The following is a 72,089-nucleotide window of genomic DNA, read 5'->3' on the forward strand; positions in this document are numbered from 1 at the left end:
CTTGATGTAATAGTGTCTGCAGGGACCAATAGAGGAACCAGCCAGAGTTAGAGCAGGAGATGGAGACTGGAAGAGGGTTCTTGGCTTTTTATTATTTCCAACGGAAATATCTAATGAAGCAGTCTTTGTTGGTCTGTTTAACCTATTTTTCAGATCTTAAAGATGATTTTTATTCCTAATGTATTTATAAAATATGATAGACAAAATAATTTAAGCCAGGGAATTTGCAACAGATGGTTTGCAAATATGTGTTCCATTTGTTTCTCACAGATAAGCCCTTCTAAACATGTCTTTCGTGAGCCTCACTGAGGCAAAGTCTGGGTCAGTGTCAGTCAACTTCACCTTCCTCACAAAATAGGGAGATCATGGAAGAAAGTGGTTATGGCTTTAGATAACTTAGAAATTTTCTGAAAGTTTTTCCTTGCACACATGCACCCACAGGCACGCATGTGTGTGCATGCACACACACACACACACACGCACACACAGTACTTCCAGAGAAAGTTTAACTTTTCAAATGCACAGTGATAACAATTCTCCTATGCAGGTATATCCAATTTAACTCTTGCTTTTGCTGGACTCTTTTATTAAACGCAATGGGTTGTTTAGGAGGGGACATTTTATAGTTTTGGTTTCCTATAACTTTCTTTGACAGGTCATCTCAACAATGTCAAGAATGCATAAATGAGGGAAATCAAAGGGTAGAGAGAACACAGAGATGCGGGGAAAAACTTCAACACTGTTACAGTCTGCCCATTTCCACTTTAAGCTAGCCTTACCTACTCAATAAAGTGTTCTGTACATAAAGCAAAAAAAAAAGTTTCATTCAATTGTGAATAGAATGAATCAATATTTGTGCATGTTGTTGGTGGGCAGATCACCTAAGGTCAGGAGTTCGAGACCAGCCTAGCCAACATGGTGAAACCCCGTCTCTACTAAAAATACAAAAATTACCAGGGAATGGTGGTGCATACATGCAACCCCAGCTACTAGGGAGGCTGAGGCAGAATTGCATGAACGTGGGAGGCTGACGTTGCAGTAGGTTGAGATTGAACCACTGCACTCCAGCCTGGGCAACAGAGTGAGATCCTGTCTCAAAAAAAAAAACAAAAGAAAAGGAAACAAAGAGATATATCAGTAGACAAATGGTGCCTAGGGTACCTAGGAGGGAGCATGCAAAATGTTGTCCGGGAGTCAGTTTCCTGGGCAGATCTTTCTGTAGATTATAAAAATAGTCTTCAGTTTTTTGCACGAGTACATGTTTGTCCATGTACCACTCACAGCACGAAAATGAGTTTTAACTTTCTTATGAAGTGGGGAGCAGAATTTTGTCTCTGCAAATGGTTAAGTAGTAATCGCAATAAATTCTAACAGCTAACTCCTAAAGGCCCCCTTTGACATTTCCCACTCTAAACACAGGTCCAGTTCAGTACACAAAATTGGTGACTGTCCTCTTGTTATAATATTACTTCTTCGAAATTCTTCTCCTACTAGGTTGTCTCATTATATGAAGTATCATTTGATGCCCTGGTGAAGAGAGTTACGTTAGGATAAATTTCCTCCTTTAATTAACGCTTTACATGCACTCCTGCTCTCTTTCCTCCTCAGCATACTGGTTGCATCAGATGTTCCCATTCTTTCATAACAAATTTTTATCCTAAGCATTTACATTTCCTCAGTTCTCACATTTGAAAAACACTGCAAAACAGAATTCCTCCCTTGACTCACACATTTCTCCATAAAGCTTTATTTTTTATCTCCCCTGAAAAAGTCAGAATTTTCCAGGTGTCAGAAAATGTCACCTCTACTTTCTCATCTTCCATTGCATAATCACCTATCCCATTGAAATTCCATTCTGTTCCCACTCTACCAATAAATCTACCCTTTTGAAGAATGCCAGGTACCTCCTTGTTGCTGAATCAAATGGGTATTGATCTCAGTTCTAGCATTACTTGATTTCTAGGTTACATTTGGCATTGTTGGCATGTCTCCTCCTTTTTCCAATACTTTCTTCCTGTAGCTCTTGTAACATTTCTGATTTCTTTTCTTTTACTACATGTGACTGGTCCATCCCAATCTCATTTGCAGGCTCCTCTTCCTCTGGGCATTCATAAAACTCTTAACGTTCTTCAAGGTTAAATCCTAGACGCACCTTTCTTCTCACTCTTTACATTTTCCTTTGTCACATTCAGCAATCCATAAAGACAGCCAAAACAATAGGAGCAGTTGGAAGACAGCAAGACAGCAGTGCAGGTGAAGAGATTTGGAGACTTAGAGGGAGTTATGTTATTTGCTGTATCTCTTCTATTTATTGAGATAGAAAATATGATAGGAGGACTGGGTACAATGGTTCATGCCTGTAATCCCAGGACTTTGGGAGGACGAGGAGGGTGGATCACTTGAGCTCACGAGTTTGAGACTAGTCTGGGGAACATAGTGAGACACAGTTTCCAAAAAGAATAAATTTCTGTTTTTTAAAAATTAGCCAGGTGCAGCTCTGGGGGTTATGATTGCTACTTCAGAGCCAGTCACCCCGAAGCTCTATATCACATGAATGGTATAAAGAACACAGTAGGCACTCACTCAATTTTGCTTAAAGAATGAATAGATGAAATTGTGTTGTTTTTATCATTGCTGCTGTTGTGGCATATATAATACTTAATATGACCTTGATTACTCTGAATTCTCATCCTGACTCCTTGAAATAATGAAAGCTGCAGAAAGTTCACTGTTCAGAGAACGAGTGATGTTGTTCTTATCCTCCTGCCCACTCCCCAAAAAGTCATCCTTGATTCTGCTGGGTATTTTGTTATCACAAAGAAATGCATTTAATCAAATACTTTCTGCACATGGGACACAGATAGTCAATATGTGGTAAACAAGTTTGTTTCAATATAAAGCGGGGACACTGTGTTTCTGAGAAATGCATTGATCTCAAATGGCAGAGTTAGTCTTCTTTTGTGAGAAGAATCTTTCAAATAAAGCTAGTTAAACGTTTGAAGGTGTCAACACTTTGATGTTTCAAAGCCTCAATTATTCAGGTACCACAGAGCTGAGCATTGTATGTCTGCCAATGTCACATTTAAAAAGCTCAGATGGCTAAGATGCCATGTTCTGTTCAAGTCTTCTGATATTTGAAATTAAGAGAAGAGCCTTTTCATTTCAGCAACTCCTAAGGCTTTCCCACTCTTCATGCTGTCGCTCTGAAACTCAGCATTCATTAAATGCTTGCTTGTAATTTGAATACATTGTTAATAGAGTGGACAACTCCCGAGGTTGGAAGTTCAACATATACTCTAGGGCAGAGGAAAACTTTTGATAGCTCTGACTGAGGTTGGTTGTTGCATCAAGGGCCTGATTTGGAGCCAGAGTTGTATTAGACAAGTTATCCAAGAGGAGTACATAGAATGCTTTTATCCTTTGCAGCGTCTGCCCAAGCTACAACCATGCTTCAGCATATGGCATTCAAAAAATATGCTGCCCTCCTCCCAGATGGGCTTGATAATCTTTCTCAAGAAATTAGTGCAAATACTGTGATTTTCTAATAACATTAAAAAGCATTGCTTTATAGCATTCATGTGATGTCAAGCTTCGGGGCCACTGGCTCTGAAGTAACAACCATAAACCCCAGGCTGCACCACCTTTCGTATGCCAAATACTTTTATATAAATTCCTAGTGTAATTTGTTTCAAAGGTAGACTTCCCTAGCCTCAAAGCATCTGTCATTTGCATTGGTCTGAAGTTGCTAAAAATGACATTTGGATTGAATAGACCTTGTGGTAAAAATTAATTTTAAGTATTTTGGGGAAATAATACAAGAAGCATATTAGATGTGTGTTCAGTCATACTGACGAATGAAGTTGTGATCTCCACCTTTTACATTCAGTCCCCTGAAAACTCCAGGTTTTAATAGGTACTGAATAGGAAATTGCTTGATCAGGAAATTTAAAAAGTATCTACACTAAACATTACTGTAAGATGATTTCTCCCAGACACAATTTTCAAAGATGCTTAAAAGTAAACATTCAAATTATCTATCTATACTACCATTATTTTTTGATGCCATACTTATGTCTTTTCCAGTCCGAGATGCATTTTCCTACCTTTGAGGCTCTGCTCACCATAATGCTCAGACCCACATCAGCTTCTCTGCTGTAATAGACCTCATCTACTCTTTGGGAATCTGCTAGAATGAGTCTTCTATACAGGATTTTCTTACTATCCAAACCAGAATAATCTCTCCTGCCTCACATTTATATTACTTAGCATCCGCTGCATTTATTTGGTATTAAGGCATCCATTGCCTTGTGACATCTTTTCTATTTTTGGCTGATATTGCTGTTGACCTTTCTATGTACGTATCTTGTCTCTCTAACTGGATGGAATGCTCCTTGAGGACAGGGTCATGAATTGAATCATAGATTCTTACACCTTGAAGAAACTTTAAAGATCAAACAGTTCAACACCTCATTTTATAAATGAGAAAAAAAGAGTCTGCTAGAAGTTAAATAACTGATTTAAGGTCAAACGATCATTTAGTTAGAGGGCCGGAAATAGAGTTCCTGGCTTAAAATATCTTGCTGTCCACAGTGTGCTCCACTATAACTTTCACAATGTATTAGAGTTGAAATGGGCATTCGTAATCCAACCTCCTCAATTTATAGAGTGGGAAACCGAAACCCAGAGAGGCTGTGAAATATTTGCCTATGCCATATATTGAGTTAATTCTAGCAGTCCTGGGGCTACAATTCAGATTTTCTGACTGTTAGCACAATGCTTTGCCCACCGACCTAAACTCCCTTCTTCTTCTGTATTTCTCAGAGTTCTGTATACAGAGTAAATACCTATTAAGCATCTACTAAAATTTATACATAAATGATGTAATTGTTTTTTATACACAACTTGAATCTCCTGAGACAAAATAGAGTGAAAAACAGAGAAAGACTAGCTGTATGTAAAAATGGATAAATTCAGGGATACCAGTGTTTGCTGAAAAAAATATGCCGTCTTTCCTGTAGCTTTTTCTGGAGTCAGATCCTCACCTTTGTTTATGCCAGCAGGTCTATTTTTTCACAGAACCCTCAATCTGTTTAGGATTCAGGTGGGGTTATCTGTTTTTTTCAACTTATCTTCACCCAGTGGTTTTTGCTTAAGTATGAAGAATTCTTACTTTCCGAATCTCATATGCAGAAAAAGTCTATACCAGGAGTACATAATCTTTTGCCAGGTAAAGTGCATAAGAGGGTGCCAATTGTCATCACCATGACAATGCACTTAGCTGCCAGAAACACCTAAAGTTTTCAGAGTTTTTTTATATTAACATCATAAAATGAAAACTCCATCTTTTCAACTCCCAAAAATCCATCATTCTTTCCACTTAAACTTGATTTATAAATTGTGTTTTGTTAATCCCTTATGTTTAATAAAACTGAATACTGGATTCAGAAATTTACTGTGATCCTGAGAAGGAACTGCATCTTATAAAAAGCAGCAGCTCTGTCACTGATTAACTGGGCAATTTTAACCAAGTCATAAATATCTCTGGGCTTATTCCTTCATATGGCTAAAACAAACAAAAACAGACAAACACAAATGCAAATGTTTGACGAATGGATCTCTGTTCCTTCTCTCTTGATAGGTGGATCAAAATGGTAGACTGAAGATTTAAATCTACCTTCCCACTTGACAAAAACATTGAAAATGGTAGAAAAGTTATTTTATACATTTCAATCCAAGGAGTTCTAGTAATAATGAAAGTTATATTTGGAATGCCAGAGGATATTAGGAGATCTTGGAAGATAGCAGCTAACATTTGCGGAGGACTTACAGTTGCTTTATCTAATTAATCTAGCACAGCAATTGCATGAGGCAGTAGCTGTTATTCTCATTTACAGGTGAAAAACTGGAAGCCCTGGGTTTGAAATAATATGTCCCAGAGTGTACAGTGAGTTAGTCACAAGCTATGCTTTGCAGTCAGATTCAGGTATCAGAGCCTGTACTCTCAACCCTCGTTTCCAATTGTCTCTCAGGGACAATAATCTTTGGACAGTCCATGTGTTCAGGCTGCTGTAGAAAGGAGATCAGAATGACCTAAAGCTTCCCTCCTCACAAAAGAAAACAACTTCAACGTAAGAAAGTGTCCAGACTCACACTATAAAGAACTAGAAGGCAGGTAGGAGGGTGGACTGCTGTGGATACAAAGTGGTTAAAACCGACGTAATCATTAACAATTCTACTTGAAACCTCAGGATGCTAGATCTAAGCCTGATGTTTATTTTCAGTGAGCATATTCATTCTCTTTATTCCGTTCTCAGTTGACATTCTGTTTTCTGTGCATTACATCCTGCCACCATTTTCACCCATCTCTTAGTGTCCTCTACCTTCCTTTGAATAATTTACTGAAGAATAATTGAGAATTCCAGTGTATGCCCATCACTACCCTAGCTTCCAGCTACAAGAAATGCAAAATAAATATGAGACAAATACAGAATTCACAAATGTTATGATTTTATCTGGAGAAAGAAAGCCTTTGCTAGAGGACAGTTGCACTGTGGCATGAAAACTTGAGTGGGACCTTATGTTTTGGTTGGTGGTGGTGGTGTTGTTTTTGAGATGTCACTCAGGCTGGAGAGCAGTGGCACAATCTTGGCTCACTGCAGCCTCCACCTCCCAAGCTCAAGAGATTCTCCTGCCTCAGCCTTTCAAACTAGCTGGGAGTTAAGATACGTGTCACCATGTCCAGTTAATTTTTTGTACTTTTTAGTAGAGACGGGGTTTTGCCACGTTCTCCAGGCTGGTCTTAAACTACTGATCTCAGGTGATCCACCCTCCTCAGCCTCCCAAGGTGCTGGGATTACAGGCATGAGCCACGGCACCTGGCCTGTTATGCTGTAAATTCCATGATTGGAATATTGATCCAAATGACATATAATCACGTCTCTGATATTGAGAATCACCTAACTGGCTGAGGCTTAGTTACTTTATTTGTGAAATGGGGAAACTGGACTGGTTTATCTCTAAAATTTATCCCTTCAAGTTTTTGTTACATCTTGAAGGCACCATTTTTATTGTCTCTATTTAGTTGCATTACATATAAAGTTTATAGTAGATAATGTTCAAAGTTTTTGGTAAAGTATTTGGGGTTCCTCAAATAAATTGCAATTTGCAGAGGCTGAGCTCTTCAGGAAATGCTCTGCCATTCTGTAGCTAAAATTAATTTTTTCTAATGACTTACTTAGGAGAAGAGGGTTTTGCCTGACTCTTTCAAGTGTTCTTTGCCCAGTGAGGGGAATCTATAATTTTTAGAATAGCTTAGTAGATGTTGAGAGCTTGTTTTCCTTAAAGTAAATGACAGAGTTGATGGCTACATCCTCTAAGGTCTATGCTGCTTATTGATTACTTCATCTTTAAATGCCCAGTATATTCATGTTTATATCCATTTCATTTTGGCTTCAAATGTCTTAGTCCTTCATTCCTTTATCTTGATTTGTTCTCCCTTTCTCTCCCACATCATATTTAGTCTCGGAGCATTCTTAAGTCTTAGCTCTTGTTTTGGCACTACTCAAAAGAAGTTGAGTGGAAATTTGCTCTTTTCTATTGTAATTATCCTTGCTCAAAATCTTTGATGCCAGATCCTCATATATTTCATTTGTTTATATGTATAATTATGTATAATGAATAATTTTGGATTCATAGCATTCACATTATAGGTTTTCATTTTGAGGTTCACCTGTATCAAGTGCTTACCTTCTATTACTTTGGATTTAGACACAGGAGCATGACACATGTTTGCTATAGCTGTACCTGTACTTCAAGGTTTGAAGTCTTGCTGAAGATAATTTTGTTAAATTGAGTTTATTCTTTATTTATTGTTAATGGGAGCCATCAGAATAAAAGGGTTTATTTGGAATGACAAGAAAGAGTATTTGACAAAATTTCCAGCTTAAGACTATAAAATAAATCCCAGGGAATCATAATTATTAAGTATTAATATATTTCTTCAAAACTCATTAGTTCAACCAGGCAGTGAATTCCACACAACCACTAAGAGATCCCTTAATACTCTGTGGCTAGTAATACAAAACCATGACTTGGCATTTCCAAAAATAATTCAACACCAAGATTTCAATTGCTAATCAGAAAAATGGTGAGGATTAAGATAAATTATAAACGCATTTTTTCAAATCTCTTGCATTTCTATTTATTGAATCCATGCTTCTGTGTACTAACAGGCTTAATTTGTCTAAACTAGAGTCCATCTACAAATTTACCCTAAAAGAACTATTTAAATAGAGAATAGAGATATTTGTGATTTATTACATCCTCTCTCTCTCTCAAAAAAAAAAAAAAAAAAAAAAAAAAAAGCTTAGTTAATTAAAAAAGCTCCGGGTCACTATAAGTTTTAATTAAGTTTTAGCCATAATTTTAGATTGTTAAAAAGGCCAGGGGAAGGTGGAAAATAAATATAGCCAGCAAGCTAGAGCCACTTTAATACTCCTGGTTTATTAAAATCTATTCGAGTCTTTGATGGTCTATGAAATCATAGAGTTCTATCAGTTATGATCTCAAAAGATTTCTGAAACATTTTTAAAGCAAGAAGTAAGCAAATTATGGGTTTGTCTTTTAAAATGTGTTTTATTATGTCATTACTTCAAATAATGTCAGTAACTCAGTACCAGTTTGAATGGTTATGGAACATTTGTAATTCAAGGGGGTGTGATTATCATTGTATATTCTGGTATAAAAAAAGACTTTAGCCAGATTACTTTTTATCGGCTCATGAATTTAGATGCAGTTCTTTTAGTCCCATAATGCAGCTGTCTAGGGGTAGATATATGCAACTCTCCAGATTGGCTGCCATTGAAAACTTGTAGTCTGAAATTTGATAGTTCAGGGTGGGGAGGCATTGCAGGCTCTCATGGGGAAAACATTTTGAAACAAATAGCTACAACAATGACAAAAAAATGAGATTTGAGTTAGCTGTTTCCCAGGTGATATTTGTGTTCTCCATCTATACATATAATACAGCGGAAAAAAGCAGCCCTCTTTGCGTTTATTTCTACTGCCAGTCTGTATATGATAAATGTCAATTTCTCCAAACATCCAACAGAATAAGGCCTCCTTGACACTAAGAATCATTCACTTAACTGACAAATTCATGCTCTCCATTTAATGTGGCTTTATTAGCATTAGCAGTCAGCAATTCTGAGTCCATTGGCTGATAAAGATGGACTTTCATTAATGCTCACTTAAGAAAATAATTCCTTATCTTCAAAGGCTGAACAAGCACACTGTATACTCTTTTTTAAAAAAGGTGTACAACAAGTAAAAACAGACAAAGAAACAGATTTGATTACACCCTCTGAATCAGGAGTCCCCAGCCTCTCAGGCTGCAGACTGATACTGGTCTGTGGCCTGTTAGGAACTGGGCCGCACAGCAGGAGGCGAGTGGTGGGCAAGCTAGCATTACCACCTGAGCTTCGCCTCCCATCAGATCTGCACTGCCATTAGATTCTCATAAAAGTGTGAACTCTATTGTGAATTGTGCATGTGAGGGATCTAGGTTGTGCACTCCTTTTGAGAATCTAATGCCTGATGATCTGAGATAGAACAGTTTCCTCCCAAAATCATTACCCCCTCCCCCATCCATGGAAATACCGTCTTCTATGAAACCAATCCCTGCTGCCAAAAAGGGTAGGGACCATTGCTCTGAATGATGACAGAGCACTGGTACAATGGAGGAGGACTGAGGTTCACAATTCGTTCAGCTATGGTATCTTTTCAATTTAAAAGTTTTCATGCAGTATTCTCAATCATGACTAACCACAGGTGTGCCAACTAGAAAGTAAAACTATTGGAATTATTGATACTATAAACTGTTTTTTTGTTGTTGTTGTTGAGACAGAGTCTCGCTCTGTCGCCCAGGCTGGAGTGCAGTGGCCGGATCTCAGCTCCCTGCAAGCTCCGCCTCCCGGGTTTACGCCATTCTCCTGCCTCAGCCTCCCGAGTAGCTGGGACTACAGGCGCCCGCCACCTCGTCCGGCTAGTTTTTTTTTTTTGTATTTTTAGTAGAGACGGGGTTTCACCGTGTTAGCCAGGATGGTCTCGATCTCCTGACCTCGTGATCCGCCCGTCTCGGCCTCCCAAAGTGCTGGGATTACAGGCTTGAGCCACCGCGCCCGGCCTATAAACTGTTAAACAAACAAAAAAAATCACTGATACTTGCTAAAGCATAGTAAAGAAGATTTTATTCATGACCATAGTGATAAGTATAGGGACCACTGCAATAGGATTTTGCAGAGAAATTGGTCTCAACACCAAATACAGCATGGGGAGGTAGGAACTGATAGTCAAGGCGCAGCGTAGGGGTCAGTGGATAGAAAATTACTAAGAGGAAACATCAGGGGTAAATGGGATTCTGGCTAAACTGACCTTCAACAATCTTGCTAAAGACAAGTGAGGATGATCCTCCATATTTATATCAACCTGTACAGTATAGTCTACTACACCCCTAGCCTATTGACCCTCCTCCATTACTGAAAACCTATATGGAAACCTTTACAGGCACAAACCTATACAGCATGTTACTATACTCAATACTTTAGGCTGTAGGAGGAAGAGGAAACTAATTAGATATCGAGTGCTCAGATAGCAAGAGTGAGATGTTCTTGCTAAGTTAACTTGGCAGGTAGACTGAAGTTTGCTCAAAGGATCTTTGTCAAAGTCACATATGAGAAAGAGAAGTCATAACAAGACTATCAGTGAGACTAGACTGTAATAAAATAAGACATCAGATGTGTGGCTTTAAGGCTTTGAAATCCTCAATCTGAGCCTTCTTTGGCATACTTTTCCCCTATCTTTCCTCTCCTTGTAGAATCTAGTAGCCTTCTGTTCTTACACTAGATGAGAGATATCTAACGAAGGCCCGATTGATGGGACAGGTGAACAAAGCCTGCAATTTTTTCTGAAGGGCAATGGAATTCGCTGCATAGTAGTAGCTGGGAAATTAAAAAGCAAGCAGTAATGTCAAAGGATAGAGCCTGAATGTGAGCAAAGAGGTAGAAATCACACATGAGAAGAGAAGAGCAAGCCCTACTGCCAAAGGATATACAGTGATATGCCACATGACTTTTCAGTCAACAGTAGACTGCAAATACGGAATTGGTCCCATATGATTATAATACTATATTTTTCCTGTATGTTTTCTGTTTAGATATGTTTAGCTAAGATATTTAATACAGTAACACGCTCTACAGGTTTGGGCCAAGGATCAATAGGTTGTACGATATAGCCTGGGGTGTATTAAGCTATACTATACAGGTTGATATAAGATTGGAGCATGATGTTCACACAATGAAATCGCCTAAGGACACATTTCTCAGAACTCCTCGCAATCGTTAAGCGATATATGACCATAGTGTCATCGTTAAAAATCAGAAAAGTTGGCCAGGCATGGTGGCTCATGTCTGTAATCACAGCACTTTGGGAGGCCAAAACGGGAGGATCACCTGAGATCAGGAGTTCGAGACAAGTCTCGTCAACATGGCAAAATCCCGTCTCTACTAAAAGTACAAAAATTAGCTGGGTGTGGTGGTGGGCACCTGTAATCCCAGCTACTCAGGAGGCTGAGGCAGGAAAATTGCTTGAACCCGGGAGTTGAAGGTTGTAGTGAGACGAGATCGCACCACTGCACTCCAGCCTGGGCGATAAGAGCAAGACTCCATCTCAAAAACAAATAAATAAATAAACATCAAATCAAATCAAATTAGAAAAGCCATCTGTATTTTGTAGGGCTATGTGGACTTTGAAAACAAACTATTTTGTTTGTATGTAATTTTATTGGTTTGTTACTTTTTTTGCTATTATTAAGTAGGTATTTTGGTCAATGTTAAGAATATGTTGTATTATATGAAACTTGATCCAACCCTTGTGGAGTTATGGTATGAGCCCTCTCTCTTTTTAATTTTTTTTATTTTTATTTTTTGAGACTGGGTCTCCTGCTGTCACCCAGGCTGGAGTGCAGGGGAGTGAACACAGTTCACCACAGGCTCGACTTCCTGGGCCCAAGAGATCCTCCTGCCTCAGCCATCTGTGTGGCTGGGACCACAGGTGCATGCCATCGCACCTGGCTAATTTTCTGATTTTTTGTAGGGATAAGGTCTCATTATGTTGCCCAGGCTGATCTCAAATGTTTGGGCTTAAGTGGTCCTCCCACCTCAGCCTCTCAAAGTGCTGGAACTACAAGTGTGAGTCACTACACCCGGAAGCTCTCTTAAAAAAAAAAAATCCAATTCACAGAGAGGAAGTGACTAGCTGGAGGCTCACAGCCAGTCAGTAGTGGTGGACATGCAACTTGAGTCTAAGTCCAAGCATTTTATTTTTTCCTCTGAGCATGGAGCTTGCTAGGAGGGATGGTAAAAAGTGCTGTCGGAGAAAATCTCTTTACAGGCTGGAATGCTTGGCCAAATAAAATGTAATCCCAGAAAAAAAGTTTAGTTAAAATACAAAGTACAAAAGTATATCATAAAGGTGGAAGACTTAAAAACCAGTATGTCAAAAATAAAGATAAAAGCCTTTAATTCACCACATGCTCAATGTATGCCAAATGTGCAATATACTTCTTAAAAAGTAGCTGTTCTCTAGATTAATGCACTTGGTATCCTAAGCATGATTCCAAGAGATTTGGTCAGGGAATGATGAAGAGGTAGTCAAGATCTGATATGGTACCTGACTCCTGGGCAAGATAGTGATGTAGCAAATGACCCAAATATAGAAACTATCTGTGTTGGTTTAGCCAAGTAGGAGAGTACAGGTGACCAGTACTATAAGGGAAAGGCAAAGTAAGGAATGGTTCAGAAAATAGCCAACATACGGGTTTCCAGTCATAAGGGAGGAAAATCCAGCTCATGGCTTGGATTCAGGAGACTTAAGAATATGTAATCCTCTTTTGGGGGATGCAATGTTCCTTCTCTACAAGTAACTAGGAGGGGAATGAAGGAAATGTCTCCATTCCAGAGTGATGGACAGAATAAGGCAAGATGGGAGGTTTTCTTACCCCTCAGTGGTAGTTGTGGCAGACTTCCCGTCTTTGAAACGATCTAAGATACCTGGATGAATAAATGTATATCAAGGTCTATGGACATTTCTATAAACTGTAATAACCCCAAGAGAAACCATATGTAACAACTTTAGGGGACCCTGGCGTTATTACCTGAACAAGTTGTCACATAAAATTAGGCATGATACAGCCAATTAAAATGCAACAAAGAATTTTAAGTAAAACTGTTGAAGAATCATCAAAGAAACAGCGTGAAATACTTATGTGGGAGAATAAAATATATTTATGTGTTTCTATGTCATTTAAAAGAAAAGAAAGTAACAAAACTCAGAAAACAACTTGAAAATCCTTTAGGTATGATCAGTTGTGATTTCAGCTGTGAAAGAGGGATCCTGTTAAGTCTTTTTTTTATAAGTGAGAAGCAGAGAAATCATTGTAAAACTATCTTAAATATAATAACTGGAATGTAGCCAATTTTTAGGTGGGGGCATTAAGGAAAAGATTGGAGAACCATGTAATTATGATGACAGAGGAAAGAAGATAAAGAAACAGAATTCTGATTTTAGCCTGCAGTAATAGAAGTGTAACACCTATAAGAAGAGCAACAACTCTCCCAGTTTGCTCATATAGGTGAGATCACATTGGTTGCATTAATTGCAAGGCACTATACTCATTTCCAATCTCTACAATATCATAAACCATGCCCGGTGGTGTTTTGGTGGCCTATTTGTCATAGATGTAAAAAAAACCACTTTCTAATGGTTAAGCACATATATTACCTGGTAACGTATGTCTCAAAGGTTAGAATTAGACACACCATTGCATCTGAGACTTACTACCACATTTGATTGTATCTTGTGATGCCAATGCCTGTGTATGGCAGGAACTTAATACACTGCTCTCTCATTTCCTCAAGGTATTGGGAGCACATGATACACACACCAACATCAAGCAAGGTAAGAATAACATCATGCTATACTTTTGTCTAGTTTCTTTGCATTTTTTAGAAGGACTACACAGAAAAGGTGATGATGATTAACGGTAGAATGAAAGAGTAAATTTTTAGACACCATGACATGTTGCTGAAAAAAAAAAAGTCCTTCAAAATGTCCCTGAAATGACCCCAAAGAGGTATCTAGTTCCTCGTTATATATAAAATGGTCCTAATAGAAATTGAGGCTGCATTATGAATAATGAGGCTGAATTTTAATAAAAAACATGTCTTTACTAATCTAAACGTCCATTCCATCAAGCTGAAAACAATGTTAATCTAAGTGCTATTCTCCTAACACTTGGAAGCCTTGATTTATCCTATTAAGATTCCTCTCTACTCTTTCAATGCCCTAAAATAACAGAGAAACTGTGTTTATTTTTTAAGCAAATAAGGAATTTTTTTAATGCAATCTTTATAGGGAATGTTTCCATGTATTCATAAAATACAGGAAAGTCCCCACCATAATAAAACATCAACATAGTCTACAATTGTACAATTTAGGATATCAGCTGAAGGAATAATGTTCTTTTCTCAATTCAGTCAAAGTAGTTATAGGTTAAAAATTATATGCATAATATTTGGCTGGGTTCTTCACAATATAGTATCCACCTTCAAGGAGCATAAACTCTACTTGAGGAAACAAGATATTATAATAAAATCAGGTAAATCATCATATAAAGTAGTGTAATAATAAATGTTATACGTAATTCATTATTCACAAAAACAACTAACCTAACATTTGCAGGGTCAAGAGCAAGCATACAAATGGAGACCCACATACTATGTGTGTAGGTATTTAAGAGGTATAAACTCTCATAACAACCCAGAGGGCCAAGTTTGAAATCAGGATTTTCAGAGTCCCTTTAGGATGCTGGGCTCAGAGAGCGCCCACTAACAGCCCATCCTCTACTGCAGTCTTTTTTCTATGCACTGCTGGCTCTTCACCTTACTTCAAGTGACACCTCTTCTGCCAAAATTAAGTTACTACCTTAGTTCACTTACTAAATCTCCTTCCTCACCCTGCACAAACCACTACTCTTTGGTCAATGCACATGCTGGTGGCAGGAGCTACATTATGGAAGGAGGGTCTGGAGAAGAGACCAGCTTTCTGCCTGAATTGAATATAGAAGCAGACCTCAAAAGAGCAGGACTTGTCCATTGCAAATAGAGCAAAACCCATCATCAAAACCATAGAAAGCTATTATTGCATTAGATACTGAGGCTGTAGGTGCTTTTCTTTTTAAATTGACTGACAAGAGCAGAGAGTTCATATTAGGAAACAGTGGCAATTAACACAAAAATTATTCTTTAATGATCCTGCCCATTAGCTATAAAATTTTGTTACAAAGAAAATTCTTGGAATTAAAGTAAAAATTTCTCCACAATCGAATTCTAGAATATGTTTTCTCCCTCACTGACCATTATTTTCTTGTCCCTTAAGACTTTTTTCTTTTCCTGAAAAAACAACATGGTATTTTACTTGACAATAAAATTTCGCACTTAAATCCAGGAAAAGCTTAGATAGATATGTCAATATACATTTACATTCTATATAACCTTTCACATAAGTTTAACTCACTATTTTTCACTCATGCAATTTTTGACCTTCACATTTTAAGTTATGATGTTTTTATAAGTCAAATATATATACCTCATGTACTATTTAGCAAGCTTTCCAAACCTTTACAGTTCATCTCAAATACTGACAAATCATAGAAACCTTTCTAATTTCCATGGAAAAATAAATGGGTCTTTATTCTCATAAAAATGTGTTTGACTAACACAAGAACAGAAAACCAAACACCGCATGTTCTCACCCATAAGTGGGAGTTGACCAATGAGAACACATGGACACGGCGGGGGCGGAGGCATCAGGCACTGGGGCCTGTGGGGGGTTGGAGGCTAGCGGAGAAATAGCATTAGGAGAAACACCTAATGTGGATGACGGGTTGATGGGTGCAGCAAACCACCATGGGACATGTACACCTATGTAACAACCCCAGAACTTAAATTATAATAAAAAAAAGGGCTTGAATCATCCCATATATCTAAATACATCTTGTAACTACTGGACTGTAAATGCCTTAAAGGCGAAGATCATGTCATATATTCAAATGCCAAAGCACTTGACATAATCTCTGATATATTAAGAATAATTATCAACACAGTTTGTAGTTGTTCAATAAAAACTAAGGATGATGGACATTTTAATTTAATCTTGGTATAATAAATGATGCCATAAACTCTTAAGTAATTAAGCCCTGTGGAACATACAAGGGTCATGGGGTACTTACTTCCTGAATTACATTTCTTAAAAGTGCCAAGAAAATAGTTCATCTATTTATAATCAGTCTTATATTCAGCAACAAATCCTAAAAGATTCTTCATCCCAGGAACTTAATACTGTTTCAGTGTGGCTGTGGAGTTGGTTTGAGGGAGATTCCACTGTAGTTTATGGCGCCTTCTCTAGTTTATGTCCTATTTATTACTAGATTCCACCTTATTTAAGGAACACCACCAACAAACTGAATCGCTGTCTGTCACTCTGTTACAAACTTCACAGAGCTTCAGCCATGACAGCAAACATCAACAAGCTCCATGAAGTGATTGGCACTGCCCATCAATCATGGCTCGGGTGCAAAGTGAAGGGGAGGTTTTTCTTTATAGTGAATATACTAGAGAGAAAACATGGTCATTTTGGGTGAATTTGTCTATAAATATCCTGCCTCAATACTATCAACACAAATGACTTCCACCTTCTTTTTTTTCTTGTGAATTGTTTTGCTTCATCAAAGATAATAAAATATTAAATGGCATAAACAGATTTGAGGCCAGAAGGTAGCAACTCTGGTGATAATGCTGTTGGAATGAGCATATTCAATATGAGAGAATCATTCTTATAAGTTTAATTTGCTTCTGTTTCTGAATTTTTATGAAAATTGGATACAGGTATAAATTATCACAATGCAGCATTTTAAATTTCCAACTATCACTTTCCCTGAAGTTTGCCCGAACTGTATAACTTTTTGACAATAAGGACATTACCTCTTGCTGCTTTATATTACTTTCCTCTCTTTTACTTTGGCTGGGATTGAGATTTTTAAAGAATTTTCATTTCCTTTTGTAGGAATCAGTCGAGAATTTTGATTGGCCGAGTGTGCTGGCTCACACCTCTAATTCCAACAGTTTGGGAGGCCAAGACGGGCAGATGACCTGAGGTCAGGAGTTCAAGAGCAGCCTGATCAGCATGGTGAAACCCCATCCCTACTGAAAATAAAATAAAATACAAAATTAGCTGGGTGCAGTGGTGCATGCCTGTAATCCCAGCTACTTGGGAGGCTGAGGCAGGAGAATCACTTGAACCCAGGAGGCAGAGGTTGCAGTAAGCTGAGATCACGCCATTGTACTCCAGCCTGGGCAACAACAGCGAAACTCCATCTCAAAAAAAAAAAAAGGGAGAAAAGAAACTGACTAGAAATTTAAACTAATAGCCAGCTTCTACCTTTGTCTCCATAATACCAAAATTACATAACGTAAAGATTCACAACATAGGAATATGAAACTACAAACTAACAAGTTTGTGTGTGTGAAATATGTGTGTTTTTCACATCCTGCTCTTCATCCAATTTCCAGCATGGGGGAGATAAGATGTATAAGACATAGAAGAGAGAATAAATATTTCATTTTATCAGTTTTGACGTATAGTTAATAAGTAATTAATTAAATTTCTGGGACCATACAGCCATTTAAAAACAAAAGTAAAAATAGGGTCTAGAAATATTGACTCTCACTGTGGCCAGTTTGGCATTTTGCATTAAAAAGCTATATCAATATCTATTTTTTAAATAAACTTTTTTATGAGCCTAATGAAGTAACAGTCACAGTTTGAGTCCTATTGTGTAGGTATGTTAGTGTTTTTCTCTTTCACTAATACAAACCGTATCACCCCAACCATAGGGCTTACTAATGACAGGGGTAACACTAAAGATAAGTTAAGGTATAGATGACTCAAGGTCATTCTGTCATTACTGGATAAAGGTCCCCAAACCCACCCACAACTGCCACTGGATCATTCACTTCAACTTCATATTCAAAGGAAAAAATATATAAGATACAACCCTCAATGTTGTTTCTATACTATGTGGCCAAATCTACCATATCACTTGGGTCTCTGTCTGTGACTGACAGAAAACTCTTAGCAAAAATAAACTTTTTGTTACTGAACGTACTTTTGACCTCTAGACCCTTTTTGGCCTTTGCATTGAAATTGTGTGTGTGGCACATGAATGAAAATCAGAGAGAACTGCAAGGTCATCAGGCAGTATCTGGGAGAGGGAAGATGCTGAAACACAGGAAGCGCTGCTCTCTTCAGATAAACAGTCCCTCTTGGCTCTTCCCTTCCCCATCACCGTGACTGACAGGCATCGCATGATCTCACAGAGAGGAAGGAGATAAGCAACCAGGGAACAGGGAAATACAAGTGTTTGTGGAAGAATTTAGTACCCAGCTATGTGATTTCTGGCTTGCTCAAATATGAACAAAAGAAAAGTAGTGGGACAAAGGTTAAAAGTGTGTCTTTTTCATACCAATAACTCTTTATTTAAAAAGAGTTTCTATAAACCCTTTCACTTATTCTCTAAATTTAAATGTAAAAGGTATCCAATGCTCTGGTTTTACCTCAGAGATGTGAAGAGTGAAAAAGATCCTCGCTCCCACCCTTACAGCAAGAAACAAGCTGAGCAAACCATAAAGCAACAGCTTTTCTTGAATCCATCAGTTAACTAAGGTGGTAGTGTAACTATCCCCAAATCTTAGCGAAGATGGGCGCCTTCAGGAATCAGATCTTGAGCACTTGTTTACTGAGGACAGGTGCCTTAGCAAAGGGATGTTTCTGTTTTCTTTCAGATGTTTTCTCCCACAAATCCCACCAGGAATTCTCAGGGAAAATCTGGAAGAATACTGACACAACTCCCCTGTGGTACATGGTGCTGGCTAGAGGAGGGGAACAGAGGTTACTAAAGAAAAACTGCTGGCACCCTTGTCCCTGTCTCCCTTACAGGACAAAAGCCTTCGACCACTTGTAGAAACACACAAAGTTGTAGAAGAGGAAAGGTGGGGGGCAACTTTCTACATTGATCCAGCATAGAGGAGAGGAGAAGAAGGTGAATTCCTGAGACCCAGAAATATAGTATTTACCTAAGACTGAAGCTAAATCAGAACATCAGAGAACATCCTTTCCTTCTTCCACTCTTCATTACTAGATTAACAAGCATACAGTAAAAAAGTCGTGGGATACAGCTGGGAGAGATACAAGAGGCACAACGCTTCAGGAACACAGTACAAAGGGACAGACCCAAAGACAAGCCTGAGGTGATGGCAGACATTGAGAAAATCACCTCTAGGAATACAGTACTTACCTTTAACATAAGAAATCATTAGAGGAGTATAAAATAAGTACACACACTAACTGTGCAGCAACAGGAAGTTTTGTTCATCTGTATCTATTACAAAAAATGTATCTAAGTATTTACTATGTTACGTAAGTTGTCCTATTTTCAATAAAAAAAAAAAAAATCATAAACCATAGGAGACAGAAAACAAACAAACTTGTAAGAGACAAAAAAAAAAAAAAAAAAAAAACCTCACCAGGTGTTAGAACAATCAGAACGTAAACTTTAAATAAAAGTTATTAAGATATTAAAAGTTCTAATGGAAAATAAAGACAACATTCAAAATTAGGAGGGCAACTGTAGCAGAAAGATGGGCACTATACGAAATAACCAAATGAAAATACTAAAAATGAAAAGCATATTAACAAATTATCTTCAATGACTTTATCAGTAGATTCAACACAGTTGATGGAAGAATCAGTGAACTTGAAGATATATCAATATAAATTACCCACAACAGAGAGGAAGGGGAAATGGTTGTTCAAAAAAATTATAAACAAACAGAAGAAAGCATCCAAGACTTGTGTATCCAAGCAATTCCAGATGCTTTAATATACATGAAATTAGAATTCTGTAAGAAGAGGTAGAAAACTGAGAAGACGAAGTTTCCAAAATTAGTGGCAAACCGCAACCCACAGATGCAAGAAGCTCAGAGAACTAAAAACAGAATAATCGTTTCCCTTTCCTCCTTATATAGCTAGGCATATCAAGTTCAAAACTGGTAAAACCACAGGTGAAAAGAAAATCCTGAAAGAAGACAGAGGAAAAGAGCACTTTACCAACAAAGTAACAAGTGAAATAATTATAGCTGGCTTTTCTTGAGAAATTATGCAAACAGGAAGATAACGAAGGGACATACTTAAAATGCTGAAAGCAAAAGAAAGGAAACATGACAAAACAAAACCCTGTCAACCTAGAATTCTCTAACCAGCAAAAATATTCTTCAAAAGTAAAGGAGAAGTAAGGACTTGCTCAAACAAAAACTCAGGGAATTTATTGGCAGCAGTCTCACTCTGTAAGAAAGGTTAAAAAAGTTCTCCAGGAAGAAAGCACACAATAGAGAGAAAAGAAACTATACAGTAAATAAAGAGGCCTGGAAGTGGTACAAGAAAAGGTGAAATAAAATTTATTTATATAAATTTTTACTTAAATTTTATTTACATAAAATAAAATTTATGTTATACAAATATTCTAATATATAATCGTCTAAGCAAAAATAGACGATTTTTACATAGTGTTTTACATAGTGTTTACAGCATATGTAAAAGCAAAATACATGAAAACAACAGCACATGGATATAAAGAATAGTTAGAAATTCACTATCGCAAAGTCCTTATGCTGCATGGGAAGCAGTGTAACATTATTTGAAGGTAATCTTAATTAAAAATATGTAAGCCCTAGGGTAAACATTAAAAAATAAAAGTAGGTATAAATAATAAGTTAGTAGAAGAAATAAAATCGAATATCAAAAATGTTCAATTGGCCCCAGGGGGGAAAGAGAAAATATAAAAAAAGAAACAACAGATGAAATTAAAAAATACCTAGCAAGGCAGATTTTTAAAAGATATCCAAATGAAAATGGCAATCAGTAGAAAGAAGTTTTTAAAGAAATCCCCAAGGGTAACACACAGGAATTCTGAAGTTTTATCTGTTATTTCTTTATTTTATTTTTTTTCTCGGGGGGACAGGGTTTCACCTCTGTTGCCCAGGCAGGAGTACAGTGACTCAATCTCAGCTCACTGCAACTTTTGCCTCTGGTGTTAAAGTGATTCTCCCACCTCAGCCTCCCAGAGTAGCTGGGACTACAGGGAGTCACCACCAGGCCCGGCTAATTTTTGTAATTTTGTAGAGATGGGATTTTGCCATGGTGCCCAGGCAGGAAATTATCTGTTAATTCTTGTATAGACTATATTAATCTATTTTTTTCCCATTAAATTGTGGCAGTGGATATTGTTTGTACCCTGTCAGGTCTGATAACATGGGAATGCACGTTTCCTTATATAACTTAGGAACACAGTATTTCACTACACCCAAATTATATTACTTTAAATAATATAACATGTCAAAAACTGTTCTTACAATAATATAGTATTTGAAACGGCTGTCGCATGATGTGACATCTGAGATCATATGTTAGCTTTGCAATGTACACGTTGTGTGTTATTGAAGATGCTCCTTAACCATTTTTAGCATGTTTTCTCAAAGGTAAAATGGAGATTGTAATATGTGTCTATCAGGGCTACTTTCAAAATTGAATTAGATCAATTATCTGAAAATGTCTCATACAAGTCATGGAATGAACCAACACAATCCTATTAAGGCTGAATTTAATTATTTTTAAATTTAATTTAATTGTAAATAATTAAGTTTATTTCTATAAAAAGAGATAAATTGAGGCAGCTTTTGGGCTAGTATACTAAAAACACTTCTCCCTCTTGGACTTTTTTATTCCTTAACAAAGGATATAGCTAAAATAAGTGTGAGTGAATTTAACTAGTGGATTTATTGTTTTTAAATGTACATTGCTTAATTTTCCTCAATCATTGGATCATAAAACATTAGCCTTTGAAGTAAAAGGTTAATATTACCTTTTCCAGACTCTTTGTTAGTAATGAATACCCTCTATCAAATCTCTAATAGTCATTCAGCATCTACTTGAAGACATTAGTAGTCAGTAACTTACTATTATATGGAGTTGTTCTATTTTGAACCATTATTAATCATTCATTTTCTCAATGAATTTTGCACATACACAGTGTAAAAATTATAAACGTGTAGGGAGGAAGAGATGGTATACTGGTTTTAATCATTGAGTCTAGAATTAATTCTGAGAAAGAAAAAGGATGCCAGCAGGAAGAGGGAATGGCAGCAAGGGAAGGAATGAGAAGACGGGCTGAAGGAGGGTAGTGGCCCTGAGTCCAGTTAGCACATTCAGCACTTTTATGCGCCTGTGATATTTGGTTTTGATATACTCAAAAATGGCTAATTCCTCACTAGTTAAACACAGTCAGAAGAGACCTGAAATAATATGCATTTAGCTCCAAGTTTGATTTCACCATTATATAAAACCTGGGCTTTCTGAACAATCCTGTTGTGAGATTAATCCTTAGATTAATGATAGTTTTCAATATAAGGACCTGTGGGCATGGATGTATACACAAGCATTCATTTTAGAAATTTATTTGGTTCAATCAAATATTTATTAAAAGTCTACCATTTGCAAACTAAATGCAGTCAGTCAAATGGTTGGTTAGTCCAGAAACAGCATCTTATGAGACTAATGATTTGATTAAATAAACTGGATCAGCTGGGGAGCTGGTACCATGTGCAATGAACAGTATTCATTTTTCCCAGAGGCACCAACTTCAGAGTTTGTGGTGAACTTGCAATTCTAGAATCCTTTCAGAAATATAAACATTTTGACTGTACATTCACGAGTCTATGAAGCCCATTTGAATTCATCGAGTCCTGTTAATTTTACCTAAAAATATGTTGCAACTCTGTTCACATCTCTCCACATCCTACACTCTAGTTACACAACATCATCTCCTTCCTGGACAATTGCATTATTTCCTACCTGGTATTGAGAAGTGACAACGTGCTAGCAGCCCTCACTCCTGGAGCCTCCTCGGCTTCTGCGTCCACTCTGGCGGCGCTTTAGGAGCCCTTCAACCCGCCACTGCACTGTGGGATCCCCTCTCTAGGCTGGCCAAGGCCGGAGCCGCCTCCCTCCGCTTGCCAGGAGGTGTGGAGGGAGAGGAGCGGGCTGGAACCCAGGCTGCGGGCCGCGCTCACAGGCCAGCGCGAATTCCAGCGGGTGCGGACTCCTGCTCCGCAGGCCCCGCACTGGGAGCGGCCTGCCGGCACCGCCTGCCCAGGGCAGTGAGGCGCTTAGCACTGCTGGCCTGGGTGAACCGCGCTTGAATTCTCGCCAGGCCTCAGCCGCCTCCCGCTGGGCAGGGCTGCGGACCTGCAGCCCGCCATGTCCGAGCCCCGCCCCGCCTCCTCCATGGGCTCCCGCTCAGCCAGCCGGAGGCTCCCGGATGGGCAACGCCCCCTGCTCCGTGGCGCCTGGTCCCATCAACAGCTCAAAGGCTGAAGAGCGCAGGCGCGGCTGGGACTGGCGGGCAACTCTGCCTGTAGCCCTGGTGGGGAATCCACTGGGTGAAGCCATCTGGGCTCCTGAGTCTAATGAGGACTTGGAGAACCTTTATGTCCAGCTAAGGGATTGTAAACGCACCAATGAGCACTCTGTGTCTCGCTCAGTGTTTGTAAGTACACCAGTCAGTATTCTGTATCTAGCTAACCTAGTGGGGACTTGGAGAACTTTTCTGTCTAGCACTCTGTGTCTAGCTAAAGGACTCTAAAGGACTGTAAATGCACCAATCAGCACTCTGTGTCTAGCTCAAGGTTTGTAAACACACCAATCAGTGCTCTGTGTCTAGCTAATCTAGTGGGGACTTGGAGAACTTTTATGTTTAGCTAGAGGATTGTAAATACAACAGTCAGCACCCTTTCAAAATGATCCAATCAGCTCTCTGTAAAACGGACCAATCAGTAATCTCTAAAATAGACCAATGGGCTATGTAAAATGGACCAATCAGTAGGATGTGGGTGGGGGTCAGATAAGGGAATAAAAGCAGGCTGCCTGAACTAGCCAGCTGCAACCTGCGCCTGTGTGCTTCCAGGTTGTTGAAGCTTTATTCTTTTGTCTTTGCAGTAAATCCCATTGCTGTTCACTCTTTGGATTCATGCTGCCTGTAAAAGCTATAACACTCATCGGGAAGGTCTGAAGCTTCACTCCTGAAGCCAGTGAGTCCACGAACCCACCGGGAGAATGAACGACTTAAGATGGGCTGCCTTTGAGAGCTATAACACTCACCACGAAGGTATGCAGCTTCACTCCTGTCAGCGAGACCATGAACCTACCAGAAGGAAGAATCTCTAGACACATCCAAACGTCTGAAGGAACAAATTCCGGACACACAATCTTTAAGAACTGTAACACTCACCGTGAGGGTCCCGGGCTTCATTCTTCAAGTCAGCGAGACCAAGAACCCACCAATTCCAGACACGGTATGTTTCCTTTAACTCTTACCTCCTCCTGTAGTTTCTTCTCATCAATGCATCCGGAAATGATTTTATTTAAAAGCGGATTTGATTCAGGTCCCTCGCTCTCTGCTTTGATTATTAAATGATTTCCCCTTTGTATTAGAATAATATCCAAACTGTAAAACATGGCCCAATGATCCTGCATGCTTGAGTCCCACATACTACTTAAGTATCATCTTGTGCCTCTGTCTCCCATGGTCACAATGCTTAAGCCAATTGGCTTTTCTTCAAATTCTCAAACATCCCTAATTACGTTCTGTATTACTTAGCATTCTTTGGAGAAACTGAAGCAATAGCAAGGATAGATAGATAGATAGACAGATAATTTATTACAAGGATTTGGCTAATAAAATTGTGGAGTCTGACTCGCCCCAAGATTTACATTTGGCAAGTTGGAGAACGGGAGGGCCGGTGGTGTAGATCTAGAACAATTCTGAAGGCCTGAGGATCAGGAACACTCATGATGTGAGTTTTACCAACAAAGCCTGGCATGCTTGAGACCTGGAAAGAGCCAGTTTCAACATGAATATGGAGGCAGGAAAAAACTGACGTTCCAGATTCAAAGCACTTATACAGAAGGAATTTCCCCTTATTCACAGCAAGGTCAATCTTTTGTTCTATTCAGGCTTTCAACCTTTAGGATGAGGCCCACCCACATTAGGAAAGGCAATCTGCTTTATTCAGCCTGTTGATTTAAATGTTAATCTCATCCAAAAACATCTTAACAGAAACACCCAGAATGCTGTTTTACCAATGGACACCCAATGGTCCAATCAAGTTGATACATGAAATTAACGATCACACTTTCTGAAGTTGAAATCTTTCCTATGCCTGGAAAGCTCTTTTCTAAACTGTTGGGAGGATGGCCCATGCGCATATTCTTCCTTCAGAATCACTTCCTTAGTGAGGACATCCCTAACTCCCCAGTGCCCCCTGGGTTCTCCCAGTTATCCACTCCCATAGTGCTCCCTCTTTTCTGTTATAGAGTAAATCATGTTCACCTTAGAGTTAGGCGTTTGTCTTTTGAGCTTATTTATGTAATGTCTACCATCTTTCCTAGACATTTGAATTCATGAGGAAAGATACCATATATATATTATATATATTGGTCTTCAATTGTTAAGTCCTATTTAAAAAAAAAAGATGAAAGAGCAGCATCGCTGTAGAGACATCAGTGCTGGAGCGTTGTTTGATGGTGACTTCTTATTCCATACTTTTAAAGCAGTGTCACCATTTGAGCCAAGTCTTGTGGAATCAAGCTGCTTTAAACTCCTTCAATCAAGCAGGGTGGGCTGTGATGCCAGTCTTTCCAAATTCTACGGATAATGCAAGTGAACTGCATTTGTTTCCTTCAGTCCCTTCAGGCCTGAAGTTAGTAGCAATTTAGTGCTGTTCCCTATCTATCTATCTCTATACATATGTCACACATACAGATATAGTATATATACTGTATATACATACACACATATATAGTATATATTGTATGCATCTACAGATATATATGTGTATCACTCAAATCTGTCAATGCTTAGCATAAAGTATACGGTGAATGTTTGTTGAGTAAATAAATGTGAAGATTAAAGAGCTAGCAAGACCATTATGGAAGAGAGAAGAATGTGCCATTCATTACCTGTTTGCTTTCAGATTCATTCGTTGCCTTTTCCGTGTTTCATTTTCATTATGCTGTCTGCCACTGCAGACTGCATTTTTCAAACTAAACTATTACCTGAGTATATTTTGGCCAGTATCAGGCACTGGCCAGAGATAGACAATTGAGAGACAGGGAGCAGCCAGGACATCTCTCTCCATTTGCACCTCCTTTATGGCTCCAGCTCCTACCAGTCAGGACTTGTGTGGTCCTATAGTCACAGTTGAATAGAACTAGTTCTGGTACTACCACCTCTTAAAGTGTCTCTTCAGGCCTGAAGTTAGTAGCAATTTAGTGCTATTCCCAATCTATGGATTGCCTCATTACTATCTGGATTTGCATTAGCTCTTCTATTTCTTGTGCAACATGTTTTTCTTATTTAAATTCCCTTGATTTAACAAAGGTTTATGTTTTCAAGATAGCGCTACATTAAGGTTTATGTTTTTAAGATCACACCTTGGAGGATATAAGGGGTTTGGGCTCTTGGTCTTCAATTGTTAAGTCCTATTGAAAAAAGATGAAAGAGCAGCATCTCTGTAGAAACATCAGTGCTGGAGCGTTGTTTGGTGGTGACTTGTTATTCCATACTTCTAAAGCAGTGTCACCATTTGACCCAAGTCTTGTGGAATCAAGCTGCTTTAAACTCCTTCAGTCAAGCAGGGTGGACTGTGATGTCAGTCTTTCCAAATTCTATGGATGATTCCAGTGAGCTGCATTGGTTTCCTAAGGCTAATAACTAGGTGGCTCAAAACAACATACTTTGATTGCATCATGACACTGGCAGGTAGAAGTCTAAAACTAAGGTATTTACAGAGACATACTTTTTAAAAAGGTTCTAAAGGAACACCGTTCCTTGTCTCTTTGAGCCTCTGGTAACCTCAGGCATTCTTTGGCTTGTGGCACTGTCATTCCAATTTCTATCTCCATCTTCCCATGGCTATCTTCCCTTTGTGTGTATGTCTGCATCTAAATTTTCCTCTTCTTACAAGGACACTAATAATACTGTATTAGAGCCCACCTTAAAAGCCTCCTCCTAATTAGATTACATCTGCAAAGACCCTATTTCAAAATAATGTCGCATTTACAAATATGGGGTATAGGACTTTCAGCATGTTTTTATTGGAGGACACAATTCCACCTGTAACAGGAGGGATATGGAAGTTGCAAGATTTCCTTTTCCTTCTGCTCCTTCTTTCTTTATACTCTTATTTTTTCTTCAACTTCTGAAAACTATTTTCTGGTATACAGAGGATCAGGCAGATTTTCTCTGTACGTTTCTTCTCTAGGTCTTTGTCATCAAAAGCATTCCTTGGAATTCTTCCTTGAAAATAATATAATAAATTCTATTTTGAGTCAGGAATAATAAATATGAGGACTCCCTGATCTAGAGCAGTCAATATGCCCAGGACTTCTGTCCAACTTGACCAAGCTATTTCATGCTGCTCATTCCAAACCTGTTTATTGCCAGTCAACTATGTTAATTGAATCTTTCAAAGGGGCTGAAAAATAGATGCCTCGTTGCAGTGTCTGGCAAGGCACAACTCACATTATAAATTTCTTAGTGATTCAGCAGTTTATATTGTAAAATATCAGAGTCAATGCTGAAAAAGACAATATTTTAATGGCTTCCTGGAGATCCTGATCTAAAATCCCTTTCTAACATTTTTCTAACCTAAAGAGAATTCATTTACTGTCTCTAAACATAGCCTCAAGTACGTTATTTTAAGATCTATTATTTATTGTGCTGGTTAGTAAGCTTTTATCTCTTATTTATGATTAGTAAGTTTTAATTGGAAATAGGTTGGAAGTCATCCAAGCTAGGTGGGTACTGTGGTCCCTATTGTAAATTGATCTTGCAAACACCTGCTTGTTGTATGATGTTATGCAAAATAATCCTTGAGCTGTTGGTTTTTCTTTTTTCTCTCTTTAATTTTTAAACTTTTGAAGCCCTGTGGAACTTTCCAATTAAAACAAAAAATTATAAATAAATCTCTGAATTTTAAAGGTGTAGAATAATATTTATTTAAAACATAGTTCTCCTGGCTAAATTATAATTAATCATTTCCATGTGTTATGATGAGAGTTTTTATTGTTCTTACCTACAGTGTTCTTGATTGAAATGATGTTAACCTAGTTTTAATCAATGAAAAACAAGAACTTGAAGTCCTATAAACTGAAGGTAAAAGGACAAATGGAGGAATAGAAAATTCAAAAAGAAAGTCATAAATTATTTTTTCAATGCCTGTGGTCTAAAGGTCCTATTTTTAGGACAGGTTGAGAGTGAATTTTTTCTGTTACTCTATAAAACCAATATGAACAGATTACTTCCCGTTCCTCAATGTGCTTTCAAACATCTGTGAGTAAATGCTTTGTATTAAGAGATTTCCAGAAGTCCAAGTTAAATCTTTATGTCTAATTGGTATTTAACTATTCTTTATTATACATGTGCTGGTAACTTTATGTTGTTATATTGTTTTATTCCAAAACAGTGTAACTTGAGAATATCTGAATTTCAGTGTTGAAATATTCACTCATTGCATGCATATCCCCCTCAGTTACCTGTGCTAATAGGGACAGTTGCATAACCGATTCAAAGAGAGATTATTCATGTTGTCTTCAGATTGTATTCTATCACATTTGCTGCTGCAGAAATTGCCTTCTTCATTCTGTCTTGCTTGGCTACTGAGTTAACATGGGTTCATTGTGAGATGGAGAGTCTACCACCGTAGAGGCTGCCATGGTAGTTCCTCCTAGGTAGCCAACAGCTGGGAATTAATTTCTACAGAAAAACTCAACTAAAAGGTCTACATTAATTACAATCATGCAATACAAACACACAATGTAATACCTAGAATTTGTCCTTTCTGTAGTTAATTTCTGAAATGTTAGAATGATGGTCATTGTGGGCACCCTCCATTCTGAATTTTGCTCTTCCCTCAGCTATATTTATTCCCTTTATCCTTGAGAGGGATTAAATTAGTCATGAAAAGTAAGGTATAATGACAAAGTAAAACAAATAATAGGTCTGTTCTAGGATACCACATGCAACAATTAAGATGTTCAGTGGATGTTCAGGCAAAGACTTTGATCTCTTATATCTATTTCCTGATCAGTAAAATTGAAATAAAATTCCTCCATATTAGCTGCTCAGGACAGAGTTAAATCAAATAAATTTTTGACTGGCAAATATAATCGACAATGTGAACTTGAAAAACAGTTACAGAAGAAGATACTGTATCACTCAGAAAACACCAGCCTGAAATAAAGGCCTTAGGTTCTATTTGCCATGCTGCTATACATGCAAGTATATGACTAGAGGGTCAGTGAACATACTTCAGTCTGAATTGATTTAACTTTGTGTGTTGAAACTTTAAAAACCATATCTTCCCTTGTTTCTTACCTTCTATTTCTGACAGTCAGTGATTTTTCTTATTAAGTTCTTTACCTTAAGTCCATTTCAGGAGTTTCCTTCATTTAAATATTGCCCAAATTTCTCCTAATTAAAAAAATGAATGTGATGCAAATTTCAATGAATGATATGTACTTCAAATCAGGCAGAGTACATGACAATACTATGACTGATACATATGTTTTGATTGTGGTTAGCAGACTTTATAAAAAAATTTAAATCCATTATTTCTCCTATTTATTAATTAACCTATTCATTTATTTGTTCGATTACTTAATGTGTGACATATATTTTTAAAATTATAAAAACACTTAAATACATGGTATTTGGCTAAGCATAAGACAGGAAAAGTGATATTGTATTGAGACAGTTTACTTAGAAAGAGTAAAGTTAAATATGTGGCAATATGACATTAAAACAAGGGTTAGCACAAAATGGACTATAACTCATCTATCACTAGTAAAATTGTTGTAACAAGCATCGCGAATTTAAATAAGAAGACGTGGGGTGGGTGTAACTGGAAATAGGATTTGAAAGTCAAATTAGAGATTGGAGATTGTAAAAAACATATCGAAGAATTTCAAATTTGCCCTGTCATTACTAGTAAAAAATTACTGGCTTGTGAATAGGACATTATTTTCTTCACCTAGAAATAAAATCAAATATAGATTCTCCCTAAAGATATAAATTTGATAAGAAAGGACAGGGAGAAAGCAGTGAAATAGCCTGAAAGAAGATAGAAATTTTAGTGAACATAAGGAGAGGGAAAATAAAACCTAGCAAAGCAAAAGATCGTTCTCGGTGCATGTAACATAACCAACAGTTTCTATTGATAGACAGATTAATTACTAACTGAATAACATAAGTTGAGCAGAAAACAAGTAGAACAAGTACTTGAAACCATCTTGATATCAAGGAAATTCATATTTGAAGTTCCCAGATTTTCATTTCTCATTTTATCACTTTGTAGTCACATCTTTCTCTATTTGCCCTCTTTTAAAAAACTCACTCTGTAAATAAAGATAAGAGCTTCTGTTTGTTAAAACATTAGCTATAATAGTCTAGGTAATACTGGGGTGACACAATTATAAAATCTTTGTGGTATAATTAAATATATGTACATACATGTTTTTATAACTCTGAGTTTGCTGTGGCACTGTGTAAATCTCTGGGATAACTAACCAGATCATAGGTCCACATTCCAGGACACTTTGGTCTTATAGCATGCAGCAAGCATGTCATACATGACACCTATTGCTATGGACAGAGAGATTATTTCACTGGCTCCAGGACACATCTCCTTTAAAAGACACACTTCACTAGAGCTTACATTGCATTAGTCAAAGAAAGTTATCCAGCAGGGCCTACATTCAAGGAGAGGTAAGTGCCATCCCATTGTATATCCTGACAGGTGGAGTTCTAGAAACACCAGTAAACAGCATGAATGCCAGCCAAAAGTACATATTACATGTCAGCTATGGTTCTCAGTGGTTTACATAAAGTGTATGTGTGTGTGTGTGTGTGTGTATGTGTGTGTGTGTGTATATATATATACACACACAATCATTCTATCATGTAGAGATGGATAGAATCTTTGCAGATGAGGAAACTTAGGGACTTTGATTAACTTACTAACTTTCTATCAGCAGGAAGAGAAGATGAACTATGTCCACAGACAGTGTGGCTGCAGAGTGTCTCTTAACTATTATGTTATGCTCTCCCTGAAACTATTACTTCTGCGAGTAGCATTTGTACTTGAAAAGGGAACAAAATTTTAAGCTAAAAGAATGAAATACTGGCAGGTAGAAATACGTAGTTCTCTATGAGGAAAAAAAATAATGACTTTGAGTTGTTCAGTCCCAATAGAATCCTGATACATAGTTGGTTTCTGCTCCAATTTTGGTTGTGAAAATTTAGTTCTTATACAGAGAGACTAGATAAGCAGAATTCAACAGTGAAGGTGCGAAAACCGTGATGTAGTTGAGTATTTTTTTTAAATATCTTAATTGTAGTCGTCTACTTTATCAGGTTAAATAAGGGTGGAAAAGCCAGTTATTGTATCAGGTTGACAGAGAAAACAGTAACAGAAAAAATAATTCAAATTACATTATTTTTCTTCCCATACATTGTTCTTTGGCATGACAGGTGATATTATGTTAAACATTGTCAGAGGAAATGACTTAAACAAGCCTCTGTTTATTTAGAAAAAAGTCCCCCAAATTTATGAATTAGAATAAATGTAAAATAGTATTATGAATAAATCATATTGTGACATTATACTTGGGGGCTTCATCATTCAGGAAAGGCATATGCTGTCCAAGAAATATAGCCTCCAGAGTACATCGCTTTGAGATGGAGTATTTAGTGAGCACATTAGAGAAGCTTATTCTCTTATTTGTGATCAGGTTGGTTTTAATTGAAAGCAGGCTGGAAGGCATCCAGGCAAGGCAGCTGTGGCTATAGGATTTCTCAGAACTCGGTAATATTGCTCTTTTCGAGAAGTCTGTACAAACTCCTAAGATATGAGGAATATCTAATCAGATGTCACGAAAACCAGATCATCATCCTCTTTTCATATCAAAAGGAATCCAAAGGAAGATTTTAATTAGAGAGGATGTGCCAAGTTCATCTGGATGGAAAGAAGTATATAGCCTAAAGAAGGAGAGATCGTGTGTTCTAATTATCCTCAGTGAAAGAGCTCAGATTCTGGATATTTACATCTTCCCTGTAACTATATTTAATCTTACAGTAATAGGATATTAAGAAAGTATCTGACATGGCAGCCACTACCCCCAGAAGAATCCATTAGGACAGTACAAAAAAGTACCCATCAACTCCTACTTGTTTCGGGAAATAGTTGGCCACAGAAAACCCTCTGCTATAACACTGAACAATCTTTCCTCTTTTGAAATGTTCCCAAATTGCTTGCTTGCCCTTTTACAGACAACCAAGGACAAACAAATGCAACCAATGACCAATCAAAAAATCTCCCCCACTTCGAAAAATCCTGCTGTAATAGAACCGTTGTCCATTTAAGATTATCACAGCATTTCCTCCGTTTGCTTTATAATCCTATTCTCCTTGCTAACACTTTTGCACCTCTGTGAAACAAAATTAATTAAAGACAATGCCATGGAAGTAGGTTTATGAACAAAAGGCCATTGTTAATTTTGTCTCTGACTCCGTTTTGTCTTTGACGGTTCTGTCTTTGCCACACTTGGCTCCTGCCATATCTCCATGTAGCTGGCTACTGACCTTGGCTTCGGAGCAGGAGCTATACCAACATAGGTACCTTGAACCTTAGCTGCTCCTTCAACTGCTCAAAACAGTAGGTCGTCTTCACCAGGTCTGTTTGTTTTGTCTGAGTTCCTCTACTGTTTTATTCATTTTTAATTCCTAGTATTTGCATTTGTTGAAAGTTCCCTTTGGAGTTCGTGTGCTTGATGATTCACCTTTGTTTTCTGTGCGTTTAAATAGTGTTTCATCATAAGGAGGTGTGTTGTGAGATCTGAGTCTGTCATTCTAGCCACTTTCCCAGACTTGGAAGTTTGGGGTTTCCTCCAGACCTGTATCCTTCTGAAGGCAAACTTTGCTGTTGATAACCAATAAAACTGGAAGAGATACCCTTGCAACCTGACTTCATTCTAAGAGCTTGTTCTTAATACACGAATAGCATTCTCTTTGATTTTCCACTTGCGAGGTGGGGCTAGGGTGAGATACAGATTGTCAGATTGAGATCTAGATACTCAGATCTGTGTTGAGAGGTGACTGGCCTTTACGTCAGGGGTTGGGACACAAGATGCACAAACAACTACGCCACGTTACACTGATTGTGACCGGTTGTATTAGGTGTTCTTAGTCAAAATCTCCCCAACTTTGCAAAAAATACTCCTACTCTCTATCCCTACTTTTACCACAATCCTATCCCTTGTCCTATTTCTCTAAATGTCAGATTTTCACCAATGCCAGAGAACGAGAACACCAAATGAAGTAGGTCTTCAATGAAGCTCTAGGGAGCATTGTATTTAATAAAAAGTATTCCTTTGAGAGATGAGAGGGGAAAAAAGGTACGAAATTGCCTAGGTCCAATGGGGAAAATTTGTGTTGGTACACGGAAGCTTCTAAGTGAAATTTCAATTCCAAGTTAGATTCTGTAAAATATTTTGATGATATTAAACAAGGGACAGCAGTCATTAAAACCGCACCCTCCTGTGTCTGAAACTTCTTGATACACAACAGTACTTCTTTTTTCTGTGCCTATAGGCCTTTAGGCCTACCTTGTCTGTCTCCTACCCAGAACCTTACCTTACAAATTTTCTACCACTCCCATCTGCCTCTTCCTTTTATGAATCCAGCCAACATATAAACCTGGAATATTCTCCACAACTGAATCTCACTCTTGGGAATAATTAAGAGCCATTATTAAGAATTTTCCTAGCCGGGCGAGGTGACGGGCGCCCGTAGTCCCAGCTACGCGGGAGGCTGAGGCAGGAGAATGGCGTGAACCCAGGAGGCGGAGCTTGCAGTGAGCTGAGATCCGGCCACTGCACTCCAGCCTGGGCGACAGAGTGAGACTCCGTCTCAAAAAAAAAAAAGAATTTTCATACTCCTGAGAAAGACAGACAACTATTCAATATAAAACTTAGAATCTCCCTCAGAGATGATTGCAATGGAACAGAACAGAGACCACAGAAATAAAACCCCACATCTACAGCCATCTGATCTTTGACAAACCTAACAAAAACAAGCAATGGGAAAAGGATTCCCTATTTAATAAATGGTGTTGAGAAAACTGACTAACCATATGCAGAAAACAGAAACTGGACCCCTTCCTTACATCTTATACAAAAATTAACTCAAGATGGATTAAAGACTTACATTTAAAACCAAAACCATAAAAACCCTAAAAGAAAACCTAGGCAACACCATTCAGGACATAGGCATGGGCAAAGACTTCATGACTGAAACACCAAAAGCAATTGCAACAAAAGCCAAAATTGACAAATAGGATCTAATTAAACTAAAAAGCTTCTGCACAGCAAACGAAACTATCATCAGAGTGAACAGGCAACCTACAGAATGGGAGAAAATTTTAGCAATATATCCATCTGACAAAGGGCTGATATCCAGAATCTACAAGGAACTTAAACACTGTACGAGAAAAAAAAGAAACAGCCCATCAAAAAGTGGGTGAAGTTTGTGAACAGACACTTCTCAAAAGAAGACATTTAGCCAACAAGCATATGATAAAAAACTCATCATCACTGATCATTAGAGAAATGCAAATCGAAACCACAATCAGGTGCCATCTCAGGCCAGTTAGAAGGGTGATCACTAAAAAGTCAGGAAACAGCAGAGGCTGGTGAGGCTGTGGAGAAATAGGAATGCTTTTACACTATTGGTGGGAGTGTAAATAAGTTCAACCATTGTGGAAGACAGTGTGGCAATTCCTCAAGGATCTAGAACCAGAAATACCATTTGACCCAGCAATCCCATTACTGAGTATATATCCAAAACATTATAAATTATTCTACTATAAAGACACTTGCACACACATGTTTATTGCAGCACTGTTTACAATAGCAGACTTGGGACCAACTCAAATGCCCAGCAACAACAGACTGGATCAAGCAAATGTGGCACATATACACCATGGAATACTATGCAGGCATAAAAAAGAATGAGTTCATGTCCATTGCAGGAACATGGATGAAGCTGGAAGCCATTATTCTCAGCAAACTAACACAGGAACAGAAAACCAAACACCATATGATCTCACTAATAAGTGGGAGTAGAACAATGAGAACGCACGGACACTGGGAGGAGAACATCACACACTGAGGCCTGTCAGCGGGTGGGAGGCAAGGGGAGGAAGAGCATTAGGACAAATAGTTAATGCATGAGGTGCTTAGAACCTAGATGATGGGTTGATAGGTGCAGCAAACCACCATGGCCCATGTATACCTATGTAACAAACCTGCTCATTCTTCACATGTATCCCAGGACTTAAAGTAAAATAAAAATAAATTATACATATATATATGTGTGTGTGTGTGTGTGTATATATGTAAATAAAATAATCTCCATTAGGGTCTGTGACTCTACCTTACCAGACTTTTATCAATTAATCCATGTATTAGTAAACACCTGAAATCCCAAGCTCTGAATGAGTTGAAGCATTTTCTTTCTGAAAAGCTATAGCCTCATAGTCATTAAAAAGTTTATTAACCTGGTTATTTTAACTTGGACAAACAAAGTTTTATATCAACTAATAATTCCACATAGTATACAGAAACTATTATATAAGAATTTTGTAAAGTGTTACCCCTTACTCATAAGCTACACTCACTTTACCACCCACAAACTTCTAAAAAGTTTGAAAGGACAAGTAACATTTTAAGGGGAAGCTATCAAAACTCTCAGAAACTTCTGAAGTCTAATGCATAGCTCCTAGTTTTGGTGGCCATCCAGTTTACTTGTTTAAGGGCACATGAGTTATCTCTATGAATTTGTGACTGAAAGACAGATGTGTGTAGCATTTCACCTCCATTCTAGATTCTGCTCTGTTATGTACAGACATGGCAAAATAATGCAAGGGGCTCATGTTCCAGTGTTATTACTGAAAGGTAAAGCTACCATCCCACGTCATTTTTTTAAACAGCCTCTTCATGATCTTCAAACAGAACCTTTTGTTTCCTAGAAGATACATCAAAGAAAGACTGCTCTTAAACCTGAAGATACATACCTTAAGACTGCTCTTAAAGATACTTAGCAGTCATCAAATGTGTCATTTCCAGAAGGTTAAATGCTCTAGGGGAGTTGCAGTCTCAATGGAGTGTATATCGCTATCATCCAACCAGACAATGAAATGGGACTAGGAGAATAAAATCTTCATGGACAATGCCTATGATGACATCTGATTGATTAGTGATGATGACACTGTCAAGGTCATCACCCTGAGCCAAGATTACTCGCTTGATTCTGATAGAGGGAATGATTCAAAGGGGGAACTGAGAAATCACAAGCCATGACAGAAATGTCCATAAGGATCATTATAATAGTTTGACCATCTACAAGCACTCCATCGTTTCCCAGTTCTTCCAGAAAATGACCATTCACAGAAAACTCTTTATCCTAACATTGAACATCCTCCTACCCAAACAGTTTGCTTGTTCTCTTACATTCAACCAAGCATGGTCAAACGTGCCTGAAGATGAATTAGAAAGTCTTCCGAGCCCTTATTAATTTGGTCTCTGAGTTAGTTTGTCTTTGGCAATATCAAGTGGAGAAACAGCCAGATATTACTGAATATTCACCACTGCTAGATACTGCTTTTCCTCATCTCTCATTTGATATAATGTTCTAAGTTAGGTATTATTTCTGCTTCATGGACAGGAAACTGCAGCTTTGGAGAGTCACAAGATGTTGGTAGTTGCATCACAAAGTAGAGAGGCCTAAGAGATTTGATGGTTAAATGACAAATTGGAGGTAGACCCAGTAGTGTATACTAGGAATTCTGATTAGTAGTGGAGTTTTCTTGCTTTTTGACACCAAAAGCATTTTTGTTCTGTATCCGGTTGATCTGCTTTCAACCTGCATGCATTTTTAGACTCTTGCCTATTTGGAAAAATTCACAAAATAAAAAAAAAAAAAAAAAATAGATCTGTAGTTACTTCATTGGGCTGAGTTTAATAGTTCACAAGATCGGACATAGGAAATTACTTGAGGAATGATGAGGGCTGAGGAAAAGATGAGGAAGTCTTAGAGAATAAAAATCTATGCTAGTTAGTCAAGTAACATAGTTATCATGTCATTAGATAAGTGATTTTTAAAACTTTCAAGATCAACTGTCAAAATTTGATGAAAGATGATAGCTCTTCCACAGTGAAATGAAAACAAATGTATATTATATGTTGGTAAATGGTATAAAGTATAAAAACACACAGAGTACTACAATTTTTGCGCTAATGGTTTAGTTCAAATAAACATAATTTTTTTTAACTACTTTAAACTTACGTTCAAGAAAAGTTTTAACAGATTATGGAGAGGACCTATATAACCCGCCTTAGTTTTTCTAATATGAACATCTTATAAAACCGTTACATAGTTCTCAAAATCCAAATATTAGAATTGGTATCATACTATTAATTACATTACAGACCTTGATACTATTGAATTTTACCAGTTTTTCCTAATTATGTTTTATTTTTGTGATTCAAGAGTCTATATGTGCTTCCACATGTAAAGTTGGTGCAAAGTAATTGCGGTTTTTGCATAAGAAGTAATGGGTGAGCATTTGTCACTGTTTTTTCCTTATCTCCTCCAGCCTGTAAATAGTTCCTCAGCCTTTCTCTGTCTTTCATGATGTTGACACTTTTAAGAGTACTGAACCGTTATTTTTTAGACCGTCCCTCAAATTTTATTTATCTGATGTTTTATTATGATTGGAATGAGATCTTGTGTTTATAGCAACAAAACCCCAGAAATTAAGTTGTGTCTTTCTCAGTTCTCCATGTCAAAGAATTCATGATATAAACAGTGAACTGGTGATGTTAACTTTCATCATTTCATTAAGCTGGTGTCCCCTGGGTTTCTCTATTGTGAAGTTATCATCTTTCTCACTATAGTGAATACATTGACAGATACACTCTGAGAATGCATATATTCTTTCACCTTAAATTCTCGCCCACTAATTTTAGAATTCTTAAAACTTGTCTCTGAGAATTTTCAACTTTAGTTTATGTCCAACAGTGGTTTTCTATGTCCTTCCTTCCTTTTGCATCCGTTTATTGGAAACCTGCCATAAGACAGAGTTGTTCTCTATCCTTCATTTATTCATTTTCTTTTTTTTTTTTTTTTTGAGACGGAGTCTCGCTCTGTCGCCCAGGCTGGAGTGCAGTGGCCGGATCTCAGCTCACTGCAAGCTCCGCCTCCCGGGTTTACGCCATTCTCCTGCCTCAGCCTCCGGAGTAGCTGGGACTACAGGCGCCCGCCACCTCGCCCGGCTAGTTTTTTGTATTTTTTAGTAGAGACGGGGTTTCACCATGTTAGCCAGGATGGTCTCGATCTCCTGACCTCGTGATCCGCCCGTCTCGGCCTCCCAAAGTGCTGGGATTACAGGCTTGAGCCACCGCGCCCGGCCCATTTATTCATTTTCAAAATTTATGAACAAATATTAACATTTATGATGCATGAGTATAAACTCATGGATATTTATTTTATTCTATGGATTAAAATTCAATACTATCATCTTGTTTTCAGTTTTCTTTTTGTACATATACTTTTTCCACACTTATTTTTGTTAAAAATGATCGTTTCTTGAAGGAAGGGATATAACAACATTATGCAAATGAAATAAAAGATCAGATGCAATTACAGTAATAATAAAACTTGAATTTAAAAAATTAAAATTTTCATACGGTTTTTAACATGGAGATTGGTATGGTATCTTAGGCAATCAATTAATACCTACCTTACCTTTGATGGCAGCAAGTACAGAAATTCAAGATTTACAAAGATAAAGTCACTATCAGTACATGAAGTAAGAGTACTCATATCATACCTTGGAAAATAAGTGTAGGTCTGTGTCAAAGAACACCAGTAATGTCCTCTGAACCAAAGTGTCAAAATATGTTTCAAATGTTTATAGGGAACTGTGGATTACTACCAGCAGAAAAATTCATAAAAAGAAATGCTTTTCTAAGATAGTTCTAGTAGGATTCCACCTCCAATATATTCTTCGAATAAAGTATCTTTCTCAAAACAAAATCGACATTTTTTCTCCCAAGAAATCTCTGGTGATGACTAAAGCATTTAAATAGAAAACATCTTGGCTCACAATAGTTTTATAATGTAATAAAACTGAAGGCAAATATAATGTTTGACAATTACTCCATGATTTGCTTTAAAAAATTTAACCAAATAACACCTTTAATGAAATTGAAGATACCATATGATAGAAGCCCTGCTTATACTGTCATCTTGTACGAGTCACAAACCAGTTTGATAATATCCTAGTCACATATTTTCCTCAAGATTATTCCAATTCTACATGACTCCTTTTCTTGCCTATATTCTTAGTAATCGTAGATGATGATGTGCATTTCAAGGTTTTCCTTTTTTTGGGATCAGAAGTGTTTTGTCTGTGGGTGTGTGTGTGTGTGTGTGTGTGTGCATATTAAGCTCTGAGCTGTCAATGAGAGTTTTCTACTGTTTCAATGAGAGTTTCCTACTGAAATCACACCTGTAATCCCAGCAGTTTGGGAAGTCAACACAGGTGAGCGGATCGCCTGAGGTCAGGAGTTCGAGACCAGCCTGGCCAACATGGTGAAACCCCGTATCTACTAAAAATACAAAAATTGGACTGGTGCGGTGGTGCATGCCTGCAGTCCCAGCTACTCAGGAGGCTGAAGAAGCAGAATCGCTTGAACCTGGGAGGTGGAGGTTGCATTGAGCCGAGATCACACCTTTGCACTCCAGCATGGGCGACAGAGCAAGACTGCATCTCAAAACAAACAAACAAAAAAAAACTTGGAGCTTAAAAATTTGTAAGTCAACATTCACCCCACCATACACACACACACACACACACACACACACACACACACACACACAGGGTCCAGTACCTTGCAAGGATGTAGGTAAGCACTTTTATTTTAAACTCACCCATCCTTTGGTTTGAATGTTGCAACACAAGAAACACGGTTGTTCTGGTTTCTCATTTGATACAATGTTAAAGGGAAAATGAAAGGATTCATAAATATCAACGTGTTCCTTTTCCAGAGGATTTTCTAATTTCAGCTCTGCCAATGTAAACCATAGCTCACATCCATAATCACCATGTTTCCACTTGCCCAGTAACTCTTGCCATTGTGATTTGGGGGTAACAACCAGCACATGTACACTCTATCCTTCTATGATGCAAAACAAGACATTAATAACATAATCTGAGCATACTTTGAAGTTAAATTCTTTCTCCATTTGAATTTTAAAAAATCTGAGGAAATTATTATTGTGTGTGTGTGTTAGAGTTTTGTTTTCTAGATCATATATACACAATAATGTCCCTCATCTGTAGTTAAGAAAAGCCCCTGCTTTGAAATATGGGCCTTCCTTGTATAATAACATGATAGTGATGTATAGAACAATTTATCCTATAAATCAACAACTATTTAATAAAGAAAAGCTGTGTCCTTTCTTGGACTTAGTGCGATGAAGAATATAAATGCATCTATATGTAGATATAATTTGAGATCTTGTTTAACAATAGCTACCTTACAAATATACACTTGTGTGCTTACATGTAGAAGTTTATCAATAAGTATTTGATGTGGAGGCCTTTGATTATGTATGACTAAGAAGATATCAAGGAGACGTGATGAGTGAGCTGAATTTAAGGGGAAAAGGAGCTCCATGGAGAGAAACCAATATAAAGAAGATATGAGATAAAGTAAGATCTCAGATGTGGTCTGTGCTCCATTGGTGTGTTGTGGAAGGGGTGGGGAAGAGAAGGGTACGCACATCTAGAGGCACAGGAGAGCACAGTGTCAGGAGAGGAACAGAAGCAAAACCCAGATTGCATCAAACGTATCCTTTCTCAAAGATGTTGGAAATACTTCCTAACTGAAAAGAAAAGACTACATTTAATTATTCCTTCAAAGATGCCTCTTGGTCCACTGACGTGAAGTAACTGGGGGAAAAATGCAGTTTAAATAAAGTGCTTCAGAAAGTTTGTTCTGAAATGAATCCACAAATAACACCAAGATATTCTTTTCACCACAGGTTATGTCTGTGCTTTACTTCCATGTGAGAGTGGCATCCCCAAATCCGGGATTTAAAGCTTGGTCATGAATTTTCTTGTTGTGGCCCACACCTCCATCTTTCTTACTGAGTCAATAAAATTATAAGGTTACTAATTCATGTACCTTGCTAGCCTTATAAAGCTCTGGACCCAAGCTCATTGTCCAAACATAAAATGTCTTAAATTTTCCATGTTACACACTGCAGTAATTTTTTTTAAAAGCCAGTGTAAAGGTTTGTGGGAGAGGAGGTACACTTTTATGGTTATACTGATTTAGTTGAAACTGGAGACACAAAAGGCTTTGAAATGCTACAAACTTTCCCAAAAAGGAAAGCACTAAAACCCTCTGCCCTTCCTCCCCTCTCATAATGTAGACAAAAATAATTTCCAGGATTTAAACATGACCCCCTTAGGAACCTGGAGAACCATGAAGCATTTTGTTTTTGCTGCAAGAAAAGCATTAAATCTCCCCCAACCCCCGAGCTGGGCAAACTACCTAATACTTGCTCAACACAGGTTTAGAAATATAATGTATCACTCAGTACTTGTCAATACTCCTTAAATAATATAAAATGACTACTCTTTGCTTGGTGTACTAAAGGTTAAAGGTTTTTAGAAATACATCTGTTGCACTTGAAAAACTGAGTGTGCCATATAAGATTAATATGCATAAGATACTGCCAGCTGCCCACTCCATCCAGAGAAAAATACATGCAAATCACTTTGGCTGCTGGTGGTACAAGGTTCTGAACCATCTCTGTCCAGGGGCAAGTCACTGCCTTAAATTGTTTAACTGGGTTCCTGCCTCAGAATACCCCGACTGTGGCCATAGAAGGATAGACAAGAATATTAGATGCAAAAATGAAACTTAATGAGGGAGATAGGCCCTTCAGTCTTCAGCAGTTCATGAAAATGAATGCCATTCTCAACTCTTATCTTTCTAGAAAAGTTAAATAAGTACCTTTTCAAGACAGTCATTAAAATGAAGGTATTTGTTTCTCTCCCCCAGCTGTTTGGAAATGAATGCTGTAAAGTAAAATGAGAAAATCTGTGCCTTTTAGGCTGCTGTTCAACATGAATATATTTGCTATAGTGTCTTTCCTACAAACTCTATTATGAAAAGCTAGACCAACCCTGCCATAAGCAATATATTAAATTGCAAAGTATTTATATATATAAATATGTTATATATATAAAACTATAAATATATATTACTATAGGTAATATTAGATTGCAAAGTGTGTGTGTGTGTGTGTGTGTGTGTGTGTAAAATATTCCATCCCCTTTCAACCAAAGATGCCACTGTTAAAAAGGAGATAACTGGGGTTCAGGAGCTGCATATTTCAGAATGCAAGAGGCATGGGAAAATATTGATCAACAGTAAGACAAGGCAGAAATAAATTGCTAATCTGCTGCATAAGAACAGGAGAAATGGGACAATGACCCAAACCCAAAGTCCATTCAGAAAAATATTTTATATCTGCAAAGACCTGATATCATATTTCCCCTTAAATTATTCTCACATATTAGGGATAAATCCCTAACAATTTGTGCATGTTTTTGGATGCTTATTTATGGTATTATATGATCCATTAACTTATTTAGCTATTTCTATATGCACTTACATTTTCAACATATGTTTATTAGATATATGCCATCTAAGTGCAAATTTCTGATTGCAATATACATCACACATTCAAAATAATTTCTATTATGGGTGTTAAAACATTTTTCCCATCTACCAAGCTTCAAGAAGAGCACAAGACTAGTAATCCACAAGCTGATATGCAAATTCTCATTAATTTCAATGAACTAGCCAAACTCCGTGCTTTCACAATTCTAGTTATTAGAGATGCTGCATCCTAAAATAGAAAGTAAATTGATAGTTTCATTTAGATGAAACTGTAGTGTTATCTTTCTCTTCATCAAGGTCTTAATCGAAATGTGATTCCCATCAATGTATAATGGACAAGTGTCTTTCATTCATGTGTATAACAAATATATATTGAACACATCCTATGTGTGAGTCATTGTGCTTAATTCTAGGAACACCTACAAGAAAACCACAAATTCTCTTTTCTAAAGGAGCTTACCAAGTAGTGAAGACAAAATTATAATTAAATATATTAATTACGATCAATAGTAATATATACAGAATGCCATGTAATCACTAGGGCTCTTTAGGCATCAGTTTTGGGCCTCAGTTTCCCAAATGTATTGGGAGATGGTTTACCAGTATATATGAGAAGTAGAGGAGATGAGGTAGGGATTGATTAAGTGGCATTGAATTGCCTGTGAAGTCATTGCGCATAGACAATCACACCCATAGACATTTATGTCGGGCTAGTTAGCCAAAATGTACCTAGATCTCCAACTTGAAAGCCCATAAAGTACCTTATTTTTTCTAATCTTCACTGACATTTATCTCTTGTAGATATTTTATAATGACAACCTACTGGGAATTAAGTCCAGAAGTAGTAGCATATTATTGCACATTTTCCTTCCCATCTAATTTTTCTTCCCATCTATTTTGCCCCTATGTTTAAAAAGGGAAGCACAGAGAGACAGAGAGAGAGACATAATGATAATAGGAACATTCTTCGAGTTATTATAAAAATGAAGTGTCCTGTTTGCTGAAAATAACTAGAGTATTTGCTGCAAGTCAATATTGTTGTATGCAGGTTGGCTACATTTGAATTTATGTTTCTGGTAATAATCTAACATATTATTGGAATCCCTATTATCACTCGTGTATGAAATCCAGCATTTTTGCTGATGGGCAATTCATTCATGTAGATATCTACAAAGCCTCAGAAACATAGCATATCTAAAATAGACTCCAAATGGTTATCTATATACCAGTAAAGGCACACAGTTGTTCGGATGAACCCCTGTTACCACTACCTTCACCTCCTTTCACATCCAAGCGATGAACAAATAATGTAGGCTCATTTTTCCCGTTATACATCCTGAATCTGTCACTTCTCATCAACTGCATAGCAACTTTTCTAATATGTTTCCATCATCTCCTTCTCTTCCTCCTGAACAATTGTATCAGCTTCCTAACAGGTCTCTTCACTTCCATTCTTTATCCCTTAGTCTCTATTCTCAACACAATAGCTAGAGTAACTGTTACAAAATGTACATTCAAAGCTCTTCCTAAAAATTGCCAAGGTTTCCTGTGACACTTAATATAAAATCAAAACACAGAACAAATGTCTATAAGACCCAGTGAGATCTGGTCCTGACCACCCAGTAATCTCATCTCCCCAGACTTCCTGCCACACTCTTTGCTCAGGCCATGCCATGCCAGTTTTCTAACTAATTGATTCTTCGTTAAACCAAGTTTCATTTTGTTTCCCCACCTGTGCACTTACCACTGATTAGTGACCTTATCTCCAAAATTACTACTAGGTTTATTCTCTGTTTCCATGTCTGTGTTAAATTGTTACCTCCTTATTAAAGGTTCTCTGATCTATTTCTCAAGAACAATCTTTCTGTGATACTCAAATTTCTTATCTTGATTTATTTCTTTTTAATAGAACTTTTCACTGCCTAACATGTTATATAATTACTATTGTTGTACTATTGTTGCTGTTGTTATTGTTTTGCTGTTTATTAAACCAGAAAATAAGTCATAGGATCTCATAATTTCCCCAAAATCCAGAACTTTCTAACACATCGTAGATGCTTAATAAATATTTGTTCTGTGACTGAAAGAATAAACAGATTTGAACATACCTGTACTCAAACTAGAGTGTGATGAATGTGTTGAAGGACTCTGATCAAGTCAGAAGACCAAGATTCTAGTTCAGACTTGTCCTTATCTGGACTAGTGATGGTTTTAGAAAAGTTATTTCCTACTTGCAGCCCTTTCTCCATTAGTATGTAGCTCAGATTTCTTGGGTTACAGCAATATGAGAATAACTATAGATTCTAAAAATAGCCTGAAGACTTCACTCCAGAAAACCCCTTGCAGAACCAGACTGTGGTCTTCTTGCCTTGTTTCACTTCTCTCACTCTGGGTGTATAATGTGTCCCTGCTGATGCACACATGGGAACACTCACCAAAGAGGGTGTCACTCCTCTACGGTCTTAATCTGAGGCCTACTCTGAGAATGCTGCTGAAAGTAGTTGGGTGCGATTTAGATCTCTCAAAACATTTAAAACTTGTAATGAAAACACAGCAAGTCTGCTGCATTTCTCCACCATTCTAATTTCTTAATGCAAGTTTGGATAGTTTTATATTTGCATTGTTAACAGCCCTGCCTCAAAGTATGTTGACATTGTAGGTGTTCAATGTTTCTTTTGTTCCCCTTGCTAATGTGAGCAATCTTTTGCTAGGAGGCTAACTTATTATTATTATTATTTATTCAAGGTTGATACACAATCATCGTACAGGAGGATAACTTTTTAATAAAGATTTCAATGTCTTTTAATCTTTTTTCCTTCTAAGAAGTCCTTTAAAATTTGAGATTGTTCTTTATTATTTGATTATAGAATAATACCCTTTGGCAGTAAGTGGTGATAAACTTACTAGAAGCCACTAGAGGCACGCACCTGCTTAGTGCTCATGTTTGCTTCTCTTCCAACCTGCCTGGAGAAAGAACATCCTTCTAGAGGAAAACTGGAGGTTTCTGTCAATCAAGACGTCAAATGAGGCTCCACAGCCAGGGACATCCCTCTCCTCTCCCTTTGCCAGCTGGTCAGGGTCTTCCCCTCAACTTGCTGAGAGGCCTTGTAAGTTCAAGAGAACACTCTAGTCACCACTTCCCCTCCCAACAAGAACAAAGAAAAATGCAAAGTGTATAATAATGGCCAAACTAGTAAGAATTAAAGGAAATGGTGTGATATAAAAAGGGTTTCAGACAGGATTAATAATTCTGCAATTTGTTATACCAAGTCAGTTTTTTCCACTTGCAGAGCAAAGTTGCCCAGTGGGTTTATTGGTTCACTCATTATTAGGTATATATCACTTTTATTGTTTTACATTTTTATAGTTTATTTTAAAAAAGACGTCACTCATGAATAAAACATTTTAGCTCCAGGCTGCCATACACTGAGGTTGGTCGGAGAGATTATACCGTCCTTGATTTAAAATAATAACCAAACATACAAAGCAAAAATTACATATAATCAGATAGTATAACAGAATATAGGGGGAGTCTCCCAAGAGAAGTCTGTGTCTCAGGCGGCTCCCACAACAGGAGTCCCCTTCTTTTCTTCATCCTCCTCCTGCACAAGACCTCCCTAAATGTAGCTTTTATTTCTTCCTTCCAGATCTTTCAATGTCCATTGTTACACTGATCTGCACTGGATTCTTGAAGCTTCCCTTACCTCACTCTTTGTCACTCTTTGGGATAAGGGTGCCTCTGAGGTGCAGTTCATCTGCTGCTATGAATGAAGTGAAGGCATGTAGCTAGATGGACATATTTAATGTCAGTTTTTTAATCATTCTGCACATTTCAGTGTTCATAACTAAGCAAAATTAAGAGTCAGTTGGAACTCTATGAGTAATATTTCTATGTATTCATATATTAATTTAGTTGACATATCTGGTATGCTTGTCCTACTCTAGAAGCTGCTGAAGATGTCAACATGAGGATTCCTAAATGTTGTCTGGGATCCTATGGCTATGCTAGGAGAAAAAGATCAGTGCATAGTTAGGCCAATTTTCCAGGAGGTCGGCCAACCATATGGTTTCAGTTCAGAACTGTTCAGCACCACAACAATAACTTTATAGAGGCCAAAATCAGTCATTGGAGGAGGCAAGAAAAATGTAGTGAGGCTGAAGGTATTTTTCCACAACGTGTTGCCTTCCAAATTTAGCTTGGAAGTAATTTTTCTATCACTGCCATGAAAATAAAAGAAAACTTTTTTTTGAGGAAAAAATGTGATAAATTATCTTTTCTCCATGATTTGACAAATTTGACTTACATATTTCTGTTTCATGGCAAAAGACATGGGTAGGACAGGAAAAGAAGCAGACACACTGACCGCAGTTGTTGCTTTTCAAACTGATGGTTTTCCTCAGATATGTCCTTTATCTATGTATCTCTAATTCTGCAATTATTGTAACTTTTCCACAAGTTTAATTACCATGGTTTTAATTTACCTTAATAAATTAGAAAGCTAAACAAAATGATGAATACATTCGAAATTAAAGGCTAATTACATTGATACTGGCAGTACAATAAAGCAGCTCATTGTTTCATTTCATATTGCCCATTCATTTAGTAAGAAGATAGTTTTTGGTTCTCGACTGATATTTTATCTAATTATTTACACTTGATTCTGGATTTTTGTTGTCATGGAAATACAGTAACACATGTGAAAACCTTTGGTAGATTTGTAAATTAAGACTCACCAGGACTGTAGAATATATTTTTAGTTAGAGGTAAGGATTTTATTGGACAGATCGCTATTTTTTTTTCATAAACTACTAATATTGCATTTCCCTGAACATCTGAAGCTCACAGGCCCCACATTTCAACTTAATTTAACACACTAGGGCAATGAAATCCTCATTTAATTGGATTAATTTCTATTTCAAAAAGGAATAACTCAGTCAGCCGGTCAGTCAAGCAATAATCAATGCAGTAAATTATTTTGACTATTGCTATTTACTGTATTTATCTGTTAAGTAACTGAAATGATGGACATATCTAATTTTTCATTGAAATATATACGATATAAAAATCCAGTCACTAAAACCATGATTTGCAAATTTTAGGGTCTTACTCAGATGTCCAAAGCTGTCCCTCAGAGAACGGAAGATCCAATGAAAAGGGTTGGTTTTGATGTTCTGGTTGGTCTTTGCCATACAGTAAGAAAAGGAAAGTACAATTTTCCATCATTCTATATATTACTCAGCCTAACTGCAGATCTACCTTGTAAATGAGTCACTCTGGAGAAACAGCATATTTGTAGTATTCATGAGAAGGAAGACACATAACCAGAACACAACATAGGCCAGTGGGCATCATACACAGAAGCAACTGCTAGAATCGGTAATGTGTCATAAGTGTGACTTGTCAAAACCTTCCCTAAGGAAGCAAAACTTAAAGATCTAACAGATCCTCAAATGTCTAGAAAGGCAAATTTTAGTTTCAATTTCAAAATAATTCCTCAACTTCTTTGGAAAATATGTATGTGCTCCCCCTTGAAGGTCTATTCTGCAGAATAGCCCAAAGTTTAAGACATATATATTAGCTAGATAGGGTTCCTGTATATCTTTTGTTGATATTTTAGTTCTTCATTTACTTCACAGTTATGTTGAGTCATGTATAATTAAGCTAATATTGGTATATTGATGAACAAAGACTGTTACTCATGAAACATTGTGCAGAGCATAAAACTGATGTGTCATATATAATCCAATAGTTTTTGGAAAACAAACGTTTCTGGGTCATCCTGCAATAAACACATAATATATTGTGTACATCATTTCATTTGCAAGACTTTGGTTTAGAATTACAGTTACAAAGTTTAGGAAGTGATGTCTAAAACTTTGATTTCATATTTAGCACATGTAGAAAATATAGGAAAGTATTGTTCTTTGAGAGTCTAGAAACCAAATTATTTCTTACTCACATTTTCTTATGTGTAAATCAAAGAGAACATTATAGAGATAAAAAAGATGGAAATAGCATTGCAAACTGGCTTATGAAAGAAGAATTCCCATTTTTATTTTTTACAAATAAGGTAAGACATGTATGAATATAAATAGGGAATATAGGAGAATGTTGTTCATTGTTTCAGTATTCAGTCTTTGGCAAATTTCCATCTAAATGATAGACAGCAGGTGAGCTGGGTTCAGGGGCATAAAAGGCACAGACCCACTACCAGGAACACTAAAGAATATGCTGCTTGTCAATGTCCTGTCACTAGTTTTAAGTCAGTTGAAAATCAACAAATTCTGACAAGCTCAAATTCGTAAGATTGACCTGTCTTTGCTTCATGCTAATTAGAAATATGAGGTTTATTGTAAAATAATATATTTTTAAAATATATATCCACATGCATGTACTTAAATATCAGACATTCAGAGTAAGCTCACAATTTCAATTGAATTTTCACAAATGTGTTCTTAGAAAGATTTTTTGAAGAATATTCTTTCTATTTTCATTATAAAAAACTTAGAGACAACCTAATACCCCTATATAAGGGAGCAGAAAAACACAGGGAGCAGAAAAACATGGGTGTATGAAATCTGTAAGATGGAGTAATACTCTTCATCAAAACTTGTACTTTAAAGAATACACAATGGCCGGGCGCGGTGGCTCACGCTGTAATCCCAGCACTTTGGGAAGCTGAGGGGAGTGGATCAGCCGAGGTCAGGAGTTGGACACCAGCCTGGCCAACACGATGAAACCTTGTCTCGACTAATAATACAAAAATTAGCCGGGCATGGTGGCGCACTCCTGTAATCCTAGCCACTCAGGACTCTGAGGCAGGAGAATCACTTGAACTCGGGAGGCGGAGGTTGCAGTGAGCTGAGATAGCTCCATTGCACTCCAGCCTGGGTGACAAAAGTGAAACTCCATCTCAAAAATAAATAAAACAAGAATACACAATCTAAGATACTGTTCATGATATAAAATTGCATGGAAAATGACTAAAATGTGTGTATAGTGCAGTACAATTTTTACTAAATAAATACATGAAAATGACTGAAAATACAGGAATGTATAACATTCATTATCTCTAAATTAAAATTATCGGTAATTTTCTTCCTCTTAATTCTCCTCATTTTCACGTATCCCAAAACCGCTTTCCACAAACAAATTACATTTGTAGTTACAAAAACTATGAAAACATTATGTATGTGTGTGTGTATATATATATACACATTCTTATAGGTGTAAATATATGTGTATATATATTTATAATATGTAATTACAGAAGAAGTTCAATAAGAAAATGTGCATGGGTGGCTCATGCAATTCTTATTTTCACTTTTTGGCAAAACAAGTCTGAGGTCATCTTTGATTTCCACTTGGGTAGTGATGCTCTTTATTTTTTAATGAAGGATGGTATATTATTTTCTTAATTATCTCTGTTGGAATTTTGGCTCAAAACAGTTTGCAAAGCATTCTGATTTTTTGAAACATCATAGATCATCTACCACGCATTGGATATTCTGCTTGGAATTGGGGATACATTGGAATAGAGACTAAGTTTCAGGATTTGCAGAACTTACATTCTAGTAGAGGCATCTTATAAAAGCAAGAAAAATGTCAAAATTATATATCTCTGTATTTATACATCTATAATTCTACATATAAAATGTTGTGAATAAAAATAAGGGAGACCACAGTGATGAAACCTGATAGGGTGAGGATGAGGTCAGGAAGGCTGGACAGTGAAAGTGATTCCGATGTGTTAACATTTGAAAGAAAGGAAACTCAATGAAGCAATGGGATAAAAAGTGGGAAGATGGCAGGGTGTGGTGGCTCACTCCTGTAATCCCAGCACTTTAGGAGGCTGAGGCCTGTGGATCACCTGAGGTCAGGAGTTCAAGATCAGCCTGGCCAACATCATAAAATTCCATCTCTGCTAAAGATACAAAAATTAGCCAGGCATAGTGGTAGACCCCCTGTAATCTCAGCTACTTGATAGGTTGAGGCAGGAGAATCGCTTGAACTGGGGGTTGGAGGCTGCAGTGAGCTCAGATCACGCCACTGCATTCCAGCCTGGATGACAGAGTGACACTCCATCTCAAGGAAAAAAAAGTGGGAAGAAGAGAGTTATAAAGGATTAAAGGATACATTCTTGAAGGGGATGGATACCTCATTTACCATGATGTGATTATTACACATCACATACCTGTATCAAAAGATTTCATGTACCCCATAAATATATACGCTTACTATGTACCCACAAAACCTAAAATGAAGAAAAATGGGAAGGGTTAGAATAAGAGCACGTTATGCAGCAAGTATAGAAGTAAAAACTCTAAGGTAGATATCAAGTTCACATGTTCTAAAAACTAATAACTAGCTTGAAAGAGGACGTTATGGCTGTGCACAACAAAGAGGTGAGGAATAAGAAATTAATGGGGACATTATTATGAGTGTCTTCTAGACTATGTTAAGAAGATAGAGTCTAATTCCAACATTTGTGAAACAAATGGTAGGTTTTTAATTAAAAAAATAAAATTATATAAATTATATATTGTGATATAACTTATATCACAATACTACTTGTGAAATAATTTATATTTTATACAGATTATTGGCTCTCAGGTAGAGAGAAGAACATAAAAGGGAAAATATCAAAGAAGGAAAAGTTAGAAGACTTCTCCCTGTAGTTGAGAAAAGAGGAGATATTGGCTTGAATGAAGGGAGTAGCATTGCAGGTGGTGAAATCCCTCAGGTTTGGGACATATTTAAATATATATTTTTTGTAGGATATAAGGGAATAAAAGGAGAAGACATAAATAATCTATAATATTTTTTGTTTAAGCATCTGGGTTAATAACGTATTTATGGAAAAGACCAGGAAAGATAGAGTAGGGTGGGTTGAGAGGAATACAGAATTTTAAACATGTTCATGTTGATACATCTATTAGATATTTATGTGGAGGACATTAAGACATTGAAATATTTAGGTTTGGAGCTCAAGAGAAAAATCAAAGTGGAAATATACAGATTTGGCAGTAGAAAGCATGTAAGTAGACCTTTTGCAGAAACATGGAAAACAAATAAGAATTTCTGTAATATAGTGAACGATGTGGCTTTAGTACATTTAACACCAAAGACTCATGTTACTATAGAGTGAGGACACTCAAACTAGGAAGGTGAAAAGGTTTTTCAAAACAATGTCAGTTTAGCAATGAGAAAAGTGTCTACCCATAAAGATAAGAAGAAATCTTGACCTAATCTTAGGTTTTCGACGTCTGAAAACCGAATTACACAGGCTGACTATTGAGTGAAATCACACCATACAGTAAGTGCCTATCCTGTCCCAAAAATGCAATTATTCTAATTACATGGCAATTATGGTATAACCACAGAGCAAATTACCTCGTTATTGGCATCCTGTGGAATAAAGTAATCTAACAATTTGCTCTCAATAATAATTCTATATTGCAGTTCTTTTGAGCAAGTAAAATGATTTCTTATGAGACATTGTCCCCTAATCCTCAAATTTCTTAATTGAAGCATTTTTCTAGCCTTCTACCCTCTTCCCCAAATGAAAAAACCTAGCTTTACAAAAATGTACGAGTTGATTTTTTTCCTACTAATTCTTAAAATTTTACTTTATTATAAATTGTTGTACATATTAAAGTGAAGCCATATAGGAAGATTCGAAACAGTTTTTAAAGATGCTTATTTCTACCAAATTGGCCATATTAGTGATCAACAGCTCTAAATTGCTTTACCTGACTTTCTAGTCTGTGTATTTTTTTATTGAGGTTATGTAGTCATTAATTTAGATTGCCTTAAGGTATTAAATAATAAAATTCTCTGATGTAGTGAAAGCTGGAACTCAAGTGGAAAACCACACATTTATTGGAATGAGCTTGAAAACAAAAATCAGAGCTGCCAAAGTGTTTGGAAATTGAAGAAGAAATCTCAGAATGAAGGTAGCTGCAGGGAGAGACATCACAAAATTTACATGGAACTATGCCTAACTCCATAGTGACTTTTTACTTACATATACACAGAGGAGAACCTGGGAGCCCAGTGGAAAATAGCAGCTAAAAGAATTAAGGAGACACTTTAGTTACCACAACAAGGATGTCAGAATTTGGAATTTAGATACAGATAATTTAAGCATCTGCTAGAATAAAGATCAACATTTTCCAGAAGATATCAGAACCCAGGGTCTCTAAAACATTCACATTTTCTAATGTTTGATCCATAAATTTTAAATATATGATGGAAGAGTAAAATGTGACTGTCAAGAGAAAGACGGTTATTACAGCCCGATAGTGAGATGACCTAGATTGTGAAATTAGTGGGCCAGAGTGTTAAAGCTACTAGAAAACTCTTGCACATGCTCAAGGACCTAAATGAAAATATGGTTTTAGTGAATGATTAGATGGGGAATTTCAAAGGGCACTAACAAATATAAATGGCAACTGTAATAACAGAAACCAAATGGAAATTCCCAGTACTGAAAAGTATAATGTTTGGGAAAAAATCCTCAGCTTGACCTGGTATACTTATGAAATGAGAACAAAATAAAAAGTGGATTTGTAGAGAGGTCAATAAAAATACATAACTAAAAAATAAATTAACAAAGTTAACAAATGTATTACATTTTTCATATTTTTGCACATTTGACATTGCTAGTGTTTTTATGAATTTCTATAGGTTCACACTTTTATCTGATGTTTTTTCTCTTCAGCCTAAAAAATTATTTAAAGGATGTGAAACTGTTTGAAGGAAAATGTGTATCACACTATAGTGAGTGATAAAGTTTCTAACCTATGTATATGTAATGCATATGTCTAAGAGTTAAAAGGGTGGTTACTATAACATACTGCTATAAGTTCCCTACAATACATAAAGTTCTACAGTATTTACAGTAATAGTGTTCTATTAGTTAAGAATATACATTAGAATTTCCAGAGCAACCATTAAAGAATGCAGTAAGTTTTGGACCCCTACTCTACACCTTATACAAAAAAAAACTCAAGATGGATTAAAGACTTAAATGTAAAGCACCAAACCATAAACACCCTAGAAGAAAACCTGGGCAATACCATTCAGGACATAGGCTTGGACAAAGACTTCATGATTAAAAAACCAAAAGCAGTTTCAACAAAAGCCAAAATTGTCAAATGAAATGTAATTAAACTAAAGAACTTCTGTGCAGCAAAAGAAACTATCATCAGAGTGAACAGACAACCTACAGAATGAGAGAAATTTTTCCAAGCTACTGATCTGACAAAGGTCTAATAGCTAGAATCCACAAGGAACTTGAACAAATTTACAAGAAAAACATAAACAACTTTATCAAAAAGTGGGCAAAGGATATGAACAGACACTTCTAAAAAGAAGACATTCATGTGGCCAACAAACATATGAAAGAAAAAGCTCATCATCATGGGTCATTAGAGAAATGCAAATCAAAACCACAATGAGACAGCATCTCACGCCAGTTAGAATGATGATTATTAAAAAGTCAGGAAACGACAGATGCTTGTGAGGCTGTGGAGATACAAGAACGCTTTTACACTGTTGATGGGAGCGTAAATTAGTTCAACCATTGTGGAAGATAGTGTGACAATTCCTCAAGGATCTAGAACCAGAAATACCATATGACCCAGCAATCCCATTACTGAGTATATACCCAAAAGGTTATAAATCATTCTACTATAAAGACACATGCACACATATGTTTATTGCAGCACAAGTTACAATAGCAAAGACTTGGAACCAACTCAGATGCCCATCAATGATAGGCTGGATAAAGCAAATGTGGCATATATACACCATGGAATGCTATGCAGCCATAAAAAAGAATGAGTTCATGTCCTTTGCAGGGACAAGGATGAAGCTGGAAGCCATCATCCTCAGCAAACTAACACAGGAATAGAAAACCAAACATGTTCTCACTCATAAGTGGGAGTCAAACAATGAGAACACATGGACACAGGGAGGGGAATATCACACACCGGGGCCTGTCAAGGGATAGGGAATAAGGGGAGGGAGAGCGTTGGGACCGATACCTAATGCATATGGGGCTTAAAACCTAGATGGTGGGTTGATGGGTGCAGCAAACTACCATGGCACATATATACCTATGTAATAAACCTGCATGTTCTACACATGTATCTCACGTGTCCTGCACATACATTTACTTAAAGTAAAATAAAAATATAAATATAAGGGCCAGGCACGGTGGCTCAAGCCTGTAATCCCAGCACTTTAGGAGGCCAAGACGGGCGGATCACGAGGTCAGGAGATCGAGACCATCCTGGCTAACACGGTGAAACCCCGTCTCTACTAAAAAATACAAAAAACTAGCCGGGCGAAGTGGCGGGCGCCTGTAGTCCCAGCTACTCGGGAGGCTGAGGCAGGAGAATGGTGTAAACCCGGGAGGCGGAGCTTGCAGTGAGCTGAGATCCGGCCACTGCACTCCAGCCTGGGCAACAGAGTGAAACTCTGTCTCAAAAAAAAAAAAAAAAAAAAAGTATATATATATATATATAAATATAAGAGAATGCAATAAGTTTTAGCTAAAATGCAATAGCAAAATTAAAATAGAATATGAAAACTAATATGTTTAACCCAAAAGAAAGCAGAAAAGATAAATGGAAAAAAAATAGAACTAAGTGGCAAAATAGAAGAACTAAATCCAGCAATGTGAATAATTACATATGTAATTGACCTAAAAACTCCAGTTATAAAGTCGATGTTTCCAAAATTGTATACAAACCAAGATTTATTTTTATGCATTTGAAAATATGAAACATATAGGTTGAAAAAAAAACGATAAGTCATACAATCAAAAAAGTAAAGGAAGCTGGTCTGTGAGTTTCTTACCATCACTGTAACAAATTAACAAAAACTCAGTTGCTTAAAACAATTGAAATTCAGCATATTAAAATTCTGGAGATCAGAAGTTCAATATGGTTCTCACTGGGCTACAAAGTCAGCAATCACATCATTTCAATGTGACCTTCAAAAGTGCAATTTTTTTCTTCAGTGACTCTGACCCTCATGCCTTCCTTTTTTACTTATAAGAATTCTTATAATTACATTGGTGTACTCAGATAGCTTAGTATGATCTCCTCATCTTAAGGTCAATTTATTCGCAACCTTAACTCCATTCTCAACCTTAATTCCCAGTGGTCATTACATGTTCACAAGCTCTGGAGATTAGTTCATGGACATCTTTGGCAAGCCATTATTATCCCTACCATAGCTAGATATACTATACTAATAATTAGACAAAATAAACTATTGAAAAAAATTTCTAGAGATGAGAAACGTTTTATAATAGTAAAATTCATCAGAAAAATATAACAATAGTAAGTATGTGTGCTCTAATTTCAGAGCTTTAAAATAAATAATGTAAAAATTTTTTTTCATATGTTTGTTGGCCACATAAATGTCTTCTTTTGAGAAGTGTCTGTTCATATACTTTGCCCACTTTTTGATTGGGTTTGTCTTTTTCTTGTAAATTTGTTTAAGTTCCTTGTAGATTCTGAATATTAGCCTTTTGTGAGATGGATAAATTACAAAAATTTTCTCCCATTCTGTAGGTTGCCAGTTCACTCTGATGATAGATTATTTTGCTGTGCGGTAACTCTTTAGTTTAATTAGATCCCGTTTGTCAATTTTGGCTTTTGTTGCCATTGCTTTCTGTGTTTTAGTCTTGAAATCTTTGCCCATGCCTATGTCCTGAATGGTATTGCCTAGGTTTTCTTCTAGAGTTGTTATGGTTTTAGGTCTTACATCTGAGTCTTTAATCCATCTTGAGTTAATTTTTGTATAAGGCATAAGGAAGGGTTCCAGTTTCAGTTTTCTGCATATGGTTAGCCAGTTTTCCCAACACCATTTACTATATAGGGAATCCTTTCCGCATTGCTTGTCTCTGTCAGGTTTGTCAAAGATCAGATTGTTTTAGATGTGTGGCATTATTTCTGAGGCCCCTGTTTGGTTCCATTGGTCTATACATCTGCTTTGGTACTAGTATAATGCTGTTTTGGTTACTGTAGCCTTGTAGTATAGTTTGAAGTCAGAAAGTGTGATGCTTCCAGCTTTGTTCTTTTTGCTTAAGATTGTCTTGTCTATATGGGCTCTTTTTTGGTTCCATATGAAATTTAAAGTAGTTTTTTTTCTAATTCTGTGAGGAAAGTCACTGGTAGCTTGATGGGGATAGCATTGAATCTATAAATTACTTTGGGCCATGTGGCCATTTTCATGATATTGATTCTTCCCATCCATGACTATGGAATGTTTTTCCATTTGTTTGTGTCCTCTTTTATTTCGATGAGCAGTGGTTTGCAGTTCTGATAAAACTGAAAATAGATATAGATATATAGATATACAAACCTATAATTAAATGTTTTAGCACATCTTTCTCAGTAATGAAATTGAATATCTGAATAACACAATTAGGCCCTATGAACTATTTGATATTTATATTATATTTTGCAGAAAATAACTGAAAAATACTTATTGTTTTCAAATGCACATGATGTTTTCCCCAAGATAGGTCATATGCCAGACTATAACATAAGACTCAATTTATTTGGCCAGTTTGGAATTCTGCATAGAATATTCTCTGACATCAACAAAATGCAATTGGAAAGTAATTACATGCACCTACGAAAGCCCAAATATTTGCAAACCATATTACATACTTCTAAATGAGCTACAAGCGAACAAGAAATCACAAAAAATTATAAAGTATTTCAGTGAAATGATAATGAAAATAAAACATGAATACTTATGGAATGCATCTCAACAGTGCTTAAAGAAAAATGTATATTGATATTTCAGTCCATCATAGACTATATATATGATGGTGGTCCCATAAGATTATAATGGAGCTGCCCTGTGTAGATGTCATCTTTTATACCATATTTTTACTAAATCTTTTCTACATTTAGGTATGTTTAGATACAGAAATACTTTCAATTGCATTATAATTGCCAAAAATATTCAGTACAGTAACTGCTGTGCATTTATATAGACTAGAAGCAGTAGGGTTTGCCATGTATCCTACATATGTAATCAGATGTACCATCTAGGTTTGTGTAAGTACACTCTAAGATGTTCACACAATGACGAAATCACCTAATGACATTTTTTTTTTTCTTTTTTTTTTGAGATGGTGTCTTGCTCTGTTACCCAGGCTGGAATACAGTGGTGTGATCTTGGCTCACTGCAAGTTCTGCCTCCCAGGTTCACGCCATTCTCCTGCCTCAGCCTCCCAAGTAACTGGGACTACAGGAGCCCACCACCACGCCCAGCTAATTTTTTGTATTTTTAGTAGAGATGGGGTTTCACCGTGTTAGTCAGGATGGTCTCGATCTCATGACCTTGTGTTCCACCCGCCTTGGCCTCCCAAAGTGCTGGGATTACAGGCGTGAGCCACCACACCTGGCCATAATGACATATTTATCAAAATATATCCCGATAATTAAATGAGGCATGGCTGCATTAAAAATATTCTCACAAAAGATTTTTCATGCCCATATGACTTGACTGTTAAATTCTATAAAATATTTTATGAGGAAATTATAACAAATTAAAGACACTTTATTTCAGAAAATGAAAAGATGGGAACAATTCTAATTCATTTTACAAGGCCAGAGAGCCATGATAACAAAATATATGATAAGGGAATAATATATCAGTGCATTTTTATGAATTTAAGTGCAAAATTTCTTTAAAACATGTTAGTAATTTAAATATAGCAATACATGAAAAAGATCATGTGAGCAAGTGGATTTTATCAAGGAATGCAGGGATCATTTATAATTTTCAAAACTAATCAACTGAATTTGCTTTTTCAATGGAACAAAAGAAATAATTCCAGGATTATGTCAAGTGCATTTATGATAAAATATCTTGACAAATTAGCAATAGAAGAAAAATATCTCAATATGATGAAGGGAAGGTAAAATAAGCTACAGCTTACTTTATACATTTTAATATGTTAAGCATACTGTGACATTTTCCATCCTGCAACCTGACCTGTATCATCCAAGAGGTGAAGTCTGTATCCCTCCCCTTAAATATGTTCCAGTATATAAGTGTATTGACCAATATAGTAAAGTAGAAGTTATATTATTTTACTTCCAAAAGTCATAAAGGTTTGTTATCCTTGCTGAATGCAGTCTGTGCTTTCGTTTCACTGAGGGCCTAGAAAAGTGATCTGATTACTCTACAGCTCTCATGCTGTTGATGCTTATGGAACAGGAAGAGGTCTTGTGTAGGTGCTCAGGTTAACAGTCCCAGCAGAGGCCCCAGCTGACAAAGCTAAAAGTTAAACTCGGATATGTGAGTGAAAAACACATCAAGATATTTATAACCACTGTTGGTAGAGTTTTCCTCAGCCTGGAGTTTTCTCTCCAAAAGCCCCTGACATTTGTGGAACAGACATAACCCATATCGATTGTACCTTGATTAATTTCCTGACCAAGAAAATCTGTAATTGTAATACAATTTTTTTTTATCCTACATTTTGGAGTGGATTATAAAACAGTAATAGTAACTGGAACATCTCCTTCTAAGATCAAAGACAAAATTGTTATCTAATTTTGGAACACCTATTCCGTATTGTTCTGAAGGCCCTACGCAATAAAATGAGGAAAGACAACAAAATTAGAGCGTAAATTCTGGAATAGGAAGAAGTAAAAATTTTATTTTCAGATAACATGATTTTAAAAATTTATAAGAAAACTACAAGGCAATTATTAATACTTTAGAACAAATAAGTGAATTTAGCAAGGTCACAGAATAGTAGGACAATATACAAAAAAAATTATTTATATGTACTAGGAATGGACAATTTGAATATAACATATAAAACAATATTATGTACCGTAACATCAAAACCATAAGACATTTATGTATAAATTTAACAAACCGTGTGCAAAGTTCATATACTTACCTCTATAAAATACCCCTTTGCTTATGTAGATCTATTTTAATTTCAAAGTGATGTTTTTATAACATTAACCATTACAGTACTTTAAGTTTATAAGTTTGCTTAAGTAATGGAATTGTTTAACAATTAGGAAACTATTTTAGGTTTATTCTGGTCTTAAGAAAATAAAAATATCTCAAGGTTAGTGGGAGTTATATTTTGTGTTTACTTGTTTGATTGTTTTATTTTGTAAATTTTAAAGGTAACATATATATTTTTCTTGTACACATGATGTTTGGAAGTATATATATACAGTATGGAGTCATTACATCTAGCTAATTAAAATTTGCATTATTTCACATGGGCATCATTTTCATGATAAGAGCACTTAACGTCCATTCCCTTTGCATTTTTTCAAGAATACAGTAAATTATCATATTGTCACCTTGCTGTGCAATAGATCTCTTGAATTTTTTTCCTCTTCTCTTGTTTTGTATCCTTTGATCAACCTCTTCTTCTCCCTCCCTGTGGAAACCACTATTCTACTCTGTTCCTATAGAATCAATTTTTTTTTAGTTTCCTTATATGAGTGAGATCAGGTGGTGTTTGTCTTTCTGTGCCTGGCTTATTTAACTTAATATAATGCCCTCTAGGTTCACCCATATTGCCACAAATGACAGGATTTTATTCTTTATTTTTGCTGAATAGTACTCCATTGTGCATATATTCCACATTTGCTTCATCGATTCAAAGACTGATCAACACTTAGGTTGCTTCTATATATTGGCTATTATGAATAGTGCTGCAATAAACATGGGGACGCAGATATTTCTTCACTAATTTCATTTCTTTTTGATGTGTACCTGTTAGTGTAATCAGTGGATCAAATAGGATTGCTATTTTTAATTATCTGAGAAATCTCTGTACTGTTGTCTATCATGGCTGCACTAATTTACATTTCCATCAGCGTTGTGTAAGAGCTCCCTATTCTCCACATCCTTGTCAGCACATTATTTTTGGAAGGTGGTCTTTTTAATAATGGCCATTCTGAATGGAGTGAGCTGAGATCTCATTTTGGATTTTGATTTGTGTTTTTCTGCTGATTTGTGATATTGAGAAGTTTTCATATACCTGTTGGCAATTGTTATGCCTTCTTTTGAAAAATGTCTATTTAGGAACTTTAGTCATGTTTTAATTAGGTTGGTTGTTTATTCTGCTATTGAGTTGTTTGAGTTTTCTACATATTTTGGATATTAATTCCTTATCAGATACACATTTTGCAAATATATTGTCCCGTTCTGGAGGTTGTCTCTATGCTCTGTTGATTGCTTCCTTTGTTGTGCAGAAGTTTTTAGTTTGATGGAATCCCTTTAGTCCTTTTTTGTTTTTGTCACCTGTGTGTGTGTTCAGGTCTTATCCCAAAAATCCATGTCCAAACCAATATAACAGAGATACAAGAGATGCTATAAACAAGAGCTATCTTTCTATTTATTTGTGTCTTTGGTTTATTTCATCAACGTTTTATAATTTACAAAATAGAGATCTTTCCCTTCACACTTAAATTTACTTGTAGGTATTTTTACAGCTATTAAAAATAAGATTATTTTCTTGACTACTTTTAAAGATAGTTTTCTATGAGTTTATAGAAACACTACTGATTTTTGTTCATTGATTTTCAATCTTGCATATTTACTTAATTTGTTAACAGTATCTGACAGTTTTTTGATGAAGTCTTTCGGGTTTTCTATACATACAATCCTTTCATTTGCAAATGGAACAACTTAAATTCCTCTTTTCCAGTTCATGTCTTTTATTTATTTCTCTTGCCTAATTGCCTTGGCTAGGAATTCCACTGCTATTCTGAATAAATGTGGTGAAAGCAGGCATCTTTGTCTTGTTGTAGATATTAAGGGAAATCCTTCCAACATTTCCCTGTTCAGTATGATGTTAGCTGTGGGTTTGCCATATGTGGATTTTATTGTGTTCAGGTACATTCCTTCTCTACAGAATTTCTTAAGAATTTTTATTATTAAAGGATATAAGTGTAAATTCAATATGAATATTGAATTTTACCAAACGTTTTTTTCTGTATCTATAAAAGTGATCATGTGTTTTTGTTCTTTATTCTCTTACTATGATGTATCATGTTTGTTGATTTGAATGTGTTGAGCCATCCTTGCATCTTGGAATGAATCTCACTTGATATAGGTAAATAATCTTTTTAATATGCTGTAGAATTCAGTTTACTAGCATTTTATTGAGGATTTTTGCATCTGTGTTCAACAAGAATATTGGTCTGTAAATTTTGTTGTTGTTGTTGTTATGTCTTTGTCTGCTTTAGGCCTCAAGGTAAACATGGAATTGTAGAATGAATTTGGAGTATTCCCTCCTCATCAATTTTTTTGAAATACTTTGGGAACTGGTATTCTTAAAATGCTTTGTAGAATTCTCTAATGAAGTCATCAAAAACCTGGACTTTTCTTTGATGAGAGACGTTTTATTATTGACTCAATTTCCTCATTCTTATTTAATCTTTTCAGATTTACTGTTTCTTTATAATTGAATCTTGGTAGGTTGTATCTGTTTAGAAAGTCATTCATTATTTCTTGGTTATTTAGTTTGCTGGAGTATCATTGTTCATAATAGTCTTCTATGGTTGTGTTTCTGAGGTTTCAGTGTCTCTTTTTTATTTCTGATTTATTTATGTGAATCTTTTTTCCTAGTTTAGCTAAACTTTTTCAGTTTTATCTTTTTAAAAAAACATTTTATTTTCTGCACAGTGTGCTACTCTTTATTTCTTCTCTGTCTTAAATATTTATTTCTTTCTACTAATTTTGGATTGAATTTGTTCTTATTTTTCTAGCTACTGGAGGGTCAGAGTTAGGTTGTTTATTTGAATTTTTTTAATATAGACATTTATTGTTATAAACTTTGCTCTTTTAGAATTGTTTTTTCGCATCCCATTTATTTTACAATATGTATTTTCACTTTCATTTGTCTCAATATTTTAAAATTTTTCTTTTTTTAAATTAACTCTGGTTATTAAGAAGTAGTTATTACATTTTCGTGTATTTGCCAAGTTTCCAAATGTCCTCCTTTTTTTTTTTTTTTTTTTTAGCTTTATATCACAGTGGTAGAAAAAAAATACTTGGTGGGATTTTAGTCTTCTTATATTTACTAGGTTTTTTTTGTGACCTAACATGTGATCTATCTTAGAGAATATTTGAAATGCAATTAAAAATAATGTGTATTCACCAGCCATTGGTTGAAATGCCCTGTAAATGCCTGTTAAGTCCATTTGGTCTAGAGTGCCATTTAGAGCCAATGTATGTTGATTTTTTTTTGTCTGAATATCTGTTGCTGAGAGTCAGATGTTGAAATCCTCCACCATTATTGAAGTCTCTCTCTCCATTTATATCTATTTACTATTTGCTTTATACATTTAGGTGCTCTGGATCGAGTTAATGTATAGTAACAACTGTATATCCTCTTGTCAGATTGGCTTGTTATCATATGCATTGACCTTCTTTGTCTCCTCTTGCAGTTTTTTTCTTGACTTAAAGTATATTTTTTTATGATATAACTACTCCTCCATTCTATTGGTTTCCATTTGCATTAATTTTTTTTGCATTCCTTCACTTAAGTTTGTTTTTGCAGATAAAGCGAATCTGTTACAGACAGCATACAGTTTAATCTTGTTTCTTTGTCCACCCAGCTACTCTATTCTGTCTTTTGCCTGGAGAATTGAATTCATTTACATTCAAGATAATTAGTGATAGCCAAAAGCTTACTTATTACTGACATTTTGTTAATTATTTTCTAGCTGTTTTGAAGATCATTTTTTTTCTTTATTTTTCTTCTACTATCTTCCTTTGTGGGTAAGTGCTTTTCTCTACTAGCATGTTTTGATCCCTTGTGAATAAATGTTAGTTGGACTCCTATGGGGAGTAGTGAAGCCAGGGTAATAATACTATCTGCTGTATTGTTGGCATCACTTTCTAGTGGGGGTCAAATTTGTCAGTGTTGGAGCAGGGATTTATAAATGATGAAAATAAAAAGATAATAATGAACGCTTTCTTAAGAAAAAGCTTAGAAGATAGGCAATATGAGAAGAAAACAGAAATCAGGTAGAAACAGCAAACATTGGTCAAATATAGGGCAATTTCATCTTTAATAAAATAATAATCCCATAAAATATGATCCATTGCACAAAATAGAAATCCATAATACCATGTTAATATAAATTCATGAATAAATGAATTAATGAATGAATAGGGAGAAAGGGAAATATATTTCTTACAGTAGAATATCAACTAATAATTACACAAGAAATGATATGAAATCCTCAATGGTTGTTAAAATTAGTTGGCAAAAGTTGAATTAGAAAGAAGATGTTTACATAGTCTCAATTATGTACACACAAATTATTTATTACAAGAGAGAAGAATCATACTTTCCACGTAAGAAATGAGCTGGACTCCCACCTTAACAAAATCATTAAAGTAGCAGTAGTAATATGATGTGTCTTCTGATATAATTTATGAGAAAGAAAGTATCACATTTCTGTGTTAGGACAGTTATAGAGAACAAAACTGAGACAAATTTAAAAATAATAAACATAGACTGTGAAGGACAGTTATAGAGAACAAAACTGAGACAAATTTAAAAATAATAAACATAGACTGTGGGTTAGATGATAGTGTTATGACTAATGCTACATTTTCTGATTTTGGTAATAGTACATTGGTAATAGGATAGAATACCCTTTTCTTTAAAACTAAATAGAAATATTTAGTGATACATGTTTATAATGTGATAATTGTACACTCAAATTGTTTTAAACAGAAATATGTGTACATATACACAGGCACACACACACACACACATATGCAGATGCAGAGACAATGATTAAATACTGAGGCAAAATGTAAACAACTGGTTATTTTGTGGGGAGTGGAAATGTATAAGACATTTTCCTGTATTATTCTTGCAAGTATTCAGTATTTGAAATAATATTTAACCAAAGTTACACACACAATAACATCTTCTCCTAAGGCTATGGCTACTTTATTGGTTGAATTACACATATTAAAACTCATTGAAAATTGGTCATTCTAAAACCAAATATCTGAAAATCACCTAGTTTGATATTGTTTTCTTTTAAGAAGAGTAGATACAGTTTTCATGAGGGTGATTGACAAGTCTTGAAAATGAATTTCTTTTTCTCCAGAAGACAATTGCACTGGCCCTGTACCACGTCTGTTAGTCTACGTCAACCTTGGCCCTAGTTGCCACTGAAAATGAGAAGATAGTTTTGCCTTTGGGGCCTATTCCATTCTTAGATCCTCTGTATGGACTGACAACTAGAAAGGCATGTGAATGTGTTTTGTGATCTATATACTTGTCTACTGGGAACAGGGTTGAAACTCTGATATGTTTCACATGCCTCCTAGAAACAGGCCTGAGAAGGCAATGATTCTACTGCACTATTCATTTAGGTTGAGACTCAAGCAGAATATGAATGCTGGGGAGGAAAATTACTGTTTTAACTGCTTTGATCATCAATACATATTCATTGAGTACCTGCTACATCACCAACTGTATCCAAGCACAGCAGAGACTAACAAGTGAACTTTAATATATGTTTCCACGTTTTAACAGTGTAGATAAAGTTGGGAGGAAGAGGAGAAAGAATCTGACTACAAACAATAGGCAATAAGCTATATTTATGTCCTCAAAATATGTAAGCAAGTTTTCTATTTAGTTCTAAATGACAAACTAAACTACAAATTTCAACTTTCTCTCTTTTATATACATCTTATATCCCTAATCAAATTATCAAATAGCTATATAGTAAAGAGAAACACAGTATCAGAGCTAGAAAGCAGGAATGAATATCTTCCACATATAACAAAGTCAAAAAATAACAATTGCTATTGTTTATGGAGCAATTTTTGTGCATCATGCTATTTAATATTTTTTATTAGTATTAATTTTACCTTAAAAAAGATATTAAAGAGATTGAATAATTCATCCAAAGTCACAGAAGACAGAGTTCTCTCTTACTTCACCATATAATAACTTGACATCATGGTTGAAGGAGAAGATGATAATTCCCCAAACATGGTAAATTAAACATACTAAAACATGAAATTACGTACCTAAAGGATAATTTGCACCAGAGAGTTTTTTCAAATACTGATATAATTATGAATAAACATAAACAAATTTTCATCAAAACAGAAAGTTAAAAAAGTTAAAATATGTAGCTTTTAATGTTTTTATTAAATAATACAAAATAAGTTTTTAAATTGTTTAAATCAAGTAGCTGTAAAAACCATCAGAAACAACCTAAGGACACAGGAGAAGTAAATTAATGTAAAAAGGCAGAAGTCAATGAATTACCAAAAAGCAGAAACAAAAACAAACTATCAAACTGAAAACTAAGTCCAAAATTAGGTTTCTGAAACAATCAATTAAAAAATAAATTTGTGTATCTTAGAAAAAACACATAATTGATGGACATTTGAGTTGGTTCCGAGTCTTTGCTATTGTGAATAGTGACACAATAAACATACGTGTGCATGTGTCTTTATAGCAGCATGATTTATAATCCTTTGGGTATATACCCAGTAATGAGATGGCTGGGTCAATGCAGCCATCATTCTCAGCAAACTATCGCAAGAACAGAAAACCAAACACCGCATGTTCTCACTCATAGGTGGGAACTGAACAATGAGAACACTTGAACACAGGAAAGGGAACATCACACAACGGGGCCTGTCGTGGGGTGGGGGAAAGGGGGAGGGATAGCACTAGAAGATATACCTAATGTAAATGACGAGTTAATGGGTGCAGCATACCAACATGGCACATGTATACATATGTAACAAACCTGCACGTTGTGTACATGTACCCTAGAACTTAAAGTATAATTTAAAAAATAAATAAATAAAAAGAAAAAAACACGTAAAATTCAAATAAGAACAATGGAAACTTAAAAGAAGAGATAAACAAAGATAATTAGAAAATTCACAAATTAACATTCATTGAAAACAATATGACAAAGTGACGATCTCAAGAAAATGCATGATTTTAAAGAAAACAAAATAACTGCATTTAAGCAATCCTAAGATGCACTTATGTTCAAATTTTAATATCTTTACCATCAAGATGTACCTTGTAATCAATTTGTTTGGTATAAGCCTAATAATAATTGTAATAGTTGTCATTACCTTCTGCATGAGCAAACTTACCTGTTATTCCTAGAGGCGTGATTGAAATACTGCACTGTCTACTTTTATTATTCAGCCAACTGTTGGAGCAAGTTTGAGAAAGAATTGTGTGTCTTGGTTGTTCTCTAAAAACTTTTCATTGACACCTCTTAGAAGATTAAATAAAATCCAGAAACAAAAGTATCAGAATGTTTGTCAACCATTTGGAAAAAAAACCCTACTGACAACAGGAAAGCACCTTGGTAAAGAAATACTGCATTTATTAATATTCTTAGGCACTCAGAAGATAATATTATATGATTAAAATAAATGCATAGATGTTTCAGGGTCAAAAGGTATTCAAAAAAGATTATGAATATGAAAATATTTTAGAAATTATGAAATTCATTTATTTACATTTTTACATGCACAAAAGATATAGAATATACATCTACATAAGTAGAAAAAAACTTCCACTAAATGGACAATAACATTATAAGAAATTTTTTAAAAATGTAAAATGTGTCATTAACTGACAGTATCTTTTTTTTCTTACAAAATTCATATAGTAATGATGTGTTTTGCCATTGATGGTAACTCAGGTTCAATAAAATTCAAGAAATATGATATATTACTATGGTTTAAATGTGTCCCCCAAAGTTTACATGTTGAGAACTTAATCCCAAACACAACACTATTGAGAGATGGGATATATATATATTTTTTTTGAGACAGAGTCTTGCTGTGTTGCCCAGGCTGGAGTGCAGTGGTGTGATCTCAGCTCACTGCAACCTCCACCTTCTGGGTTCAAGCAATGGTCCTCCCTCAACCTCCTGAGTAGATTACAGGTGCTCACCACCACGCCCGGCTAATTTCTGTATTTTTATTAGAGACGGAGTTTCAACATGTTGGTCAGCCTGGTCTCAGACTCCTGACGTTGTGATCTGCCCGCCTCGGCCTCCCAAAGTGCTGGGATTACAGGCGTGAGCCACCACACCTGGTGAGATGGGACCTTTTAGGGGCAATTAGGTCCAGACGGCTCTGCTTTCCTGAATAGATTAATGTCGTTATTGAGAGAGTTAATTACTCTTATGAAAATGAGCTCAACCCTCTTGTTCTCTCTCACATGCTGTCTCACCATATAATTCCTTTTGACATGTATGACATAAGAAGTTTTGCACCAAATGTCCAGCAGAAGCCAACACCATGCCCTTAGACTTCCCAATCTCCAGAAGAGTGAGCCAAAAAATATATACATTTATTTTAAATTACCCAGCCTGTAGTATTCTGTCATAATAAAACAAAATGAACTAGGAAACATCCTAATATTATAACCATGGACGAAATGGAAGAGGATTATTTAAGGTACAAGCTCTTTCTCCAGATAAAATCTCCAGACTGAAATCCAGATGATTTCAGAGGCCCGCACCTTTGAATTATGAAGGCTTTTAAAATAATATATAATTTTCATGTAATTCAAACTTTACAAGGGCATGGAATAAGTAGGAAACACATATATACTTTAAATTAAGCAAAATTTCATTAGCAAATGAATTGGATACAGTGACAGCAAATTCTGCAAAGATACAAGTTAAAAAAGAAGCCTCCAGAATAGATGTAGGAATCTTAAATAAAATATTGCCAAATGAATTAATCTCCCTAGATGATATACAACGAACAACGATACTTTAATTCCAATAAGCAAAAGAGATCTCTATTAGTAGAATTTATCAATTTTAATATGCTTAAGGGGAAAAAATAACTATCTTCTCAAGAGGTTCCTAAGGCATTTGATAAAATTTACATATATCTCCCCAAAACTCTAAGAATAATATAAAATCTGCTCAAACCATAAGAACAAGAAAATATCTGCTTAAAACACTTTGTATGACATTTTTAGGCACATCAAGTTCAATTACATTATAAAATAATAGAGAGTGAGAAGTTGATGCATATTATTGTTTTCAGATTATGTATTATACCTGAAAACACTAAAATAATAAAAATCTTCATTTGAACAAATAAATATGTAGGTTGCCTCTTCATGAAATAAATATAACATCTCTATATAACAACAATTTGTTAGACAGTTCCGTGAAAAATGTCCCCAATCACAACTGAAATAGAAAATATAACCTTTGGATGGGAGTGTTGCCTTATTTGATTTTTAAGTTTATACAAACTTTTCACAAGGACTGAAAAGGTGAAAATATGAAGCCATTATTTTTCTATTATTTTCTCTCTCTTTTTTTTTTTCCAATTATTTATGTCAGTTAAATCAAGCACTATTGGCCTAATTTTTATGTTGTCTTGGGTTACAGGAAAAGTGATTTTATTTTGAAAATGATATTGTTTAAAAGAATTGGCACATAGCTTATGCCACAATTGGTCCTGACTTCTAGATTTTGTGGGTGTTTGTAATTGGTTAGCTTCCTGAATCATTGGAATTCTGAGACACATGAGAGGATATATATTGGAGTAATACAATTATAAGTTTTTTGGTGAATCTATATGGTTTTAAGGTTAAGGATTTCGGTAGGTCCCTTAAAGGTATGTATGTCCTAGTCACTGGAAGCTGTGAGTATGTTAAGTTAGACTCAGTAGAGACTTTGCTAGTGCATTTAATGTAGGTCTAAACTAATCACATGAGACCTGAAAGCATAGATATTTCTCCAGCTGGAGGCGCGAGAGAGGAAGCAGAGGTGGAAGTCAGAAAGATGCAAAGTGTGAAAGAATTTCACCCACATTGGTAGTTTTGAAGATGAAGGAGCTCGTGAGCCAGGTAAAGTGTACGACCTCTAGAGGCTGAAAACAATCAATGGGTGACAGCTATCAAAGAAACAGGGACCCAAATCCTAACACCACATGAAACTGAGTTCTGAAAAGCTAAATGAGACTGGAGTGGTTGCTTTCCCAGAGCCTCCATCAAGGCCAGCCGACACCTTGAGATTGGCCTCATTAGCCTCTAAACAGAGTGCACCACTGAGCCCCCTGGACTTTGGACTAACAACACTATGAGATAATAAATTTGCATTGTGTTTTCCCCTGTTTGTTGTTATTTGTTGTAACTGCAAAAGAAAGAAAAAGAAATACATAGAATTCATTTTTAGATTAAATCAGCACGGGTGGTGAGTAGGATATCGGATAGTAGGAAAAAAATAAAAAGACATAAAGTCTGTTATTAAAAGTGAAGCCCTGAACTGCAATATTACTACAAAGCAAAATATAATTTATGTGAGAAGAGTAGAAATGGGTAGTTCATATCCATTAAACTTCAAACCATAAATAACATTAAACTCAAGACTCTTTCATAATCTAACAAAATAATTTTGAGAAATAAAAAGCAAAAACCTGAACTACTAAGAAAAATCTAAAAATCTATGTAATAAAATTAGAGACAAATAAATAAAGTAGATCCAGAGTAAGTATATGGTAGAAATTTCAAAAAACAAAGTGAATATATACATTGTTTCCAACAAAAACATGAAACTTAAATAAAATGGAATTAGGCCATAAAGGGAATCTCAATAAATTACAAAGATTTTGATATGCTGTATTCAGTACTATTGAATTATAACTGAAAAAGAAAGGTAAAATTAAAAGTCTGAAAATAAAAGATAAAAAGTAAAAATAACTATTTGCAACAAAATCAAAATACGTATTAAATACCTATTTTATTTTGTAAAAGCAATATTTGAAGAAATATTTACAATTTTAAGTACAGTTTTTTTAAAAAGAAATGAGCATATGTACAAGACAGAAGAAAAATTAAAATATATGCACTTATTCAATTTAAAAAAAGGAATAACAAAATAAACCTAAAGTGTGGGATAGGAAAAAAATCAATGAAGATAAAAATAGATATTATTTGAAATAAAGAGAATGAGCAAATCCCCAAGAGCTATTGGTAAATAAAAACAAAGACCCTCGCTGCAAACAGCAAACACCAAAATGAAATTTAAAAACCTTTATTCATTTGAAAGACTAATTAAATGAATTGTGTTGAGCAATATATCTGGGTGTAATTTGAAACGGGAAATATTAATGGGTACAGAAAGAATTAATAAGACCTACTAGATGATAGCACAATAGGGTGACTATAATGAATAATAACTTAACTGTATATTTTTTAAAATGTAATTGGATTGTTTGTAACTCAAAGGATAAATGTTTGAGGAGATGGATACCCCATTCTCCGTGACGTGCTCACTTTGCATGGCATGCCTGTATCAAAATATCTTATGTACCCCATAAGTATATACACTTACTATGTGCCCATAAAATTTTTTTTAAATAACATATTTTTAAAAATAAGAAATAAAATAAATTGTTCGAATATTCATTGCAGTTCTCTTTGTCTGATAGTGCCTATCAGAATTATTTTAGGTGCTTTTTCAATATACACGGGACCAAATTATTCTCCTGAATATCTGAATTCAGGATCTTGTTTGGATAAAGATGTGTGTATAATAGATATCTTCTCAATTTATTCTGGTGTACATACCTTTATATCGTAAAGACCAAGAAATATGGCTTCTGTAAGCAACATTGACAAAAAAATTCAAATTACTAATGTAAGATGCTTTTCTCAAAAACTCAAGTTAGGTAAATAGAAACAATAATATAGTTATTTCTTATTATTTCATGAAGCTTCATCTGATACCCATCCTGATCACTTTTTGAGAGGAACAGACAGAATTATAATATAACACAGGCCCCTAACTAGGCAATTTACCAGAAGTGAAATGATGTAATATGGAAGCATAGCACAAGTTCACCAAAAGTTCTAGAGAGAACTCAATAAGTTATAGAAACTTTAATATATATGTCAAGGGTTCAGTTT

At 35.9% G+C, this 72,089-nt stretch overlaps 1 long non-coding RNA gene across 1 annotated transcript; it reads left to right on the forward strand.

The window, feature by feature from the left end:
• The first annotated feature begins 26,977 nt into the window (after positions 1–26,977).
• LOC117063844 lies at positions 26,978–46,269 on the forward strand. The gene is made up of 3 exons (XR_004429116.1): positions 26,978–27,065; positions 28,368–28,441; positions 45,972–46,269. It is a non-coding gene; the product is annotated as an uncharacterized LOC117063844 (long non-coding RNA).
• The last annotated feature ends 25,820 nt before the right edge of the window (positions 46,270–72,089 follow it).

The sequence above is a fragment of the Trachypithecus francoisi genome, unplaced genomic scaffold (assembly GCF_009764315.1).
Source record: "Trachypithecus francoisi isolate TF-2019V2 unplaced genomic scaffold, Tfra_2.0 Lachesis_group19, whole genome shotgun sequence".
In the NCBI taxonomy this organism is placed as follows: domain Eukaryota; kingdom Metazoa; phylum Chordata; class Mammalia; order Primates; family Cercopithecidae; genus Trachypithecus; species Trachypithecus francoisi.